General features: G+C 47.0%; 1 protein-coding gene and 1 long non-coding RNA gene across 2 annotated transcripts; one reads left to right on the top strand and one right to left on the bottom strand.

Moving 5' to 3' along the window:
• Nucleotides 1–17,148: 17,148 nt before the first annotated feature.
• Nucleotides 17,149–35,408, bottom strand: LOC144733215 (E3 ubiquitin-protein ligase TRIM7-like). Its single transcript, XM_078615010.1, has 6 exons — nucleotides 34,775–35,408; nucleotides 34,417–34,512; nucleotides 28,165–28,398; nucleotides 27,303–27,325; nucleotides 26,457–26,557; nucleotides 17,149–17,853 (listed from the first exon to the last, which is right to left on the bottom strand). Exons 1-6 carry the CDS (start codon nucleotides 35,330–35,332, stop codon nucleotides 17,306–17,308), a joined length of 1,560 nt encoding a protein of 519 aa, XP_078471136.1. The 5' UTR covers nucleotides 35,333–35,408; the 3' UTR covers nucleotides 17,149–17,305.
• On the top strand, nucleotides 18,555–30,585 carry LOC144733229 (uncharacterized). Its single transcript, XR_013588326.1, has 4 exons — nucleotides 18,555–18,623; nucleotides 25,419–25,577; nucleotides 26,440–26,568; nucleotides 28,201–30,585. It is a non-coding gene; the product is annotated as an uncharacterized LOC144733229 (long non-coding RNA).
• Nucleotides 35,409–51,216: the final 15,808 nt, after the last annotated feature.

Below are 51,216 nucleotides of genomic sequence, written 5' to 3'. Positions count from 1 at the left end.
ATATGTAGCTGCATTTACCAAACAACCACGTAGAAAACCGAAGTGAAAACTACATAAAAAAAAAACTAAAATATAAACTGATACTTACTATACTCTACAATAAGCTGAGTTACTAACAACAAATAATAAAATTACAATTCTACGTCGTAAGAAGTATATAATATACTTCCATCTAAACTTTATTCTCTTAGCATATACAGTACTATATACTGCCATAGATAAACCCAACATTAAATTATATACTGTATTGCTGTAAACCACCCTATACTTTATACATTTTAATATAACACTATGTATTATTCAACTCACCCTAATGTGTATCGAAATGGTTTATTACGTCCTTCCAATGATTGCTAAGCCTGAATCCATCTTCTCGGTTAAAATTGTCTCTGTGTTTGTATATGTGGATCGCCTCATGAACGAATCTCTCATGATAGCCAGATGGCTTGCAGAGAACCTCCGTCTTGGAGAAGTCAATGTCATGTGAGCCCACTGAGTTGTAACAGTGGTCTGCCACGGCTGAGGTGTTTGTCCTACCGTGTTTTAGATCAGCTTTATGTTCACGAATGCGGTCTGAGACGTGTCGTTTGGTTTCCCCAATGTAACTGCTACCACAGAGGCAACTTAGTTTGTAGACGCCAGGGTACTGTATGTCTGGAATCACATCTTTTACAGATGGTACCAGATCACGGATTTTATGTACTGTGTTGAATCGGACCTGGATCTTGTGTTTAATCAGGATTTTGGAGATCTTTTTTGTGACCCCAGCAATGTAGGGTAAGGTGATGGTCTAGAAAGGCTCCTCAACAGGATCTTTCTTGATGGTTGGAGTGATGGCTTTGCGGATTGTGTAGTCGGAGTAACCATTAGCCTTAAGAGCTTGGCGTACGTGTTTGAGTTCACTGGAAATGTGTTCATGGTCGGAGATGCATTGGGCTCTATGATATAGAGTCTTGATGAGGGAATTCTTCTGGGATGGATGGTGGTGGGAATCCGGTTTTAGATAAGCATCCGTGTGGGTGGCTTTCCTGTAGACAGAGTGGCTCATTGAACCATCAGGTCTCCTTTTGATTAGGACATCCAAAAAGGGTAGCTTGCCATCATTTTCGACTTCCATGGTGAATCTGATGGCTGGGTGTATGGAATTGATGTGGTCGAGAAATTGGTCTAGAGCAGGCCGGCCATGTGGCCAGATGACAAAAGTGTCGTCTACGTACCTCTTCCATAAGGTCGGGCGTAGAGTGGCAGTCTGGATGGCGTCCGTCTCAAATTTTTCCATGAAGATGTTGGCTACAACCGGAGATAGGGGGGAGCCCATTGGGGTGCCCTCAATTTGCTTGTAGAAGGTTCCATTCCAGGTGAAGTATGTATTGGTTAAGCAGTGTCTCACCAGGGGGGGTACCCCAGCATTTAATCCTTGATGAACCAAGTCTTCAATGATTGCGATGGTGTCAGGCACAGGCACCTTGGTGAACAAGGAAACCACATCAAAACTGACAAGCAGGTCCTCTGGGGACAGGGCAATCCCCTTGATTGTCGATACCAGGTCAGTAGAGTTTAGTACTGCAGAGGTGGTTTTTCCAGTGAAAGGCCGTAGGATTTCGGACAAAAAACGAGCCAGTTTGTAAGTGGGGGAGTTGATAGTAGAGACAATGGGACGAAGAGGTGTATCTTCTTTATGTATCTTTGGCAAGCCGTACAATCTTGGTGGCCTGGCTGCAGAAGGTTTCAACGAGAACTGTTTGGTCTGATCAATTAATGCGGTTGAAGCAGAAATGATGTTGTTGGTTTTGGAGACGAGGCTGTTGGTGGGGTCTCTTTTTATTTTTGTGTAGCTGCCATCGTTGAGTAGTTCTTGAATTTTGTTGTTGTATTCTATTTTGTCCATGATGACAGTGGCATTGCCTTTGTCGGCTGAGAGGATGACAATGTCATCCCTCTTTTTTAATTGAGCTAATTCAAAACGCTCATCTTTGCTGATGTTGCTAGCTGGCATCTTAGCGTTTTTGAGGGTTACAGAGATTTCAGATCTTGCTACGTCTGCAGCGATGTGACTCAAGCCCTTGAGAGCTACATCTACTCGAGCAATTATATCATTAACTGGTATGTGTCTAGGTGTGACTGCAAAGTTTAGTCCTTTAGCTAAGACGGATTTCAAACCTTCAGAAATAGGACTGTTACTGCGATTAATTACGACTTTGTTAACATCTAGCTTTTCAATGTGTGGGTCCGGTTTCTTGTTTGAGAGGCGGTTGAATTTGGAAATCAAGTTGTCCTTACATTTAGTCGACATAGCGGCAGCTGAAGAGGCAGTCATTTTTTCCACGTGTTCCCAATCCGATGTGGACATTGTTGCACTCAAAGATAAGTGTGATTTGTAGAGTGTCTTGTCTAACTGATCTAGTTCGGTGCGCGTAAGTCTGATTTTCTCTGAGATAAGAGCTAAGCTAGTTCTAGACAGAATTCGTTTCGCATTAGAAGAAGTTACAGCAGCAGATGTTAGTGTAAATGCGTTTGGTATTACCTTAGAGTCGCGGCATCTCTTCAGAAAGGTGAGAGACTCGATTAGCTGAGCCTTCTTATCCCGGAGCTTGTTGAAGGATCTCAAAGTTATGTGGAAACCCTCCCCGTAGAGGCGGTTAAATTTCGATTTAAAGCTTTCGTGACTGCAGGGATTCATCTTCTTGGTTCTTTCGGTAAAGTCACGTAGAAGGGAAGTAATAAAATAATAAAAATAAAACATAATAAAACAATTCTCACGACGTTTCGGCCACAACGCAAGCAGCCGTCCTCAGGCGAAGAATGAGAACATTATCAAGCTAGGAGCTTATATAGGTGTAGCGAGGAGGAGCGCCTTAACAAAAGAATGTGCATATGAAGAGGAATTTAGCATACCAATGGACAATGCGTAGGGGGTGGGCGGAGGGGTTTCAAAGTCCCATTATGCCCATGCATTATGCAGGATCAACAGCACCACGGGGGGGCGCAAGGAACAGCGTTAATAAAGGAAAGGAATGTTAGTAATATGTAGCTGCATTTACCAAACAACCACGTAGAAAACCGAAGTGAAAACTACATAAAAAAAAAAAAAACTAAAATATAAACTGATACTTACTATACTCTACAATAAGCTGAGTTACTAACAACAAATAATAAAATTACAATTCTACGTCGTAAGAAGTATATAATATACTTCCATCTAAACTTTATTCTCTTAGCATATACAGTACTATATACTGCCATAGATAAACCCAACATTAAATTATATACTGTATTGCTGTAAACCACCCTATACTTTATACATTTTAATATAACACTATGTATTATTCAACTCACCCTAATGTGTATCGAAATGGTTTATTACGTCCTTCCAATGATTGCTAAGCCTGAATCCATCTTCTCGGTTAAAATTGTCTCTGTGTTTGTATATGTGGATCGCCTCATGAACGAATCTCTCATGATAGCCAGATGGCTTGCAGAGAACCTCCGTCTTGGAGAAGTCAATGTCATGTGAGCTCACTGAGTTGTAACAGTGGTCTGCCACGGCTGAGGTGTTTGTCCTACCGTGTTTTAGATCAGCTTTATGTTCACGAATGCGGTCTGAGACGTGTCGTTTGGTTTCCCCAATGTAACTGCTACCACAGAGGCAACTTAGTTTGTAGACGCCAGGGTACTGTATGTCTGGAATCACATCTTTTACAGATGGTACCAGATCACGGATTTTATGTACTGTGTTGAATCGGACCTGGATCTTGTGTTTAATCAGGATTTTGGAGATCTTTTTTGTGACCCCAGCAATGTAGGGTAAGGTGATGGTCTTGAAAGGCTCCTCAACAGGATCTTTCTTGATGGTTGGAGTGATGGCTTTGCGGATTGTGTAGTCGGAGTAACCATTAGCCTTAAGAGCTTGGCGTACGTGTTTGAGTTCACTGGAAATGTGTTCATGGTCGGAGATGCATTGGGCTCTATGATATAGAGTCTTGATGAGGGAATTCTTCTGGGATGGATGGTGGTGGGAATCCGGTTTTAGATAAGCATCCGTGTGGGTGGCTTTCCTGTAGACAGAGTGGCTCATTGAACCATCAGGTCTCCTTTTGATTATGTTTTATTTTTATTATTTTATTACTTCCCTTCTACGTGACTATACCGAAAGAACCAAGAAGATGAATCCCTGCAGTCACGAAAGCTTTAAATCGAAATTTAACCGCCTCTACGGGGAGGGTTTCCACATAACTTTGAGATCCTTCAACAAGCTCCGGGATAAGAAGGCTCAGCTAATCGAGTCTCTCACCTTTCTGAAGAGATGCCGCGACTCTAAGGTAATACCAAACGCATTTACACTAACATCTGCTGCTGTAACTTCTTCTAATCCGAAACGAATTCTGTCTAGAACTAGCTTAGCTCTTATCTCAGAGAAAATCAGACTTACGCGCACCGAACTAGATCAGTTAGACAAGACACTCTACAAATCACACTTATCTTTGAGTGCAACAATGTCCACATCGGATTGGGAACACGTGGAAAAAATGACTGCCTCTTCAGCTGCCGCTATGTCGACTAAATGTAAGGACAACTTGATTTCCAAATTCAACCGCCTCTCAAACAAGAAACCGGACCCACACATTGAAAAGCTAGATGTTAACAAAGTCGTAATTAATCGCAGTAACAGTCCTATTTCTGAAGGTTTGAAATCCGTCTTAGCTAAAGGACTAAACTTTGCAGTCACACCTAGACACATACCAGTTAATGATATAATTGCTCGAGTAGATGTAGCTCTCAAGGGCTTGAGTCACATCGCTGCAGACGTAGCAAGATCTGAAATCTCTGTAACCCTCAAAAACGCTAAGATGCCAGCTAGCAACATCAGCAAAGATGAGCGTTTTGAATTAGCTCAATTAAAAAAGAGGGATGACATTGTCATCCTCTCAGCCGACAAAGGCAATGCCACTGTCATCATGGACAAAATAGAATACAACAACAAAATTCAAGAACTACTCAACGATGGCAGCTACACAAAAATAAAAAGAGACCCCACCAACAGCCTCGTCTCCAAAACCAACAACATCATTTCTGCTTCAACCGCATTAATTGATCAGACCAAACAGTTCTCGTTGAAACCTTCTGCAGCCAGGCCACCAAGATTGTACGGCTTGCCAAAGATACATAAAGAAGATACACCTCTTCGTCCCATTGTCTCTACTATCAACTCCCCCACTTACAAACTGGCTCGTTTTTTGTCCGAAATCCTACGGCCTTTCACTGGAAAAACCACCTCTGCAGTACTAAACTCTACTGACCTGGTATCGACAATCAAGGGGATTGCCCTGTCCCCAGAGGACCTGCTTGTCAGTTTTGATGTGGTTTCCTTGTTCACCAAGGTGCCTGTGCCTGACACCATCGCAATCATTGAAGACTTGGTTCATCAAGGATTAAATGCTGGGGTACCCCCCCTGGTGAGACACTGCTTAACCAATACATACTTCACCTGGAATGGAACCTTCTACAAGCAAATTGAGGGCACCCCAATGGGCTCCCCCCTATCTCCGGTTGTAGCCAACATCTTCATGGAAACATTTGAGACGGACGCCATCCAGACTGCCACTCTACGCCCGACCTTATGGAAGAGGTACGTAGACGACACTTTTGTCATCTGGCCACATGGCCGGCCTGCTCTAGACCAATTTCTCGACCACATCAATTCCATACACCCAGCCATCAGATTCACCATGGAAGTCGAAAATGATGGCAAGCTACCCTTTTTGGATGTCCTAATCAAAAGGAGACCTGATGGTTCAATGAGCCACTCTGTCTACAGGAAAGCCACCCACACGGATGCTTATCTAAAACCGGATTCCCACCACCATCCATCCCAGAAGAATTCCCTCATCAAGACTCTATATCATAGAGCCCAATGCATCTCCGACCATGAACACATTTCCAGTGAACTCAAACACGTACGCCAAGCTCTTAAGGCTAATGGTTACTCCGACTACACAATCCGCAAAGCCATCACTCCAACCATCAAGAAAGATCCTGTTGAGGAGCCTTTCAAGACCATCACCTTACCCTACATTGCTGGGGTCACAAAAAAGATCTCCAAAATCCTGATTAAACACAAGATCCAGGTCCGATTCAACACAGTACATAAAATCCGTGATCTGGTACCATCTGTAAAAGATGTGATTCCCGACATACAGTACCCTGGCGTCTACAAACTAAGTTGCCTCTGTGGTAGCAGTTACATTGGGGAAACCAAACGACACGTCTCAGACCGCATTCGTGAACATAAAGCTGATCTAAAACACGGTAGGACAAACACCTCAGCCGTGGCAGACCACTGTTACAACTCAGTGGGCTCACATGACATTGACTTCTCCAAGACGGAGGTTCTCTGCAAGCCATCTGGCTATCATGAGAGATTCGTTCATGAGGCGATCCACATATACAAACACAGAGACAATTTTAACCGAGAAGATGGATTCAGGCTTAGCAATCATTGGAAGGACGTAATAAACCATTTCGATACACATTAGGGTGAGTTGAATAATACATAGTGTTATATTAAAATGTATAAAGTATAGGGTGGTTTACAGCAATACAGTATATAATTTAATGTTGGGTTTATCTATGGCAGTATATAGTACTGTATATGCTAAGAGAATAAAGTTTAGATGGAAGTATATTATATACTTCTTACGACGTAGAATTGTAATTTTATTATTTGTTGTTAGTAACTCAGCTTATTGTAGAGTATAGTAAGTATCAGTTTATATTTTAGTTTTTTTTTTTATGTAGTTTTCACTTCGGTTTTCTACGTGGTTGTTTGGTAAATGCAGCTACATATCACTAACATTCCTTTCCTTTATTAACGCTGTTCCTTGCGCCCCCCCGTGGTGCTGTTGATCCTGCATAATGCATGGGCATAATGGGACTTTGAAACCCCTCCGCCCACCCCCTACGCATTGTCCATTGGTATGCTAAATTCCTCTTCATATGCACATTCTTTTGTTAAGGCGCTCCTCCTCGCTACACCTATATAAGCTCCTAGCTTGATAATGTTCTCATTCTTCGCCTGAGGACGGCTGCTTGCGTTGTGGCCGAAACGTCGTGAGAATTGTTTTATTATGTTTTATTTTTATTATTTTATTACTTCCCTTCTACGTGACTTTACCGAAAGAACCAAGAAGACGTGTCCTGAATGTATTCAGGAAGTGGTTTACGAGGTCCCTTCACCCCAGTACCCAATTGCACATCCACCGGAGGCACGTTTTCCCGACCATACATAAGGTAAAACGGCGAATACCCTGTAGCCGCATGAGGCGTCATCCTGTACGCCGAAAGCACTCCGGGGATGTGCAGATCCCAATCTGATTGCTGTTCACTCACAGTATGGCAAAGCATGGCAGACAATGTCCTGTTCAGCCGCTCGACCATACCATCCGTCTGCGGATGGTATGGGGATGTCCGTATTTTCTTAGTCCCAAGGCCCGCGCACACTTCCGCCAATAATTTAGAGAAGAAATTTCGGCCCTGGTCCGTGAGGAGTCTCTCAGGCGCCCCCTTATCCATAATGTACCCAAACAAAAAGGCGTCGGTGATGGCTGCGGCCGACTGATCGGGCAACGGCCAGGCCATCGGCCAACGGGAGAGATACTCAACCCCTACCAGCAAATATTTATTTCCCCTCGCCGATGGTGGGAAGGGTCCCAATATGTCCAGTGCCACCAATTCATTGACTCGAGACACCTGAATCGACTGGAGAGGCGGCACGTAAGGATGTTTAGGCGGCTTACGTCGGGCGCACTCAGGGCACGCGCGCACGTGCCCTACGACATCTGTCGCCATGCCGTGCCAAAAATAATGACGTTGCAACGTCAACAAAGTCTTCTGCACCCCTAAATGTAAGAGTGTCTCACAATGGAGAGTCCTAATCAACTCGAATCGCAAGGACGTCGGTACCACCACACGCCAGCTTTCCTGGACCCCTTCTCGCCACATAAGCAGACCATCTCGGAGAGCGGTTCGCGGCCCCACAGCCGAACTCGGACTCCCATTGTCCCTCGTAGACCGCTTCCGCATGGACAACAACGACTCATCCATCATCTGTTCCCGAATCCAGACAGACTGCGGCAGATTCAAAACCCCGTCAGTCGGTCCCGGTTCCATCGGAGTATCCGACTTCTCGACGGCCAACGTAAGCGGCTGAGGGGGGTTCAGAATCGGCGAACACCTATGCGTCCCCGACTCACATTTGCAAGGGGCTCGCCGCGGTAATCTGGAAAGTGCGTCAGCGTTCGCATGGCGCACCCCCTTCCGATGTTGAATTTGGAAGGAAAATTCCTGTAGCGTGTCCAACCAACGTGCCCACTGTCCGGATGGCTGGTCCATTTTAAGTGCATATTGCAAGGCCGCATGATCCGTTCGCACAACAAAGGAACGACCGTAAAGGTACGGTCGAAATTGCCATAGGAAAAAAACAACCGCCAAAAGTTCTCTACGAGTGACACAGTAGCGAGTTTCCGCAGGAGACAAGACTCGGCTACCATACGCCACGACGCGCTCTACACCCCCTTTAGACTGTGATAACACCGCCCCAATACCTGTGTCACTCGCGTCCATATCAAGAATGAATGGGCGATCAAAATCGGGATAATCCAATGTTGGGGCCGTTGCCAATAGATCACGCAGACTCCGAAAGGCCGCCTCTTCCAGCTGTCCCCAAACAAACTTCCGTCCTTTACCCGTAAGGAGATGCAAGGGCCTCGCAATCGTCGCAAACCCCGGTACAAATCTTCGATAATACGAGGCAAATCCCAAAAACCGCCGAACATCCCCCACGGTGGCCGGAGTCGGCCAATCCCGGACGCACGCCGTCTTTTCCGGATCCGTGGACACCCCCTCAGCACTCACAATGTGCCCCAGATAACAGACGGACCGTTGCAGTAGGTGGCATTTCTTTGGTTTAAATTTTAAATTCGCAGAGCGCATCCTCGTGAACACTGTCTCCAGCCGTGTTAAATATTCCTCAAATGTGCGGCTGAAGACAATGATATCGTCCAAATATATAAGACACGTCTCCCACTGCAACCCCGTCAAAACGAGCTCCATCAATCTTTGAAATGTGGCAGGGGCCGCATTCAATCCCATCGGGAGGCAGTTAAATTGAAATAACCCCTGCGGCGTACGGAAAGCGGTTTTCTCCTGTGAGGGCTCGTCAAGGGGGAGCTGCCAAAATCCCGAAGAGAGGTCCAGTGTGGAAAAGAACTTAGCCCCCGACAATGCGTCAAGGGAGTCGTCCATACGCGGCAGGGGGTACGCATCTGCCACCGATATCTTATTCAATTTCCGGAAATCAACACAAAATCGCAAGTTGCCATCCTTTTTCTTAACCAAGACCACAGGAGCGCCCCATGGGCTGTTAGATGGCGATATGATGTCCGCAGCCAACATGCCTTCTACTGCCCCCCGAATGTGTTCTCGCTCCGCAGGACTCATCCGATGCGAATTTAATCGAAAAGGGGCAGCGTCGCCCGTCTCAATGTGATGGGAAAGCAACGATGTGCGGCCCAGATCCAAATCATCGGAGCTGAACACATCCGAATACGTCAACAACAATTTACGCAGCGCATCACGTTGCTCCACGGACAGGGAAGAATTTTCGTCACATAAGTTAGCAATCCAACAATTATCCGAACCCCTCGGCTCGGAAACACCAGCGACCACTCCCCGGCTATGCGGACAATCGTGCGTCGCAAACGCCGTAGTGGCATGTGCCACAACCGTACCGGCCAGAACACGGATGTTTTCCACCCCCGCGTTAAGCACCTGTAAAAACGGTAATTGATCCGGCCGGACAATGGTCTGTGCCCCAACTAACGCCAATCCTGTTGTTATCGTGGCGGATGGCGACAACAAGACCCCTACTGCTCCCAGACGATTAGGCAGGGGCTTCCGATACCGCAAGGGTATAAGCATCTGTGAACCAGGTGGGATGTCCACAGATGCGACGGACAGCGCCTGCACCTGTACGGCCGAAGCAGGTCGCCCCCAGGGCGACGGCAGAAACGATATTTGACGGCCACCCGGCAATTCAATACAATTCTCATTGATTTTGATCAAAATGGGCATTCTAGCCAAAAAATCGGTGCCTAATAAGCAAGGAACCGCCAAAGATCTTGATATTAACACAACACCCGAAGCCGACACATCCCCAATAGATATCTTAGCATCCACCTGGCCCACGATACCCATACTACCCCCGTTCGCAGCGACGCACGACCCATAAACCGGGCGCACAGCCCCCGGCGGGATGCCCAACAGATGGAAAATGACATGCGATATAATAGTCGCAGACGCTCCAGAGTCGACCAAAATGCGCACGTCCACCCCTTGTATAGACCCCGGTACAGTGGACGAACCCGTAGCGGCCGCGACGACTCTCCGCGCCAATTTGCGCCACTGCGTCACCGAGCGACAAGGTCCCGTCGATGGCCTATCATGAATAACAACAATAGGGTCGCGCAACGAAGGTGATGGGTGAGGTGCAAAGCCTTGCCGGGCGTCTGGTGTGTGCCGACATGCCTGTTTCGGAGGGTCTTTGGGCGTCTTGTCCGGTACAGAAACCTCCTGCTGCGGCGGACCCGGGAAGCGGGCCCAGCAATCCTTGGCGTAATGGCCCCTACGGCCGCAGCGGAAGCAGTCGGCATCGTTGCGCCGAAGCGCAGGTCTTGCATCCCGGCGGCCCCGTTCCGATGGCGTAGCGCGCGGACCAGGGCCTCCGCGTCCCGACCATGGAGAGGAGGCGGCCGTCAGCTCCCGAGGACCCCGCTCATCCGGCACATAGACCGCCTTTGTGGGGTCCCACCCCATCGCGCCTCCTTCCTTGACGGGCCCACCCGTCCATGCCGCCACTTGCTTCCAGCGACGGAGATTAAACTGCGCATCCAGACACTTTGCTGCCGCTCGGGAAGTGAGCTTCTCATGCCCACACACAGGCATGGGGATCCCCAGATCCCGAGACAGCTCCAGCATTTTGCCTAATATGAGAGGCTCGAGCAGGTCCTGTGGCGTCTCCGGATAAGCTGCCATGGCCAGCTCCAGCACCGCACCTCTGAACGCCACGGGCGATTCCTCGGGTGCTCGCTGTCGTTGAGCGAATCGCCGATGCGCATCGTCAGGTGGCTCATAAGCGTCGGCCATTTCTTCAAAAACTCCGCATAAGGTCTTCTTTTTGTCGGCCGTTATGGAACGGAAAAATCGAACAGATTCATCGTCCAGTAGAGTCGGCAACACTTCCAAGGCCTCAGCATCGGTCCATCTTGCGGAACGTACCGCCGCCAAGAATCGGCAGGCGAAAGCGCTCCAATCGCCCCCGATGGAGAATTCCTTAACTGTGGTGAGGTGGCGACTCCGACTCCTCTTCACGTTCTCTTCAATTGTTGGTTGTTCTGGAGGCAAATTCAAAAAGGCGTCGGCCCGCGGCGTGTCCAAGATGGCGGTTTGGCGCCGCGGGACGCGCAAGATGGCGGCTTCTTGCCGCGTGGCTAATGGCGGCGGCAGGGCAGGCAACGTGGCGGCCCGTGGAGCACCTTCAGCTTCCTCTGTCGTCCTCGGCGTGACGAGTTGACATAGCTGCGCCAGGACGTCCTTGAGTGCCTCCAGTTGTACCGCCATCTGTTGCCATCTCTGATCAGCGTCCAATGATGTTGACGGCCCCGCCATCGCGCCGACATCTTCCACACCCGTCCCCATGCTCGCTTCAGCAGAGCTCTCCTCCACCACCCCAGCAGGATCCATGGTTGGAGGGAATTCGTCGTCGTCGGACAATGAAGCTGATGCTGGCGGCGGAGTAATCTTCTTCCTCACTTGCTTCGACATGCCGTTTCACTTCTGGCACCAGTGTAATAAAAGACTTGACCACGATCTCTGGCTCAGTGTCCTTTATTTGGTCCGTACTGTTTTACCCACACGACTGTCTGCTCTTTGCTCAGTCCCCACAGTGCTGACTCCGATGTCTCTCTCTTCTCCACCAGCAGCCCCTCTGTTGGCCTCTGTCGCTCCTGTAGCCCCCACAGCAGCTCCGCTGCTGTTACTCACTCTCAGCCCCCCTGGCTGTAATCGCTGCTGCTCTTCTCCCTCTTGCTTACTCCGCAGCGCTGACAGCCTCGTGCTGTCTCTCTCTCTCTCTTCGTCGCTCCTGCGACTCTCTGCAGCCACACCGCTGCCTCTAACACACAGCCTTCCTGGCTGTACTCTCCGCAGCTTCTCACCACCCTTTAGCTCCCTGCTATTCTCCGGGGTTGGCTCCCGCTGGCCAACGGTGCCCCCTCCTCACGTTTGCCCGCGCGGCCCCACTCTTTTCCATTCACACCCCGACTGACTTCTCTTTCCGGTTTACCCACTTAAGGACCCCAACCTTTCACCCACGTCACCTGGCTCCGCCTCCCCGTGACGTCACATCCGGAAGGTCGCTTACGCCCGCATTACACTTGTAAAACATTCTTATTAAAGGGTTTATAAAAAAAAAAGGCATGTCGTCTCTATCATTGATATTTATTTGTTCTGGATTTATGTAAGCATAACTGTTTAAAATTGTCTTTAAAAAATAGTAAACATTAAATTGTTAATTTTTTTGACAAATCATCTCACAACTTCACGTGTAAATGAGTGGGGGATCAGGTGGGAGGGTAGGAGGGTGATTGTGTGGGTGGTTGAGCAGGTGTGTGTGTGTCGGTGGAGATTTGTGTTGTAGTGGTTAGTGCGCTGTGCTATGAACCTGCCGATCCAAGTTCAATTCCCACTCATGGCCACCAACACCAGTGACCATTGTCTGAACTGGTCATGAGCCTCCCTTAGGTCGATGCAGCCTCAAATGAGTATCTGGTGTGGAGTATAAATATCACCACTCGGGAGACAAAGGCGGCCGGGCTTTGTGATGGCCGCCCACCCACTCGTGTGCCGTGTCGGCCTTCATAGATGCTCGCTAACAGGACTTGCCCAACAGTCTGTTCAGGCTATTCGGGGGATCTTTGCCTTTGTGCCGGTGGGTGAGTGAGCGGGTGTGCAGGTGATCAGGTGGGAGAGAAATCAGACGGAAATGGGTGCTTTAAAAAGAATGAGGTTGGCAGGTGGGAGGGTGGCAGGATGGGCAGGTGTATGGCCGAGCAGGTGTGAGTGAGGGCGGGTGGGAGGGAGGGTCTCTGTAGACGGCTGAGGGGGTATTAGGTTCGGGAGTAGCAGGTGTCGGGGAGGAGAGTGTTGGGTGCAGGTGAGTGGGTGGTGGTCATCATTACGATGTGTAGTCATTATCATCATCGTGCTCTTCATCATCATCTATCAGTCAGGATCCATTCATCATCATAGCTCATGGTGACGAGGAACAAGCAAACTGACAGAGTGCAGCAAAAAATAGCACGAGATGCGCCATGGAATGTGGCCCAAGGCTACAGACAGCACTTACCTGTGAAGGCGTAAGCTGTAGATTTACTAACCGTGCCCGGGTTTAATCTCCGATAATATAACATCCATAAAACAAAACAACAGTAACCATCCCAAAAAAATACATGTTTACACAAGTCAGTCTCAGCTATGAGAGATTCACATTCACAGCCTGGATGACAATCTTAACAATAGATTTTCAGATTTTATTTTTTATTCACCGAGAACACATTGACCCTTGACCCACAATACAATGTGATTACAATTCACAGGTAATCCAGAACACAATCAAGTCTATGTATATTTACGCGATCTAACCCAATAAACCTTTATCATTGATAATATTGGTCGCGAAAGCCTCCGTGTTAAAGTCGATTTGTTTAACCAGGTGAGAACTCAAGAGACCAGGATGAGTCTCGGTTGCAAGAGTAATGATGATGCTGGTTCTGTTGCTGATGATGATTCTGTTACTGCTGATAATGATTCTATTATTATTGATGTTACTGGTTCTACCCCTGATGCTGATGATGATTATGATGGAGCTACTGCTGTTGATGCTGTTGCCCCTGTTACTAATTCTTCTGCTGATGATACTTCTGCTGATGCTGATGATCGAGTCGAGTTGAATTTTAATTTAACGAGGTGAGAACTCAGGAGACCAGGATGAGTCTCATTGACAAGAGTGACCTGGGTGACAAAAATGAAAAAAGCAAAACAAGTCAAACCCATGCCAGCAATGAAGCAAATAGAAATCTCACCCACAGCCCAGAGCACAATGCGATTAGCGTTCACACAAGTACACAACTGGTACGATATAATCAATGCGTCTCAAATCATCTACGCGTTGCTAGACACCCTGAGACTCGAGGTTGGGTTCACACCGGATTGGTGTCTCACGTTAAGGAGGGACGCCGTTGTGGCTAGGATATGTTAACTCCCTCGCCTGGTATGCAGGAGGTCGTTGGTTGGATTCCGACCCTGACAGTTGCTGGAAATTTGGAGTTTGTGTTGTCTCTATCCCTGTAATAACACACAGTGTCTTTGTGTTATTAATGCGTGTTGAGACAATGTTAGTCGTGTCGTATTGTAAGGTAGATCCTCACTCTAGATATATATCAGGCGCTTAATATCTTTAACCGACTTCAAAGTCAAAACACAGTTCCCATTGTTGTCAGCAGAAGCGTTATCCCATAAATCGAAAGTTGTGGCTTCAGGTCCAAAAGTCTGACAGCAGATAATTAAAATATTAATCAAAACAAACCTTTACGAATAATATTGGTGGCAAAAGACCTCCTACTACTACTAGGTATTAAAATGGCTTCTCTCTCTATGCCCTGTAAAATAAAACTAGTTTGGGTGGGGGGGGTCACTCGACCCCAGGTTATGACAAAAATGTTTTAGCCCAGCGACGCTCAGCACACACCACGAGTAGTCCCCCCCTAGTGATGCCATCCCATTCCCACCCCGGGTTTATCACCCAACGAGCGAGTGACCACGAGGGAAATGGCGCGCGTCACCCCGCAGCGTCACGTGACGCGTGTTCCCAGCACGCCCGCGGTGGAGCTCCGCCCTCTCGGCGTTGAGCGCCACGCGGCGCGAGGGACGATGACGTCAGAGAGAACCTTGGCTCCCCCTGCCCTCCCCCACCAGTGCGCTAACCACTGCACCACCGCTCCACCCCACACTACGCACATGGCTCTCTATACGCTAAAGACAAAGATCCCCCGTGTAGCCTTAACAGACTGTTGGGGCAAGTGCTGTTCGTAGCGAGTAGCAACTATGAAGGCCGGCACTGTGACACACGAGGGAGTGGGTAGGCAGCACTACGCCCAGAAATACACAAACACAAAGACACGCACAGACACAGTAACAAAGACAACCAGAATAACAAAAACACACAAAGACAAAGACATGCACAGACAGTAACAAAGACACAAACAATAACAAAGACACACAAAGACAAAGACACGCACAGACACAGTAACAAAGACATAAACACAATAACAAAGACACACGCAAAGACAAAGACACGCACAGACACAGTAACAAAGACACAAACACAATAACAAAGACACACAAAGGCATACACACCAACCCACTTACCCGAAGACAAAAATCCCCCGTATAGCTTTAAAATAATGTGAGTTAAGTGCTGTTAGTGAGTTTCACCTATGAAGGCCAGCCTGGGAGTGACCCGCCTTTGGATTTCCAAGGGTAATGTTTACTCATTGCACCAGGTAGTAATTTGAGGCTGAGTCGACCTAGGGGAGACCCAAGACCGATTAATATAATCGCTATCAATGATGTTTGTAAACCGGTCATGGGCCTCCCCTAGGTCGACTCAGCCTCAAATGAGTACCCGGTGCGGTGTGTAAACATCGCCACTGGGGAGACAAAGGCGGTCGGGCGTTGTGTTGGCCACCCACCCCCTCGTGTACCGTTCCGGCCTTCATAGGTGCTCGCTAACAGCACTTGCCCCAACAGTCTGTTAGGCTATACGGGGGATCTTTGTCTTTGTATATCTGTGTGTATCTATCTGTGTTTGTATGTGTCTGTGTGAGTGTGTGTCTGTGTGTGAGAGTGTCTGTATGTATGTATCTGTGTGTATGTATGTATCTGTGTGTATGTACGTGTGTCTATCTGTTTGTGGGTCTGTGTGTTTGTATGTGTGTGAGTGTGTCTATCTGTGTGTGTCTGTGTAGTCTTAACAGACTGTTGGGGAAAGGGCTGTTCGTAGCAAGTAGCAGAGCGTGTGAAGGCTGTCACTCTCGCACACGAGGGGGTGGGTGGCCAGCACCAAAACAAAAATACACACAAACAGACACACACGGACACAGTAACAAAGACACACAAATACACAAAGATACAATAACAAAGACAGAGTAACAAAGACACAGTAACAAAGACACAAACACAAGAACAAAGACACGCACAGACACAGTAACAAAGACACACACACAGACAAAGGCGTACAGACCAAAAAACTAACCCAAAGAAAATTATCCCAGTGTAGCCTTAACAGACTGTAGAGGCAAGTGCTGTTTGCTAGTAGCACCTATGAAGTCCGGCACTGTGGCACATGAGGGGGTCGGTGACCAGCACCACGCCCGACCCGCCTTTGTCTCCCCAGTGGCGATGTTTACACATCGCAGCAGGTACTCATTTGAGGCTCAGTCGACCTAGGGGAGAGCCTGGACCGATTCCGATAATCATCACTGGTGTTGGTGAACCAGTCATGGGCCTCCCCTAGGTCGACTCAGCCTGAAACATTTTTCCTGGTACGGTGTGTAAACATCACCACTGGGGAGACAAAGGCGGCCGGGCGTGGTGTTGGCCACCCACCCCCTAGTGTGCTGTGCCAGCCTTCATAGGGGCCGTCCATAAATGACGTCACGCGATTTTGACCACCCCCCCCTTTCGTCACACGGCGTCAGAAAAGTCAGACCCCCCCCTCAAATATGACGTCACAAAGCTCTGCCCCCCCCAAAGAAAATAAAACATGCTTCAAATCGCTTTAAACTATTGTCATTGTAGTGAATATTTAATGTGGCGCTGCACTCTGATGTTGTAGGAGAAAACATTTATAAAAAAAAGTACATTTAATTAAGTAGAACGTGTTGTCGAAATGTATTTAAATTTGCGCATTTTGACGTGACGTCACATTTCTCAACCCCCCCCCCCCCCCCATCGTCACAAATGTCTGCCCCCCTCCCCCAGGTGCGTGACGTCATTTATGGACGGCCCCATCGGTGCTCGCTAACAGCACTTGCCCCAACAGCCTGTGAAGGCTACACGGGGGATCTGTGTCTTTGTGTGCGTGAGTCTGTGCGTTGTGCCCGTTTCTCTGCGCTGCTCACACTCCGTGCTCTCAGCACGCACGACTCAGATCCAGAATCCTCACTGAGTCACCATCACCCCACACATACAGTGCGGGGTAGAGCGGTTGACTAAACGAGTGGTGGACGGAGTGCAGCAGCTCCATGGAGTCGGCGCGGTAAAACGACAGCAGCCCCGCCTCCCAGTGCAGGTGACACCCGACTCTCCGGGGAGGATCCCTCGCCGGCACTGAGGTCCAGACACCACCATGAAGCACTGAGCAGCTGTTGTTATTTTTATATAAAACCCAGGATGAGTCGTTCCCTCCCAGGCTGCACTCTTTACCACTCCCTTTCCGTGCGATCGTCCCGTACGCGACTCCAACCGCACAGCCCCACGCCGCACCCCCCACGTCCACCTCCCAGTAGTGCTGACCCGACGAGAAGCTCTCGGAGCACAGGGCTTGTAGACAGCCATCAAAGCGGTGCGGGTGATCGGGGCGACCCTGGGAGACATCGGTCAGCGTCACCGTCCTGAGATCCGAGGAAATCTGGAGGTAGTTGCGGGCCGAGTTTGTGTCCACAGTCGGTGAGCGTCCGTCTGCAGTAACGATAATCACAGTAGCCGTGTAACAACAGCACCACTATAACAACAGCACTCGTGCACTAACACGCACGTGCACTGCAATAGAGCAATTCATAATGAGCATTGTTATACAACGTTGTAATGCGTAGCTATCGGTGTGATGACATGTAACGGCACTTTGTCAATCCACTGCTGGATGAGGGCCTCCCTACACCGTGCGGGTCACGGGGGACATTTGACCATACTTCACCACGCCGGTCACCGCGCGTTGGCGAAGGCAGGTGGCGCAGCTGGCGAGAGCACAGAAGTACAGTACAGCGGTGCGTTTGTCTGCCCCGTCATCTACATTTTTAAAAGTCCCGCTTCAGTTCAATATTCACTGTGTAGTAGATGTAAAACATGTGATGATACCATCAAAATGTGAAGTGCTCTATCTATTCTAATGCAAGGATGAGAACGTAACAGATATTAATTGCTTCCAACATGTATTTATTTAAACAAATTTATAGAAATAGAACGATCAAACATAGAGCAATTGTTAAGTTAAATAAATAAAGTTATATTAATAACAAATATATAAACAACTCCAATAAGAAAGTAATAGGACTTTTCAAATCGCAAAAAAATCGCAGCCTTTGCGATTTGCTAATCGCATTGTCTCAAATTGCGACTTCGATTTGGAATCGATTCATCGTTCAGCCCCACTGTGCGGAAGTGCCCGTGGGAGGCAGTGGATCACAGCAGCAGCGGCAACGTGGATATCAACACCGCCGCAGCGTCTCTGTGTGTGTACAACAAACACAAACATCTCCCGTGTGTCACCTTTCACAGACTGTAGGGGCAAGTGGTGTTGGTGAGCACCTGTGAAGGCCGGCACGGCACACGAGGTGGGTGTGATAGTGTAGTGATGTACACTCGTGTGTGTGTGTGATAGTGTAGTGATGTACAATCGTGTGTGTGTGTGATAGTGTAGTGATGTACACTCGTGTGTGTGTGTGTGATAGTGTAGTGATGTACAATCGTGTGTGTGTGTGTGATAGTGTAGTGATGTACAATCGTGTGTGTGTGTGTGATAGTGTAGTGATGTACAATCGTGTGTGTGTGTGTGTGATAGTGTAGTGATGTACACTCGTGTGTGTGTGTGGTAGTGTAGTGATGTACACTCGTGTGTGTGATAGTGTAGTGATGTACACTCGTGTGTGTGATAGTGTAGTGATGTACACTGTGTGTGTGTGATAGTGTAGTGATGTACACTCGTGTGTTTGTGATAGTGTAGTGATGTACACTCGTGTGTGTGTGTGTGATAGTGTAGTGATGTACACTCGTGTGTTTGTGATAGTGTAGTGATGTACACTCGTGTGTTTGTGATAGTGTAGTGATGTACACTCGTGTGTGTGATAGTGTAGTGATGTACACTCGTGTGTGTGTGATAGTGTAGTGATGTACACTCGTGTGTGTGTGTGATAGTGTAGTGATGTACACTCGTGTGTGTGTGTGATAGTGTAGTGATGTACACTCGTGTGTGTGTGTGTGATAGTGTAGTGATGTACACTCGTGTGTGTGTGATAGTGTAGTGATGTACACTCGTGTGTGTGTGATAGTGTAGTGATGTCCACTCGTGTGTGTGTGTGATAGTATAGTGATGTACACTCGTGTGTGTGTGATAGTGTAGTGATGTACACTCGTGTGTGTGTGATAGTGTAGTGATGTACACTCGTGTGTGTGATAGTGTAGTGATGTACACTCGTGTGTGTGTGTGTGTGTGATAGTGTAGTGATGTACACTCGTGTGTGTGTGTGATAGTGTAGTGATGTACACTCGTGTGTGTGTGTGATAGTGTAGTGATGTACACTCGTGTGTGTGTGTGTGTGATAGTGTAGTGATGTACACTCGTGTGTGTGTGTGATAGTGTAGTGATGTACACTCGTGTGTGTGTGATAGTGTAGTGATGTACACTCGTGTGTGTGATAGTGTAGTGATGTACACTCGTGTGCGTGTGATAGTGTAGTGATGTACACTCTGTGTGTGTGTGATAGTGTAGTGATGTACACTCGTGTGTGTGATAGTGTAGTGATGTACACTCGTGTGTGTGTGTGTGTGTGATAGTGTAGTGATGTACACTGTGTGAGTGTGTGATAGTGTAGTGATGTACACTCGTGTGTGTGTGTGTGTGATAGTGTAGTGATGTACACTCGTGTGTGTGTGATAGTGTAGTGATGTACACTCGTGTGTGTGTGTGATAGTGTAGTGATGTAGACTCGTGTGTGTGTGATAGTGTAGTGATGTAGACTCGTGTGTGTGTGATAGTGTAGTGATGTACACTCGTGTGTGTGTGATAGTGTAGTGATGTACACTCGCGTGCGTGTGTGTGATAGTGTAGTGATGTACACTCGTGTGCGTGTGAGATAGTGTAGTGATGTACACTCGTGTGTGTGTGATGGTGTAGTGATGTACAGTCGTGTGTGTGTGTGATGGTGTAGTGATGTACACTCGTGTGTGATAGTGTAGTGATGTACACTCGTGTGTGTGTGTGATAGTGTAGTGATGTACACTCGTGTGTGTGTGTGTGTGATAGTGTAGTGATGTACACTCGTGTGTGTGATAGTGTAGTGATGTACACTGTGTGTGTGTGATAGTGTAGTGATGTACAGTGTGTGTGTGATAGTGTAGTGATGTACACTCGTGTGTGTGTGATAGTGTAGTGATGTACACTGTGTGTGTGTGATAGTGTAGTGATGTACACTGTGTGTGTGTGATAGTGTAGTGATGTACACTCGTGTGTGTGTGATAGTGTAGTGATGTACACTCGTGTGTGTGTGATAGTGTAGTGATGTACACTCGTGTGTGTGTGATAGTGTAGTGATGTACACGTGTGTGTGTGTGTGTGATAGTGTAGTGATGTACACTCGTGTGTGTGTGTGTGATGGTGCAGTGATGTACACTCGTGTGTGTGTGTGATAGTGTAGTGATGTACACTCGTGTGTGTGTGTGATAGTGTAGTGATGTACACTGTGTGTGAGATAGTGTAGTGATGTACACTCGTGTGTGTGTGTGATAGTGTAGTGATGTACACTGTGTGTGTGTGTGATAGTGTAGTGATGTACACTGTGTGTGTGTGTGTGATAGTGTAGTGGTGTACACTCGTGTGTGTGTGTGTGATAGTGTAGTGATGTACACTCGTGTGTGTGTGTGATAGTGTAGTGATGTACACTCGTGTGTGTGTGTGTGTGTGTGATAGTGTAGTGATGTACACTCGTGTGTGTGTGTGATAGTGTAGTGATGTACACTGTGTGTGTGATAGTGTAGTGATGTACACTCGTGTGTGTGAGATTGTGTAGTGATGTACACTCGTGTGCGTGTGTGATAGTGTAGTGATGTACACTCGTGTGTGTGATAGTGTAGTGATGTACACTCGTGTGTGTGTGTGATAGTGTAGTGATGTACACTGTGTGTGTGATAGTGTAGTGATGTACACTCGTGTGTGTGTGATAGTGTTGTGATGTACACTCGTGTGTGTGTGTGATAGTGTAGTGATGTACACTCGTGTGTGTGATAGTGTAGTGATGTACACTCTGTGTGTGTGTGATAGTGTAGTGATGTACACTCGTGTGTGTGTGTGTGATAGTGTAGTGATGTACACTGTGTGAGTGTGTGATAGTGTAGTGATGTACACTCGTGTGTGTGTGTGATAGTGTAGTGATGTACACTCGTGTGTGTGTGTGTGTGATAGTGTAGTGATGTAAACTGTGTGAGTGTGTGTGTGATAGTGTAGTGATGTACACTCGTGTGTGTGTGTGTGATAGTGTAGTGATGTACACTCGTGTGTGTGTGTGTGTGTGATAGTGTTGTGATGTACACTGTGTGAGTGTGTGATAGTGTAGTGATGTACTGTACACTCGTATGTGTGTGTGTGTGATAGTGTAGTGATGTACACTCGTGTGTGTGTGTGATAGTGTAGTGATGTAGACTCGTGTGTGTGTGATAGTGTAGTGATGTACACTCGTGTGTGTGTGTGATAGTGTAGTGATGTACACTCGTGTGTGTGTGATAGTGTAGTGATGCACACTCGTGTGTGTGTGTGTGTGATAGTGTAGTGATGTACACTCGTGTGTGTGTGATAGTGTAGTGATGTACACTCGTGTGCGTGTGTGTGTGATAGTGTAGTGATGTACACTCGTGTGTGTGTGTGATAGTGTAGTGATGTACACTCGTGTGTGTGTGTGTGTGATAGTGTAGTGATGTACACTCGTGTGTGTGTGTGATAGTGTAGTGATGTACACTCGTGTGTGTGTGATAGTGTAGTGATGTACACTCGTGTGTGTGTGTGATAGTGTAGTGATGTACACTCGTGTGTGTGTGATAGTGTAGTGATGTACACTCGCGTGCGTGTGTGTGATAGTGTAGTGATGTACACTTGTGTGTGTGATAGTGTAGTGATGTACACTCGTGTGTGTGTGATAGTGTAGTGATGTACACTTGTGTGTGTGATAGTGTAGTGATGTACACTCGTGTGTGTGTGTGATAGTGTAGTGATGTACACTCCTGTGTTTGTGATAGTGTAGTGATGTACACTCGTGTGTGTGTGTGATAGTGTAGTGATGTACACTCGTGTGTGTGTGTGTGATAGTGTAGTGATGTACACTCGTCGTGTGTGTGTGTGATGGTGTAGTGATGTACACTCGTCGTGTGTGTGTGTGATAGTGTGGTGATGTACACTCGTGTGTGTGTGTGATAGTGTAGTGATGTACACTAGTGTGTGTGTGTGTGATAGTGTAGTGATGTACACTCGTTTGTGTGTGATAGTGTAGTGATGTACACTCGTGTGTGTGTGTGTGATAGTGTAGTGAAGTACACTCGTGTGTGTGTGTGATAGTGTAGTGATGTACACTCGTGTGTGTGTGATAGTGTAGTGATGTACACTCGTGTGTGTGAGATAGTGTAGTGATGTACACTGTGTGTGTGTGATAGTGTAGTGATGTACAATCGTGTGTGTGTGTGATAGTGTAGTGATGTACACTCGTGTGTGAGATAGTGTAGTGATGTACACTCGTGTGTGTGTGTGTGATAGTGTAGTGATGTACACTCGTGTGTGTGTGTGTGATAGTGTAGTGATGTACACTCGTGTGTGTGTGTGATAGTGTAGTGATGCACACTCGTGTGTGTGTGTGTGATAGTGTAGTGATGCACACTCGTGTGTGTGTGTGATAGTGTAGTGATGTACACTCGTGTGTGTGAGATAGTGTAGTGATGTACACTCGTGTGTGTGTGTGATAGTGTAGTGATGCACACTCGTGTGTGTGTGTGATAGTGTAGTGATGTACACTCGTGTGTGTGTGTGATAGTGTAGTGATGTACACCGTGTGTGATAGTGTAGTGATGTACACTCGTATGTGTGTGAGTGTAGTGATGTACACTCTGTGTGTGTGTGTGTGATAGTGTAGTGATGTACACTCGTGTGTGTGTGTGTGATAGTGTAGTGATGTACACTCGTGTGCGTGTGTGTTAGTGTAGTGATGTACACTCGTGTGTGTGTGTGATAGTGTAGTGATGTACACTCGTGTGTGTGTGTGATAGTGTAGTGATGTACACTCGTGTGTGTGTGTGTGATAGTGTAGTGATGTACACTCGTGTGTGTGTGTGATAGTGTAGTCATGTACACTCGTGTGTGTGTGTGTGTTAGTATAGTGATGTACACTCGTGTGTGTGTGTGTGATAGTGTAGTGATGTACACTCGTGTGTTTGTGTGGTAGTGTAGTCATGTACACTCGTGTGCGTGTGTGTTAGTATAGTGATGTACACTCGTGTGTGTGTGTGATAGTGTAGTGATGTACACTCGTGTGTGTGTGTGTGTTAGTATAGTGATGTACACTCGTGTGTGTGTGTGTGTGATAGTGTAGTGATGTACACTCGTGTGCGTGTGTGTGTGATAGTGTAGTGATGTACACTCGTGTGCGTGTGTGTGTGATAGTGTAGTGATGTACACTCGTGTGCGTGTGTGTGTGATAGTGTAGTGATGTACACTCGTGTGTGTGTGATAGTGTAGTGATGTACACTCGTGTGTGTGTGTGATAGTGTAGTGATGTACACTCGTGTGTGTGTGTGATAGTGTAGTGATGTACACTCGTGTGTGTGATAGTGTAGTGATGTACACTCGTGTGTGTGTGTGTGTGATAGTGTAGTGATGTACACTCGTGTGTGTGTGACAGTGTAGTGATGTACACTCGTGTGTGTGTGTGTGTGATAGTGTAGTGATGCACACTCGTGTGTGTGATAGTGTAGTGATGTACACTCGTGTGTGTGTGTGATAGTGTAGTGATGTACACTCGTGTGGGTGTGATAGTGTAGTGATGTACACTCGTGTGTGTGTGTGTGATAGTGTAGTGATGTACACTCGTGTGGGTGATAGTGTAGTGATGTACACTCGTGTGTGTGTGTGTGATAGTGTAGTGATGTACACTCGTGTGTGTGATAGTGTAGTGATGTACACTCGTGTGTGTGTGTGATAGTGTAGTGATGTACACTCGTGTGTGTGTGTGTGATAGTGTAGTGATGTACACTCGTGTGTGTGTGTGACAGTGTAGTGATGTACACTCGTGTGTGTGTGTGTGATAGTGTAGTGATGCACACTCGTGTGTGTGATAGTGTAGTGATGTACACTCGTGTGTGTGTGTGATAGTGTAGTGATGTACACTCGTGTGGGTGTGATAGTGTAGTGATGTACACTCGTGTGTGTGTGTGTGATAGTGTAGTGATGTACACTCGTGTGGGTGTGATAGTGTAGTGATGTACACTCGTGTGTGTGATAGTGTAGTGATGTACACTCGTGTGGGTAAACTGGCGTAAGCCCTTAGTAGCAATTCTGCCTCCCGAGTCTTTGTATACCACACAACACATACAAATGACATTTATCAAAAGCTGAAAAGTGCGCCAATAAGAATGGAGAAGTACACACTTGTTATAGAACTGACAGACAGAAACAGGAGCCTGTGCAGAAGGGAACACATGCAAATTAGATAGCATAATATAAGCTACTAAGAAAACTACGTAAAAAAAACTTGCATTCATCAATAAGATTACCTTAAAAGGAAAAATAATGTAGTGAACGTGTATAAACATGTGTGTGCTCTGAATAATCTATTAAGTTGTTTTGTTATTTGTGATTGTGCACCAATGCCGACACAGCGCCAGCATCACCAAACCATTTGGTAAGTAAAAAAAAGTAGGGGCGCTAGAGAATGGCTTGATGCCGATATCACAAGAGATTAGTACCCGAAAGATGTGGTCACTACTTGAGCATATTGGCCCTACTGATAACAAGAGGAAAGTGGAAACAAATTACGAAATTTGGAGTGGACACCTACTTCGGGCTATCTGCCGATGGATCGTGATGATAATTGACTCATAGAGACTCACAGATCCAGAGATGTATGGAGAGCTATAGATACTCCTTGAGACTCGTAGATACCAACTGAGACTCGGTAGAGATCAATAGGGATTCATAGAGGAAGACCTAACAGAATGAGAAAAGAGATTGGTGCCAGAAAGATGTGGCACTACTTGAGAATATTCGCACAGGACAGAGGAAAATGGAAACAAATGACGGGATTTGCAGTGGACACCGACTACGGGCTATCTGCCCATGGATCGTGATGATGATGGTGAGGAGTGCTCAGGCGGGACACATCACCAGAACGGACGAGGTCTGGTGGTCGACCCTAATGATGGAGGGGCAGCCAATGGTGAGTGCTCGCGCGAGAGATGGAGCGACGATGTGAGCGCATTAAGCTAAAAGGCGCTCTAGATATGTAAAATGAGATAAGGAGCAACTACATTATGACTTGTGGAGGCATTCATCCAGCAGTGGAGGGATCATGAATGATGATGAAGGTGTTGATGTCATGACTCCCGTGCGACAGAAGCTGAGTTGTCTACGTTATTGAGCTCCACTCTACCTCCGCCACTGATATCGATTCCCTCACCCCTGGTTGAGAGTGAATTGAGTGCCATGAGTGGTGAGGGTTGGGTTTGTTGTTCAATCATTGGAGACTAAGCCAAGGCTAGACTCATCCCACTTGAGGACATTGGCTATACTGGATAGGAGTTAGAAATGGGGCTTGAACCCAGGGCCCTGCTATTTGGGCTTGGCTGTTTCAACAGCACAGGCCTCCCCTTTACACTGAGCCAGGTTTGATGAACTCATTGGGGGAATGATGATAAATAGAATACCATCTACCACAAGCAAAAACAAATACATGTCCTCTAAACCTGCCTGCATTTATTTGTAGATGTGTTTCTATCCTTTGGTCTGTCTCCTTGGCACAGTAGGGGGCACAGGTGGTACATCGGCTAGTCATTCACTCAGTCGACCCATGGCACCTGGGTTTGTCCCGTGAGCTATCAGCGGGCGTTCGACACTTCACGTGGCCTTAACGTGCACATAGCCTGGCACTAGCACCGTGATGAAGTAACCACCACTTAGTGACAAATGGCGGTTGCTGTTGTCTCCTTCTATATGTCCGTGTATGACCTCTGATTACCACAGTTGGCTCTGTACAGTGGAAAATAAGTTGAACATACATACATACATGCGTGTCTTGGCAGTGTGAATGTGAACTCACATGGTGCAGACAGCTTGAGCTTCTCAATGACTCCACTCAGCCAGCTCACGTCACCCAAAGTCAAGTCACTCGGAGGAGCGGGCGGTGGGTGGCGCTCAGTCCTAAGCACACGGTAAGAGAGGACGTCACATGAGCGTGTGTCAACACGTAAACAACAAACACTGCAGACACAGCACTGATACAGCACAGGGTAGATGACTTTAGGCAGAATCCTGCAGGAGATGGGCTAGGTAATGTTTAAGTTTAGTTAGATTTGTTACACGGTTGGTCGCGCTTAGCCAGTTGCCCGGCTATCTTACAAAGGAGATCCGTGGTGCGTTAGCACGGCAACAACGAAACAAAAACGTCAACGTTGCAGAGAACGAGTACAGGGTCCTTAAGGAATATTGCACAACTATGGACAGAGGACGATGGATGCGTTTGAAGCACACAATACATATATACACAGACACGGTGAGACAGGGAGAAGACACTGAAACACTTGCACTCAGCCACTATGTAGCTAAACTCTGCAATAATACCCTCCCCCTGAATTTAGGTGGCAATAGCCATTGTTACGTAAAGATCTTATACAATGGACTCTGCCACCATGGGGTACAACTTAGATATGCAGTAGCAGAAACCAATATTAGTAGAGACCAACATAGGAGGTTGAACAAAGACATGGACACAGGAGACACACAAAGACCTAGCGAGAGAGAGAGAGAGACAGACAGACAGACAGCCATGGGGATAGACACAGCAACACTCGCCGATACATTTCTGGGTTCTTCAAATCCCTCTCTTACTAACGCATTCACATGATGAGCAAACCCAGCCTCAGCCTGTGTTCGTGCACTAAGGTACCTCTCTGTCTTCTTCATATGGCCCTGTGGAAGAAAAAAGGGACAGAGATTGATACATAATATAAGATAAATTTAACCATTGATAGACAGGAGTGATCAGAGTGTATTATTGTATTGATGTAAAACACGATGAGAATAGAAGGCAGGGGAAGAGCATTCATGGGATGGTGACCAAAAGGAGTAAATTGCGAGGGTATTGAAATAGATCTTGGATAATAAACAACTTGTTGACAATGTGTTAATGTGATGAAGATGCACACAGAATCTGTCTTTGTGGGCAAGTCATTTCCTTTGTTATCAGTACGTGTGCTGTATGGATAACACGTTTTTCTTCTGATTCCGATGACGTATGTGTACGTCGTAACTTTATCAGCACCAAGGCTTCCACAATGCCATGCAGGAGGGCGTTTGGCACAGTTTGGCGCCCACAATCGCAGAGTGCGGTCGAGTCGCTACCGTTTTCTGCGGTGACTACAATGTGTTTTAAAACAAAGGCGCCATGCCTCTCTGAATAAAATGTATGCTAATTGCTTGCGTGTTCCGATATTAATTGGTGAACGGAACCCACACTGCAACTTGCAGACGTTAAGAGTATGGGAAAGGGTTAACCACCGTATGGTAGGACACTACATTTCTCTTTCCTCACACTAAACGTCCTTGAAAATGTCTCACTTGGTCTCTATTTACAAGTTCGAAGGTGTCAGTAGCCAGTCACTTTTTGTTCCAAACCTTGGGGCCTGTGCTCGGCAACCGTGGTTGAACACACACACACATAGATGTGTTAATATACGTGAACCCTTTAGCCAGGAGTCTGAGGACTCTGTCAAACTAGGACACTCGCCTAGGCTCTGCGAGCACTCTACCTGCAGGAACGTGAGCGAGTCCCTCTCCTCCTGCAGAGCGTGCAGGCGCATGGCTGCTTCCTGGAGCTCGCTGATCTCGCGCTCGTAATGAGCGATGTTCTCCTCGATCTGGGACAGCAGCTCGCGCCCCTTCACGTCCACGCGGTCCAGAGCTGCCCTCTCGTCCTCATTCAGCGTCGCCCTCATGCGGGTGAACTCACCTGCGATGCGAACCTTGGTCTGGGCCATGGAATCCTGCAAAGGGCGTGTGATGGATTCTATCAATTAACTTTTTCAGAGCCCTATTACCAGGTGGGATAGTGGAGGTAGGTTTGCTACTTTTCCCACAGACTAAACCCAGGCATATTTAATAGTTGGCCCAGGTTTATCTAAACCATGCAGTATAGTGTAATGAAGTTCAAGCCAATACGACCACATTTCATTACAAATCAATTCCTGGTTTAACACGTAGGCTTTCGCGACCAATATCATCCATAAAAGATTTGTTTTGGGTTAGATCGCGTAGATATATAAATGTGTCGTTAAAACCCACCACCACCCGACACAGCCAACAAGTAAGGGTTGTCACGTAAACAGAACATGCCAATTCGTCACTAGTACAGCACACTGGTTTGTTGGAGAGCCAAGCCACAACATTTACAATCTGAGTACGACGTTTCGCCAGTAATTAAAACTAGCTTCATCAGGCGACAGCCAGCTTTGTGGAGAAGTCCACCTGTTTTGTTCCTTATATAGAGGCGTAGATGTGGTGACCACACTTCTGCGCTCTTGCGGTCATTCTGTGTATTGCACATCAGTGTGTTTATTTACTACCCTCCGAGTGTAAGTGGACCGGAGTGAGATGATGTGCCATCCGGCTGACACCTTAAAAGCTCTTTTCTTGACAAGTTTCCTGTGGAAGCTGTCCCTTCGTCTGGCAACGAACGTGGCTCCCGTTGAATTCTTCTTCGCAAAATTGTGGGTCACGTGGTCTTTCCTTATATAGAGTGCCTGGCTCTCCACGTCTAAGCTCCTCCCCCTCCTATAAATACTCTATACCCATATGGTGATCTCTCGCACACTTATTAACTCTCTCCCAGAAAACAATAAATTACAATTATTATTATCCACTGTCCATTTGTACAAAATGTTCGTCACAACAGTGAATGCAGGAACCACTATAAATCAGACACAATGTATACGTTATGGAGATTTAAAACCTGTTTAATTGTATTTCAGTTCGCATGAATGTATCGTGCATTCGTGATTGAGTACCGGTGTCGTACATTTTAATGACAAAGATAATTACGTAATTGCGTCTACATTTGATGACTTCAATGATATCTCTATACGCTTGTTGTTTTGTTGTCACCTGCATAGATTTCCATGGCAAAGCAAATGCTGCTGTAAAAGAGGGCACCAAGTCACCTGGTGGTATAAATAATTTACACAATATAACCATGTTGTGGAGAATATTAATACAAACAGATAATCAGACACGACATCTTCAGATATGTCTCTATGTAAAACTTATGCAAATAAGAAACATCCCATCAGCCCCACAAACTGAGAGTACATAATTTAAGAAGTATTGATTCAGTACAGGAAACTCTGGAGAGGTTCATGCATCATATAATTTTGCGTCTCATTAAGATCCATATACAAAATAGGCTAATTGCCTATAATTTTTGGCAGGTCATCAGCATTGATTCAAGCGAGCCTGACACTGCTAATGGGATACTCCATGTCAAAGCAGGTCCAGAGTTTGCATGTACTGAATCAATGGTGATAAAATTATGCATTACCAAATGCAGACAGATCTCTTAAGTAGGCGACTTGTGTGCTTATTGATTGTATTAATAATTTGCAGATCATTATCAATACACCTCTGGATGAAGGCTTCCCAACATCATGCTAACCAATGAGGCTAGTGTGGCCATACTTAGTTCCTCCTCATTAGGGTTGACAACTTCCCAGGTTTGACTTGGGAGTTGGCTTCAGTGTTCGGGTGGTAAGAATTGATTTCATAATAGAGGGTTTTTTTCCAGTTAAATCATGTAAATATATTAGTGTCGTTAAAACCCGCCACCACCCGATACAGCCAACTAGTAAGGGTTTCTCCACAGGGAATGGATTTTTCGATTTAAAGCTTTCGTGACTGCAGGGATTCATCTTCTTGGTTCTTTCGGTAAAGTCACGTAGAAGGGAAGTAATAAAATAATAAAAATAAAACATAATAAAATGAAATAATTCTCACGACGTTTCGGCTACAACGCAAGCAGCCGTCTTCAGGTGAAGAATGAGACACTACCAAGCTAGGAGCTTATATATAAACTGGGTTGGAGGTGGAAGAGCGCCTTAACAAAAAAGAATGTGCATATGAAGAGGAATTTAGCATATTCATGGAAAATGCGTAGGAGGTGGGCGGGGGGGGGGTTTCAAAGGCATATTATGCCCATGCATTATGCAGGATCAACAGCACCAAGGGGGGGTGCAGGGAGTAGCATTAACAAAGGAAAGGAATGTTATTGATATGTAGCTGCAGTTACTAAACAACCACGTAGAAAACTAAAGTATAAACTACATAAAAAATTAAAGTATAAACTGCATAGCACCATCAGTATACTTACTATACTCTACAATAAGCTGAGTTACTAACAGCAAGTAATACATTACAATTCTACGTCGTGAAAATTATATAATATGCTTCCATCTAAACTTTATTCTCTTACATCACACGAGCATATACCGTACTATATACTGCCATAGATAAACCCAACATTAAATTATATACTGTATTACTATAAACTACCCTATACTTTATACATTTCAACATAACACTATGTATTATTCTACCCACCCTAATGTGTATCGAAATGGTTTATTACGTCCTTCCAATGATTGCTAAGCCAGAATCCATCTTCTCGGTTAAAATTGTCTCTGTGTTTGTATATGTGGATCGCCTCATGAACGAATCTCTCATGATAGCCAGATGGCTTGCAGAGATTCGTTCATGAGGCGATCCACATATACAAACACAGAGACAATTTTAACCGAGAAGATGGATTCTGGCTTAGCAATCATTGGAAGGACGTAATAAACCATTTCGATACACATTAGGGTGGGTAGAATAATACATAGTGTTATGTTGAAATGTATAAAGTATAGGGTGGTTTATAGTAATACAGTATATAATTTAATGTTGGGTTTATCTATGGCAGTATATAGTACGGTATATGCTCGTGTGATGTAAGAGAATAAAGTTTAGATGGAAGCATACTATATAACTTTTACGACGTAGAATTGTAATGTATTACTTGCTGTTAGTAACTCAGCTTATTGTAGAGTATAGTAAGTATACTGATGGTGCTATGCAGTTTATACTTTAGTTTTTTATGTAGTTTATACTTTAGTTTTCTACGTGGTTGTTTAGTAACTGCAGCTACATATCAATAACATTCCTTTCCTTTGTTAATGCTACTCCCTGCACCCCCCCTTGGTGCTGTTGATCCTGCATAATGCATGGGCATAATATGCCTTTGAAACCCCCCCCCCCGCCCACCTCCTACGCATTTTCCATGAATATGCTAAATTCCTCTTCATATGCACATTCTTTTTTGTTAAGGCGCTCTTCCACCTCCAACCCAGTTTATATATAAGCTCCTAGCTTGGTAGTGTCTCATTCTTCACCTGAAGACGGCTGCTTGCGTTGTAGCTGAAACGTCGTGAGAATTATTTCATTTTATTATGTTTTATTTTTATTATTTTATTACTTCCCTTCTACGTGACTTTACCGAAAGAACCAAGAAGGGAATGGATTCTTTGCTCAACTACAAGTTTCCTACCACCACTCTCCCATTGATATATTTCGGTGCTTCCTCTTAGTACCTTTCACGCGACGGTCAATGGTATAGTGTATAGCAGATTGTATAATAATAAATAGTATAAAAGTGTAATGTTTAATATAATGTATAAGGTAATATGTAGTATCGTAATTGTATAGTGAATATACAGCAGTGTGGTATACAGTAGGGTGGTTAGAATAATACAGTGTAATATTACAACGTATAGGGTGGTGTATAGTAATACAGTATATCATTTAATGTTGGGTTTGTCTATGGCAGTATATAGTACGGGGTAGACCCGTGTGATGTAAGAGAAAAAAGTTTAGCTGGAGGCATATTATATTTTTTGCGACATAGAATTGTAATGTATGACTTACTGTTAGTAGCTCAGCTTATTGGAGAGTATATTTAGTATATTGATGATACTGATGTAGTTTATATTTTAGTTTTTTACGTGGTGGTTTAGCTGCTGCAGCTCCATATTATTAACATTCCTTCCCTTTTATTAATGCTAACCCTACTCCCTCCCTTTGATGCTGCTAATCCTGCATAATGCACGGGCATAATGTGACTTTGAACCCCCCCGCCCACCTTCTACGCATTCCACAAGTAGTGACTAATCCCATATCTGCATTTCCCATAAATATGCTAAATTCCTCTTGATATTCAAATTCCTTTGTCAAGGCGCTCTTTCCCCTCCAACCCAGCTTAAATATACGCTGCCAAGCCTGGTGGTGTTCATTCAGACGTTGTCTTTCTGACAGACCTGTTCTTCACCTGAGGACGGCTGCTTGCGTTGTGGCCGAAACGTCATGAGAATTATTTTATGATGTTTTATTTTTATTATTTTATTATTTCCCTTCTATTTTACTTTACCGAAAGAACCAAGAAGATGAATCCCTGCAGTCACGAAAGCTTTAAATCGAAATTTAGCAAGGGTTGTCATGTAAACGGAACATGCCAATTCACACAATGGACAGGAAGGACAAGATCAAAGGGCTCGCATAATGTACCTTGGCATCTTTAATCCCCCTACCCCACTGCATATCTATCCTCGTAGCTTTTCAGGAGCCCGGAGACACGACACCAACTCAGGTCTGTGTCTAGTGGACAATAACTTTCAGGCAGGACCAGGCGAGACTCCACGGAGTGGGACCACGCTGGCAAGAAGCCCGCGAGATGACACCGTGGGAGCAATCGGCAAGAGCCACGGCGGAGGAGTGCTCACGGAAAGGGGAGGGAGTCTCGTCTCCGCTGAGTTTCCAGCCTCTGTTGGAGGTGCAACTGTGGATGACTGGTGGGTGGAAGTCTCCGAGAGAATCTGCTCTGTGGGAGGGCTACTGGGTGCCACGGTGGCGAGATGTTAACCACCTCGCCGGGTTTGCAGGACATCGTGGGTTGATCCTGACTCTGACGCCTATTGTATATTTGGAGACTGCGTGTTCCGTGGATTTTTATCTGGGTCCTCTGGGTTTTCCTACCACATTTAGAAACAACATCATGCGTTTATAGTATTTGGCTGCAATAATTGCCTACGTGATAAGCCAATTCGTTGGACTATCATTTATGACAGCCAGGTAATTTTAGAAAAAAATGCTTTATAGCTCAGTAGCCCTTACCTGGTAAAATAAACATAGATTTGGTTAATAAAAATAACCCATCTTTAACTGCATGCTCTATGAGATGTACGAACTCTGTATAGTATTTTTTTAAGAAAACTCTCTTACTACACACTGCCGTGAGTGCACGACCATATGATGGTGTACTCTATGTGAACACGTGCATTCTGATCGGGTGAACCTGTGTGCAGTATTGTCCCTGCTGACCAAGGAGAGTTGTGACCCGGTGATGTTATTGCGAGTAGCACGCTATTTGATTACCACACCCTGCAGGGTAGTTGTTGAGGATCGGGTAATACAATTCTGAAGCCTACGAAGCGTGACAGTGCATGTCAGATCGCTCTACCCCAACCCACAAGTTGCACAAACTGAACCACATTCCAATATCCGCTCCATTTCGTAACGCCAGGCATATCTCTTCAAGGTCGCATCTCGCGTTGTAAAATTTAACCGCCGATTTCTAGTAATATTTTGATCCTAATTGTATTTGTTTTATTTGTTGGTTTTTAATCCAATGCAGTCGTTGCACCATACTGTGCTTGTTTATCTCACCCATTGCAAGTCATTTGAATTAGCCTGAAAAATGCGTTGCAGTCTCACGAGATATGAACTTTTTAAAATAAATGTTGCATTTGTTTAAATATACATTTCAAGCACCCATAGCCATAACACTGCAATATCCTGCACCGTTTTACACATTGACTCAAGACTAACAACATTTCACTTGGATCTACGGAATTTTCCTCACAGGGAGTCACAGACTCCACGCAGGGTGGAGGTCACAGGGTCAGAGAGCCCACACGTGTTACCTGCACGTCCTTGTGAGCGGCCTTCATCTGTCCCACGGACACCTCCGCCTTTTTCCTCTTCTCCTCCACCGCTCGCGTCTCCTCTTCGACTCCACTCTGTAAGAGAAGAAGTCACTAGAGGAGATTCCACTCGTTGAGCGGCCCCCTCTCAGCCCCACTCCACACAGCCATCCACTGTGATGGCCAGTAAGTCAGCTTCTACTGACTGAACAGTCTGAAAGGCAAGGGACAGTGGAGAGGGAATTGGCCCACACTGATGATTTACATCCCATATCGTTATACCCAGCGTCTATTAGCTCTAGTTGTGGTATCGTTTGTCTGCACCTGAGTGGTTCTCACTCTATGTATGGCGCCTCACCTTCCGTGTTTCGTGCTCTTTCTCCAGCGTGATGACATCATGTCCTCTATGGTCTCCTGCGATGGTGCAAACCGTGCAGGCCAGGCCCCTGTCCTGCTTGCAGAAGAACCTGTAAGGGTCTCCATGCTGCTGGCATCTTCGCTCCTCCAGGTTGACAATAGGAGCCACCAGGACGTGGTCTATCAACTTGGGGGTTTTCAGATGAGGCTTCAGGTGGGACTCACACAGGGACATCTCACACCTGAGGCAGGTCTTCACTGCAGGAGTCTCCCCATCACCACAGCCGTCACAGAAGACAATTGCGGCCATTCTATCTCCAACTCTGAGCTGCTCCACCAGGTTGGCGAGCGCCACGTTCTTTTTCAGCTGGGGTCGCTCAGGGAAGGCCGCTCGGCACTGCGGGCAGCTGAAGCTGCTCGCTCTCTCCCAGGCACCGTCCAGACACCGGAGGCAGAACGAGTGTCCGCAGCTCAGCGTGGAGGGGCAGTCAAACGTGCGCAGGCAGATGGGGCAGCTCAGCTCACTGTCGACACAATCACTGGGAGACGCGCTCGCCATGGCCCATGGCTTCACTCGGACTCAGTCGCTCGCCGCGGCTCACAGAGGAGCTATCGCAGCAGCAGCTGCTCACACAGCGGAGACGAACAAGGAAATGAACTGACTTCACCTGCAGTTAAGTTATAAATACCTCGAGACACGCCCTGGAATGTTCCACACGGCGGCCGGGCTCACCTGTGTAGACGTGGCGTTACAGTCACGCAGTGTTAGCTAAAACTGATTTTTGTGTTTAGTTTGTTGTCCTTCCCCTGCACTTCCAATTAGCACTGTTGGCTACGTACGGTGTGGAAGAAGTTCAACATACATACATAGCTTTGACCGGTCTCAAGTGATAAAATATTTATACAAACAAAACCCAGCAGCAGCAGCCAGGGACACAGTGATAATGGTTTGTCCCACAGGCTGATTGACCGGCTAGGTCAGGCTGTGTGCATTGCACACAGTGGAACCGCACCTTGTGGAAACATTCTGATGGTAAAGGTTAACTTGTTTTTTCCCCATCTGTGTCTTTATTAATTGTTTTCTTGCAAGGCCTGTTTGTTTAAGCTTCACAGTCTGTAATCGTCTTCCACCTTTATCAACTAATATTTAACTACTGGCTTCATGCATCCTCTGTTCATCTGTCAATTATTTTTTAGTTTATTTATTCCTATGACACCGTTTTATTCTGAGTGGACAGCGGTTGTATGTATGTTGAACTTTTTTTTCACCGTACGTAGTCAACCGTGCTAAACGAAGGTGTGTGGGTGAGTGTGTAGGTGGTGATTGGTTTAGTGTGTGGGTAAGCGGTTGGGTGAGTGGGTGTGTGGGTAAGTGGGAGAATATGTATGTTGAACTTATGTCGTAGCGTACGTAGCCACTCGTGCTAATCGAAGGTGCGGGTGAGTGGGTGGTGGAGTTTGAATGAGTAAGGGGGGGGGGGTTATTTGGTGAGAGGGGAGACAGATGAGCAGGAGGATGGCGTGAGGGTGGGCGAGCAGGCGGTGAGAGAGGGCTGGAGGAAGGGTGGCTGGGAGGGGCGTGCGGTTGAGTGGTTGGGTCACTGGGTGGGTGGCCTCACGCATTACCACAGCGAACAGCCCCTGGCTAAACAAACATCGTGGTTCATTTAAGCTTATTATCTGTATGACTTTCACCGTCTATTTTCCTATTATGCGTAAAAAAATCAAGGATTTAAATCTTCATAACCTAAACAATATATATTCATCACCTATTGTTAATGTTAAGATTTGACATCCTGGAATCGCTGAGTTTGGACGATTCTATAAACCTATTTTTATTTTACCAGGTAAGGCCCACGGAGGTTTATAGCTCTTTTCAGAAGCGACCTGGCCACAATTGATAGCTCAACGACGTAGCTTATTACGTGGACAGTTCTAGCAGCCAAACACTCTAAACGCATGTTTCTAGGTGTGGAGGGAAAAATTGGAGGACCGGAGACAAATTCACGCGACTACGGGGAGAGAGACAAATACATGTACAGACGTCAGGGTCGGGATCGAACCCACGACCTCCTGTATACCAGGCGAGGTAGTTAACATCTTTCAGCTACCGCAGCGAGATGTAAAAAAAGCACAGAGCAGCGACAACGAACAAGGAAACGAGCTGACTTCACCTGCAGCTCAATTATAAATACCGCGAGACGCGCCCTGGAATGTTGCACGCGGCAGCCCGCACTCACCTGTGTAGACGTGGCGTCACATTCACACACAGTGTCAAGGTTAAAGAGTCGCAATTGATATATTTTTACAAAAACCCCACGGTAACCATGAAAACGGTGATTGTTTGTCCTATAGACTGGTTACACCCGCTTGGCTGAGGCTGTGTTTTTCCACTGTAAACCTAACCGTGTAAATTTGTATTAAAGATTTAAAATTATAAGTAGGCTATCGCGACCAATATTATCTATAAAACGTGTTTTTGGGGTAGATCGCGTAAATATAAGTGTCGTTAAACCCGCCACCACCCGACACAACCAATGAGTAAGGATTGTCACGTAAACAAAATAAGTAATATTTAAAAAATATTTTTTTTAAACACGCTTTAATGAAATATACCATACTCTTCTTGGTTCTTTCGGTAAAGTGACGTAGAAGGGAAGTAATAAAATAATAAAAATAAAACATAACAAAATAATTCTCACGACGTTTCGGCCACAACGCAAGCAGCCGAGGCGACAGCGTCAGACACTGTTGCCTCGGCTGCTTGCGTTGTGGCCGAAACGTCGTGAGAACTGTATTTTATTATGTTTCATTTTTATTATTTTATTACTTCCCTTCTACGTGACTTTACCGAAAGAACCAAGAAGATGAATCCCTGCAGTCACGAAAGCTTTAAATCGAAATGTTATAATGTTTTATTTTTATTATTTTATGTTTTATTTTTATTATTTTATTATGTTTTATTTTTATTATTTTATTTTTATTATTTTATTATGTTTTATTTTTATTCTTTTATTATGTTTTAATTTTATTATTTTAGTATGTTTCATTTTTTTTATTATGTTTCATTTTTATTATTTTATTACTTCCCTTCTACGTGACTATACCGAAAGAACCAAGAAGATGAATCCCTGCAGACACGAAAGCTTTAAATCGAAATTGTACCATACTCGTAATGGCAGAACTCGACGACTCCAGGAAGTGGCCCCGAAGCTTGCCACAACGTAAGGGACCGTGGTGATTTACAGCCAACGTCAGTTGAGCGTGGACAATTAGACCCAAGCCGAAACATAACATGTAAAAAAGATTGTTTAAAAATACTTGTTTCATTTCTTATAGAGTATAGTATTGTCATCAGTATGACGTAAGTATACCAAGTTTGCAGTCGATACCACATTGGGATGTGGGTTAAAATTGAGTTAAAAGATTTGAGGATACGACAACAACAACAGTGAGTTAAATAAAAGCGTGTAATAATACTAATAAAAACATTCCGGCTAGGGTGAGGCTGTGCGTTTTGCCCAGCAAACCACACAGCTGTCAGTTCGTATTCAAGGTTTAACAAAAAAAGATTCCCCTAAACCAGGGGGTTCAGAAACCAAAACAACAAGGAGAGACATTTTTTCTTATTTTTTACAATTCGGTAAGTAAAAGAGAAACCAAACAACTCATTATTTCAAGAGCCGCAATACAACGTGGTGTGTGTACGAGAGAAGGTGGTGGTCCTTGATAAATAAGAACGTGGTGTGAGTACGAGAGACCGTGGTGGTGGTGGTCCTTGATAAATAAAAACGTCTCACGAAGCAGCCGTCCCTCAAAGAGCCGCACGCTGCTACGGAGCTGCAGGTTGCCGACCCCGTGCCCTGAACCAACTGGCATGACCGTCAAGTAATAATACTTTCATTAGTATAATGTTATAATAATAATTACATTATTACTTAATTTGAAATAGATAATAATTAAATGACGATTCAGCTATTTTTTTATGTATTATTAATTTAATTATAATTAAATAACTGAAATACTGACACCTAAACAATAATTAAATAAAAAATAAATGGTTGTGCTATAATACTTTGACGATAATAATGCAACAATAGTATTTTTATAATAAAATAATACATTTCTACTGATTACATAATCATGCAGTAATGGTAATATAATAATTAACATTTACAAAGCGCCATTGAACAATCGCTATGCGTGGTAAGTCATAAAATAGTGAACATCACCCAATGAAAGAAGTGAGAAGGATATTTGAACATCACTAAAGGGAGAAAGCCATTTTAAACAGAGACGGCTTTAGTGGAGATGTGAAGATGAGCAGTGCCTCGGAAGTCCCCTTGACCTCGAAGGGCAACGAGTTGCAGAGTGTAGGTGCCACAATTGCCAACGCACCTCCACGTGTGCAGTCTGGAGACGATGGGACGGTGAGCAACGCACAAGCTGAGGATCTTGACGATCTTGATGGAATATTCGTGGCTGAAGGAGGTCATGAACGTAGCGAGGAGCAAGCCCATTTAAGGCGAAGGCGAGTTGGTTGGAGCTGCCTTTTTCTCGTTTCTGTCATTGCCTCTTCTTTCTGCAAGGATTTGTTTTTGCACTTTGCAGTTCTTTCTTGGTCTCATTATCTCCATCAGAATATCTGCGAAACGGGTTTATTCCTGGGGGAGATGTTCCCCCTGGTTAATGGCGGCTGGTGAGTAGTGTGTGTGGTGAGTAGTGTGTGTGGATGGTGAGTGGTGAGTAGTGTGTGTGGTGAGTAGTGTGTGTGGATGGTGAGTGGTGAGTAGTGTGTGTGGATGGTGAGTGGTGTGTGGATGGTGAGTAGTGTGTGGATGGTGAGTGGTGAGTAGTGTGTGTGGATGGTGAGTGGTGAGTAGTTTGTGTGGATGTTGAGTGGTGAGTCATGTGTGTGGATGGTGAGTGGTGAGTAGTGTGTGTGGATGGTGAGTGGTGAGTAGTGTGTGTGGATGGTGAGTGGTGAGTAGTATGTGTGGATGATGAGTAGTGTGTGTGTATGGTGAGTGGTCAGTAGTGTGTGTATGGTGAGTGGTGAGTAGTGTGTGTGTATGGTGAGTGGTGAGTAATGTGTGTGGATGGTGAGTGGTGAGTAGTGTGTGTGGATGGTGAGTAGTGTGTGTGTGTGCATATGAGATGGTGAGTAATGTTTGTGAATATCGGCTGGTTTGTCGTGTGTAGATGGTGAGTGGTGAGTATTTGTATCAGTGCTCGCAGACAGATGAAGTATTGGAAAATGACGGCAGGAAACTCCTTGACGGGAACACACTTCTTTTATTAAATCTTGACTTGTAACGATACAACGCGTGGCCTCTCTTCTTCACAATGCGGTCACCATACAACGGTACAACTCGTGACCTCTTCTCTCCGCCTTACGCTTCTCTCGACTCTCGTAGATTCTGTGCTGCTGGCTCTCTGTGCCTCGTGTAGACTCCGCGCCTCGGCTACACTCTTCTCTCGTCGCGTGTAGACCTTACGCCTCTGCTACACTCTTTACTCGTCTCGTGTAGACTTTACATCTCTCTCTGGCTACACCGTATGCATACTCGGCTCGTGTAGACCTTTCTCTCTCTCTGGCTACACCGTATGCATACTCGGCTCGTGTAGACCTTTCTCTCTCTCTGGCTACACACTATACATCGCTCAGCTCGTGTAGACCTTTCTCTCTCTCTGGCTACACACTATACATTACTCAGCTCGTGTAGACCGTTCTCTCTCTCTGGCTACACACTTATACCTTACTCTCCTCTACTCTCCATTACTCTCCTCTCCTCTCCATTACTCTCCTCTCCGGGCTCTATCGCTGCACCTTCGTCTTCATTCTTAGATGGTTCCACTTCTGCCCTCTACTCCTCTGTGCATCATCTTATATATCTCTTCCTCCCGGGAGACGGAGCGGATGCGGACCTCAACGTCGGCACCGCTCCTCAGTTACCCAATCACCACGCGCTATCTCTACGATCCGTTTCCGCCCAGCGCGTGTTTCCACTCCTCGACCAATCACACCGCGCTGCCACCCGATCACTCCCTCTCAGCGCGTCACCGGCACACAGCCAATCAGCAGCACTACCCCCACCCGCGCACTGACGCCTGCTCCTCCCCGTCAGCGCGCGTCACCACACACACACGTACATACGCGCTGGCACATGACGTACACACCCAGCGCGTATCACCACTACATCACCCCCTCCCACATAGCTCGCAGCCGGCCCGGCTGCTAACAACAACCAACCGCTACGATAAGATGACAACCAACCAAAAAAAACCCCGTAACCCCCCAGTGTGCCCCGTAACATAACAACAAGAACAACAACAACAAGAACAACTATGTACAAATTGACAACGAACACGAAAAGTCAACAACAACACAATACAAGCAAATTCCAGAAAACGAACGCGCCCCGCGCCCCTGCGACTACACGCAGTGACGAGGCGCACCAACAGCCCCGACTCCTCACGAGGCGGGTCGCGCAAAGTAGCACGACTTGGCGCGAGTCCGTCTGGCTGGTCCGTCGTATGGGGCGGGACACTGACGACCGTCCGACGGTTCCGGCTGCTCCAGACGGCGCGGAACGGGCCTGAAAGGGCCGGCCCCGCCGCGGAGATCCGGCCGCCGGTGGTCGGCAGCTGTCAGATCCGAGACACCTGGGAGCAGATCAGGCGAAAATACGCGTGGATCAGGCAGAGACATTTCCCCCTGTGGGTCGCCGGTCACGTCACACGCTCGGCCATGACGACACAAGGGGAGGCCATATGGAGGCGAGAACGGTTTCAGTCGGGAGGGGTGAACGTACCAACGGCGCTTTCCCCACTTTATCTGAACGCACTGGGGTCGTGCAACGCGCACGACCTCCACGGGTCCCCTCCACGGTCTCAACAATTTAGGCGACGTAGCCAAGGGTGCCTGAGGGCAATGCAGCCAGGCCCTGTCACCTGGTTTCCAATCGTGCCCGGACACCTTCCGTGCCCGCAACCGTTCATTAGCAATTTGGCGAGCCCGCGAATTAAGCCGTGCGGCCTCCCTCACCTCTGTCAGCTTGCGAATATTAAACTTAATATGTTCTGCCAATTTAGAATTAGTTCGTGGAGCGGACAGGCCAAGTTGCGTTTCCATTGGCGGGTCAGCTTCCCGACCGTACATCAAATAGAATGGGGAAAACCCCGTAGCTGCATGGGGGGCTATTCTATACGCGGCAAGGACTCCCGGGACCTGCAGGTCCCAATCTACATGTGCCTCGCACACCTGCTGGCACAGCATGGAAGTCAAAGTTTTGTGGAGTCTCTCCACCATCCCGTCTGTCTGCGGGTGGTACGGGGAGGTACGCACCTTCTTGGTACCCAACAGATCGCACACCTCTTGCAACAATTTACTCGAAAAATTTTTACCTTGGTCGGTCAGCAGGCGTTCGGGAGCCCCCTTGTCCAGGACATAGCCCTGGACGAAGGCGTCCGTCACAGCCGCTGCCGACTGGTTAGCGAGAGGCCACGCCATAGGCCATCGGGTAAAGTATTCGACCCCCACTAACAAATATTTATTCCCTCTCGGCGTGACTGGGAAGGGCCCCAAAATATCGAGTGCAACGAGCTCGTTAGTACGCGAGACCTGAATAGATTGCAGCGGTGGATTAGCTGCCACGGGCGGTGGTTTACGCCTGGCGCACTCAACGCACCCCTTCAGAATATTTACCACATCACTTCCCATTCCCGGCCAGTAATAGTCACGCTGAAGCAGGGCAAGCGTCTTGTTAACTCCCAAGTGCAAGAGGCGTTCGTGTGCCGCCAAGACAACCCTCCCCCTTACAGCGGAAGGCACCACGAGTGCGTTCCGCCGGGACAAACTGTCCCATCTCAATAACATGCCCTGCTCAAGTACATAGGAGCCGGTACGCTCCTGGTCCCCCTCGGGACCCCCAACCTTGCGGCGCAATGCTAGCAGCGAGCTGTCCGCCATCTGGAGACGGCCCCATTCGCTGAGCGACAACGAGAGCAGCGAGTCCCGACCCTGAGAGGCAGTGGAATCATCCACGATCGGTGCGCCCGCTGTCGCAGCCAGTGCCCCCATCTCCCCCGCAAGCGTCGGTTTACAGCGCGCCGATCCCGACAAACACGCGCATTCATCACAAGGCAACAACCGCGACAAGCAATCGGCATTTGTGTGTCGCAACCCCTTACGGTACGTAGTCGTAAACTGATAGTCCTGGAGGACTTCCAACCAACGCGACAACTGGCCCGAGGGTTGGGCGACCCTCAATGAATACTGTAGCGCCGCGTGGTCCGTTCGGACCGTAAAGTGACGACCATAGAGATATGGCCTAAACTGCTGCACAAAAAAGACAATGGCAAGCAGCTCGCGACGGGTGACGCAGTAGCGCTGCTCCGCCGGAGACCACACCCTACTACCGTAGGCGACAACTCTTTCGACACCCCCAACGACTTGGGATAGCACCCCCCCAATGCCCGTGTTGCTAGCATCCGTGTCCAGCAAAAAGGGACTCGCAAAATCAGGATAACACAAGGGTGGGGCACCCACCAAGGCGTCCCGGAGGGAGCGAAACGCGGCCTCCTCCTCCGGTCCCCATTTGAACTTCACTCCCTTCGCCGTTAGAGCGTGCAAGGGTTTTGCAATAGTGGCGAAGTGCTCAACGAACCGCCGATAATAAGAAGCAAACCCGATGAAACTACGCACGTCGGAAACGGACGTAGGTGTCGGCCACGAACCAACACAATCCGTCTTCGCGGGATCGGTGGAGATCCCCGAAGAATCGACAATGTGACCCAAGTATCTAACCGACTTCCGAAGGAGGTGACATTTGGCCGGTTTAAATTTTAGCTTAGCCGATCGTATTCGCAAGAACACCCCTCTCAATCGCTGGAGGTGTTCTTCAAACGTTTTACTGAAAACAATGACATCGTCCATATAAATCAAGCATGTATCCCACTGCAAGCCCGACAAAACCAACTCCATAAGTCGCTGAAACGTCGCTGGAGAGGAGTGAAGTCCCATGGGTAACCGGTTAAACTGGAACAGCCCCCCTGGAGTCCGAAATGCTGTCTTAGGTTTCGACTCTTCGTCGAGCGGCAACTGCCAAAACCCCGATAACAAATCAAGAGTCGAAAAATATCGCGCACCAGACAATGCATCGAGGGACTCATCCATCCTGGGGAGCGGATACGCGTCAGCCACAGAGATCTTATTCAGGCGACGGAAATCAACGCAGAATCGCAGGGACCCGTCCTGCTTCTTAACCAGCACAATAGGCGCTCCCCACGGGCTAGAGGAGGGCGAAATAATATCGGCTTCTAGCATTTCGTTAACAGCCGACTGAACATGTTCCTTCTCCACGGGACTCAGTCGGAAGGGATTTAGCTTGACCGGCGCCGCATCGCCCGTTTCAATGTGGTGGTGCAACAAATCCGTGCACCCAATGTCATACTCATGTTTACTGAACACATCAGAGAATTCTATGAGCAACTCGCGCAGCACACCCAACTGCGCCGCCGACAAATCGTCCGAGGCGGCGCATAGCGAATGGACCCACTCAAGGTCTTCCCTTGGCTCAACGTTCCGCGCGGGGCTCGAGCCCACCTGCGCAACCAACCCATCATCCACAGGGACCCGCGCCGCGTGAGCCAGCACGGTGCCCTGTGGAATGACAGCTGGCCGCGACCCCGCGTTCAAAACCATCACAAACGGATCCCTGTCAGCCCGCACCAAAGTGTGAGCCACCGATAAATCAAGACCCCCGACAGCCTTGTTAGAAGGACCCAAAAGCATACTTTGTTCCGAAGCCTCCCTCACCCATGGTTTCCGCAACCGGAGGGGAATCAACATCTGTGAACCCGGGGGCACATGCACGGTCTGTGTCGCCACCGCTTGTATCGTAGCGCACGCCGTCCGAATGTCAGTAGGGCTCGTCAAAAATGCAATCCGGCGACCCGATGGCAGTTCAATGCATCGTTGATCGATAAGAATTTTAATGGGCATTTTAGCCAAAAAATCAGTGCCCAAAAGACACGGAACCGCCAAAGAAGACGAAACGAAAACGGGTCCCGACAATTTGATATTTCCAATGCAAATGGACGCCCTAATCTGACCGATAATGCCCAACGATCCCCCATTAGCGGCGTAAAATGGCACATCCACTGGAAGCAGCGGACGACATTGGACTGGGAGAATATCATAAATGAGGTCCGATATAATAGTTGCCGATGCCCCCGTGTCCACTAACACCCTAATCTCGACCCCATCAATAGATCCCGTAACAACGGACGAACCCGCCGAAGCAGCCACAATTCTATGCCCCAATTCCGCCCATTCAATGTCTCCCTGGTCCCGGCCGAACCCCCCTCGCCGAACCGAATCCCCGAACCTTAACCGGCCCTCCTCCGCCGCAACGCGGCGTCCCATGTGTGCCGAATAAACAGGCCGAGTGTGTGAGGTGCCGCGACTTGCCGGGGATTGTAGAGATGACTTGGGATCTCGGTCGTCGTCCAGCCGAGCACCCATGGCGCGCTGACGCGGAGCGCGGCACCCGGACGCCACGTGGCCCCGGAGGCCGCAGTTATAGCACGTGACGAGGGTCGGAGTAGATCTTGGTTGCTCCGACTTTCGGCCCGATCGCAGAGGCGACCGAGCCCCCGGCCTCCAGTCCCCTGGTCGTCCCGTGGCGAACGCCTCCTCTCGTGGGCTGACGACTTGGGGTTCGGTGACCACCGAACCCGGAGCTGCGACGACAGCAGCGTTGCAACCAACTCCTTGTTTCCGTTGTAGGGCCTCGTGCGCTTGAATACTCGTGGCGACTCTCAAAGAAGAAATATCAATCTCGTCAGCTGTGTTGATAGGGACCCCCAGGTCCTGCGCCAACTTAAGCAGCTGCTCCAAAACCATCGCGTCTTGGCCCTCCTCGTCCATCTGAGGGAACGCAGCATCAGCAAGAGCCAGCAACGCCGTGCGATAGGCCAGCGCGGTCTCCGTGGCCGCTTTCCGTCTTGCGTAGAAATGATGGCGGCACGCCGAGGGAGGTCCGTAGACCCTGGCCAACAAACCCAGCGCATCCTTCAGCGTGGAGCGGTCCGACTTCCGTGCAGACCTGAAGGCCGCGAGCGCGTCGTCGTCCAGCAGGGCAGGCAACGCCCGCAGCGCCGTAGCATCGGACCACGCTGACATCTCTTGATGCGCCAAAAACCTTCGCTGAAATTTGCCCCAGTCTCCGCCTTCCGCCTTGAAGGCTGACAACGTGGGCAGACGCTGCTGAAAAATGAAGTCATCCGCCTCGTGGTTCCTCTCCGCCTCTCCGTCGGTGTGTAAGATGGCGGCTCCAGCGGCAGACGTAAAATGGCGGACCCCCTCGCGCGCTGATGACGTCGATGCGCGCGCTTGGGAACCCACCACCATGTGGCGCTCGCCGTTCCCGCCAAAAGTAGGCCCAGGCGCAATGGCGGGAATCCCCCATTCGTTTTGGCGGGAATCTGCGGGGCGACCTTGTAAAATGTCCCCCACCGTCCCCGCTCCTCCCGACGAGCTGATCTCCGCCAAGATGGACGCGGCGGCGAGCAGCAGCTCCGCCAGTCGGGAGTGCGCCTCACGAAGCACGGCCTCGGTCCCCGGTCGCTCGGCCGGCGCCGTCGACGGATCCTGTAGCGTGGGCAAGTCTTCCTCCTCGCCCCCCGCCACCAGCGGCCCCGAGTCGTCCAGGTTTTCCTCGCGGTCAATCCCTTGGGTCCTTGTCTCCATGCTTGGAAGCCCGTTTCACTTCTGACGCCAGATGAAGTATTGGAAAATGACGGCAGGAAACTCCTTGACGGGAACACACTTCTTTTATTAAATCTTGACTTGTAACGATACAACGCGTGGCCTCTCTTCTTCACAATGCGGTCACCATACAACGGTACAACTCGTGACCTCTTCTCTCCGCCTTACGCTTCTCTCGACTCTCGTAGATTCTGTGCTGCTGGCTCTCTGTGCCTCGTGTAGACTCCGCGCCTCGGCTACACTCTTCTCTCGTCTCGTGTAGACTCTGCGCCTCTGCTACACTCTTCACTCGTCGCGTGTAGACCTTACGCCTCTGCTACACTCTTTACTCGTCTCGTGTAGACTTTACATCTCTCTCTGGCTACACCGTATGCATACTCGGCTCGTGTAGACCTTTCTCTCTCTCTGGCTACACCGTATGCATACTCGGCTCGTGTAGACCTTTCTCTCTCTCTGGCTACACACTATACATCGCTCAGCTCGTGTAGACCTTTCTCTCTCTCTGGCTACACACTATACATTACTCAGCTCGTGTAGACCGTTCTCTCTCTCTGGCTACACACTTATACCTTACTCTCCTCTACTCTCCATTACTCTCCTCTCCTCTCCATTACTCTCCTCTCCGGGCTCTATCTCTGCACCTTCGTCTTCATTCTTAGATGGTTCCACTTCTGCCCTCTACTCCTCTGTGCATCATCTTATATATCTCTTCCTCCCGGGAGACGGAGCGGATGCGGACCTCAACGTCGGCACCGCTCCTCAGTTACCCAATCACTACGCGCTATCTCTACGATCCGTTTCCGCCCAGCGCGTGTTTCCACTCCTCGACCAATCACACCGCGCTGCCACCCGATCACTCCCTCTCAGCGCGTCACCGGCACACAGCCAATCAGCAGCACTACCCCCACCCGCGCACTGACGCCTGCTCCTCCCCGTCAGCGCGCGTCACCACACACACACGTACATACGCGCTGGCACATGACGTACACACCCAGCGCGTATCACCACTACACAGACAAGAAGCAATGATATAAAATTACTTTACACGGGGTTACAAACCTCACGAGGTACCCCATGGAATGTGCTCAGATGTTTAAGGAATGTAAAAACAAGCCCCGCATCACACAAACATACAAACCTGTCTAGATGTACCTGTAGATTCGCGCCGTTGGCTTTAACAAGTACCAGCGTGTGTCACGCTAGCGCTCATTATTTCCCGCCTGTTGATTGGCCAAAACAACATTTACAATCGGGGATGTTTACACGAAAGAAAGTGTTTCTGTATTTAAAAGTTTAAATACAATAACATGTTTAAAACATACTTGAAAGTTGAATTACAATTGATTAAAATAATTTGTCTTGCTATGACCCACGGAGAGAGAAACCATTATCAACCATAGGGGTGATTCCTGCCATTATTTCACAATGTTACGACTAAAACTTTACCATATTCCGTCGATTCAAATTGTAATTTGTTAATCATTGCATAATAATCGTTACAGTGATTTTATAATGCTGTATCTTGCTTTGTATGTTTATGTTTTAAAGTAAAAGTTAATGCAAAATTATTGCTACCCCCCCCCCCCCACCCGTTGACTGAGTGGTACATCCCGAACAGCCCAACAGCTACGGTGAGCAATGTGGATCAAAGCAGATACCGGTAACGAGATTTGTTATTATCACAGATGTTAATTTGGCATCTTTGAACTGACGTACACCAGAATCGGAAAATTTACACTGCACGAGAAATCCGATGACCTGTAAAGCTCTTTGTAACAGATGTCCAGTAGGAGCACGGGGTAAGAACGTTACAACAACAAACAGAACACAAACATGATAGTAGCGCAAGTACAAGGAAAGTTAACACATCACCATAACACATCCACAGTATTTTAACACCATAACACACCTAACTGTATTCTTAGTTTTTTCGGTAAAGTCACGTCTAAAGATAAAATAATAAATTAAATAATAGAATACGACGTTTCGATTGCAACACAAGCAATCATCATCAGGTATAATGAAATAGCGACATAAAATCTAACCAGAAAACTATAGACAGACATATTAGCAGACAGATATCACCAAGATACATAGAGAGAGCAACACAGGTAACAGAGAGAGGTGGTCGTCTCTGTGGGGTGGCCTTAAATAGACAGAGGGCGGACGCAGAGAGAGGGAGGGGGGTTAGAGCACCAAGATACATAGAGAGAGCAACACAGGTAACAGAGAGAGGTGGTCGTCTCTGTGGGGTGGCCTTAAATAGACAGAGGAGGGCGGACGCAGAGAGAGGGAGGGGGGTTAGAGAAAAAAATAGCATATCAATGAGTGGACAACAAAACGTGGTGCTGCAAGTGCGATGACACGGCAAGCAAGTCTGAAAATCAGGAGAAGGACACACTAAAATTAAATAACCTAGTAAAATATCGAAATGTAATGTAATACAACACAGAGGGTCGGTCAACACACAATTAACGCATAGCCTGGTTGATTACGTATTTCAAAGATTGCGTCCGCCCTCCTCTGTCTATTTAAGGCCACCCCACAGAGACGACCACCTCTCTCTGTTACCTGTGTTGCTCTCTCTATGTATCTTGGTGATATCTGTCTGCTAATATGTCTGTCTATAGTTTTCTGGTTAGATTTTATGTCGCTATTTCATTATACCTGATGATGATTGCTTGTGTTGCAATCGAAACGTCGTATTCTATTATTTAATTTATTATTTTATCTTTAGACGTGACTTAACCGAAAGAAACAAATAATAATTCATGCAGTCACGAAAGTTCTAAAAATTAAGATTTTTCGGTAAAGTCACGTAGGTAAAAATTCTAAATAAAAATTAATAAAAGTAAAATAAAAATTAAATAAAAATCACGACGTTTCGGAGGCAACACAAGCTTCCGTCTTGCCTCCGAAACGTCGTGATTTTTTATTTTATTTTACTTTTATTACTTATAATTTTTTACCTACGTGACTTTACCGAAAAAAACCTAAGAATATGAATCCTTGCAGTCACGAAAGCTTCAAATCTAGAACACCTAACAGTAGTTTAATACGTAAAGCTTTCGTGACCATATCCATTATATAGTTTTATTCGGGTTAACCATCTAACCCAATCAACCTGCATTATGCACATCCACAGTATATATACATATAAAAGTTAGTAGTTCCCTGCGTCTTGTTGACATTCGGGCGATTGCCACAAAGTGCTTTGCTTTATCCACCGCTTTCTTTGTTGTCGGAGTGCAGCGACGACTTCGCCTTGGCTCCGTGTCGCCATGGACTGCGTCTGTAGCGCGTTGTGGCGAACGGCGTGCGAGTGGTGCAGCTCGTTGACGCACAACAGCAGCAGCTGCTGCTGTTGTTGTTATACAACATTAATGGTTGACGCCTCATCAATGTCTCTTTCAATTCACGACGCGTGTTTTAATCGCCGATGTGACTTTTTTACTTTGACGACGTAATTCTTGATTTGAAGCTTTCGTGACTGTAGGCATCCATACGCTTTGGTTGTTTCGGTAAAAATATCTACGTGACTTTTACCGATAGAACCGATGAGTTTACTTCTCATAAATTTCTCACAATAACCTCGCCTTAAAGCTTTCGTGACTTCTTGGTCAGGTCTGTCATCTCGACAGACCTGTTCTCCATCTGAGGACGGCTCCTTGCGTTGTGGCCGAAACGTCGTGAGAATTATTTTATGTTTTATTATTTTATTATTTCCATTCTACGTGACTTTAACCGAAAGAACCAAGAAGAATAACCTCGCCGTTGACTGTTTACAGCTCAGATCTAGCACGTGGTGTGGGTATGCAGAGCTGTCAACCCCTTGTCAGCGCCCTACTTTGTTACGGACCAATCCAGACGTGATCGGTCACCCCGTGTCCCTTATAAACCTCAGCGTTCATGCTACAAAGTCCCCATCACAAGGGAGAAACACAAACAAATAGACAAACACAATGTTTTTACTCAATTTCCCTGTACAGGAATACGGGTACACCCGTATGGGTTGACAGGTTTGGGTATGAAACAGCATTACACATCACACTATACAGCACTCTATGCACTGTCTATAACTCAGCTATAGTATATGGTGAGGGTATGTAACAACATTACACATCACACTCTACAGCACACTATGCACTGTATGTAACTCAGCTATAGTACATGGTGAGGGTATGTAACAGCATTACACACACACGTGTACTATATCTGAGCTTTACACAGTAGATAGTGTGATGTGTCATGTTAGAGACAACCTCATTGCTTGGGTCCGGGTAACGGCCCCCCAGATAGTAAATATAAACACACCCGGACATAGCTACTCATTGGTGTGAGTCACTCTCTTTCATTTAGATACAATACTGACGCATTTACAACTCATTCAAAAATATTAATATAAACACAAAATCACATAGCTACTCAGTGGTGTAAGTTACACTCTCATAGACACACGAAGAAACCGAAATGCACGCAAATATTCGTGCAAATTCACACGTAGTAAATCGTTTTGTCGAAGTTAACAGGCATGTGTCACTTGATATCGAGGACACCCTTGCTAATGAGAAATTCAATCGAGGGACGTTCCCATTAAAATATTTTAACCATCAACATCCTGGGGGCTCACAACATCGGAGATGAACAAGGAAGCCAACATTACTTAGCAC

Source organism: Lampetra planeri, chromosome 45, assembly GCF_965212315.1.
Source record: "Lampetra planeri chromosome 45, kcLamPlan1.2.h2, whole genome shotgun sequence".
Lineage (NCBI taxonomy): Eukaryota > Metazoa > Chordata > Hyperoartia > Petromyzontiformes > Petromyzontidae > Lampetra > Lampetra planeri.
The sequence above is the reverse complement of the archived record's forward strand: the minus strand, read 5'-3'. Positions and strand labels throughout refer to the sequence as shown.

What these genes read in the sequence shown, in the direction of transcription:
- LOC144733215 (XM_078615010.1), bottom strand. Translation starts at nt 35,332, where the DNA reads ATGGCGAGCGCGTCTCCCAGTGATTGTGTCGACAGTGAGCTGAGCTGC. An exon ending in ACTCGCTCACGTTCCTGCAG is followed by an intron (nt 27,326 to 28,164) that starts GTAGAGTGCTCG and finishes TTTCTTCCACAG; the next exon opens with GGCCATATGAAGAAGACAGA. An exon ending in CATATGAAGAAGACAGAGAG is followed by an intron (nt 26,558 to 27,302) that starts GTACCTTAGTGC and finishes CCGTGTGCTTAG; the next exon opens with GACTGAGCGCCACCCACCGC.